The sequence below is a fragment of the Triticum aestivum genome, chromosome 5D (genome assembly GCF_018294505.1).
Source record: "Triticum aestivum cultivar Chinese Spring chromosome 5D, IWGSC CS RefSeq v2.1, whole genome shotgun sequence".
Taxonomy (NCBI): Eukaryota; Viridiplantae; Streptophyta; class Magnoliopsida; order Poales; family Poaceae; genus Triticum; species Triticum aestivum.
The window spans coordinates 553,456,629-553,528,717 of NC_057808.1; the positions used below are offsets into that span (position 1 = coordinate 553,456,629).

At 46.0% G+C, this 72,089-nt stretch overlaps 3 protein-coding genes and 1 pseudogene across 3 annotated transcripts; 3 read left to right on the top strand and 1 right to left on the bottom strand.

Moving 5' to 3' along the window:
• Window positions 1–3,541: 3,541 nt before the first annotated feature.
• On the bottom strand, window positions 3,542–7,541 carry LOC123121204 (tyrosine N-monooxygenase-like). Its single transcript, XM_044541120.1, has 4 exons — window positions 7,182–7,541; window positions 6,198–6,255; window positions 4,295–5,328; window positions 3,542–4,183 (listed from the first exon to the last, which is right to left on the bottom strand). Exons 1-4 carry the CDS (start codon window positions 7,539–7,541, stop codon window positions 3,542–3,544), a joined length of 2,094 nt encoding a protein of 697 aa, XP_044397055.1.
• A 23,173-nt stretch (window positions 7,542–30,714) lies between these two features.
• Window positions 30,715–36,518, top strand: LOC123123796 (CTD small phosphatase-like protein 2). The gene is made up of 7 exons (XM_044544418.1): window positions 30,715–31,012; window positions 31,727–32,047; window positions 32,547–32,668; window positions 33,004–33,097; window positions 33,806–34,132; window positions 34,977–35,314; window positions 35,901–36,518. Exons 2-7 carry the CDS (start codon window positions 31,894–31,896, stop codon window positions 36,117–36,119), a joined length of 1,254 nt encoding a protein of 417 aa, XP_044400353.1. The 5' UTR covers window positions 30,715–31,012; window positions 31,727–31,893; the 3' UTR covers window positions 36,120–36,518.
• A 2,046-nt stretch (window positions 36,519–38,564) lies between these two features.
• LOC123123797 (uncharacterized) lies at window positions 38,565–44,196 on the top strand. Its single transcript, XM_044544419.1, has 6 exons — window positions 38,565–38,768; window positions 38,868–39,062; window positions 39,739–39,894; window positions 39,996–40,123; window positions 40,603–43,667; window positions 43,794–44,196. Exons 4-6 carry the CDS (start codon window positions 40,079–40,081, stop codon window positions 43,795–43,797), a joined length of 3,114 nt encoding a protein of 1,037 aa, XP_044400354.1. The 5' UTR covers window positions 38,565–38,768; window positions 38,868–39,062; window positions 39,739–39,894; window positions 39,996–40,078; the 3' UTR covers window positions 43,798–44,196.
• Window positions 44,197–48,844: 4,648 nt separating this feature from the next.
• Window positions 48,845–48,983, top strand: LOC123126395 (uncharacterized; annotated as a pseudogene).
• Window positions 48,984–72,089: the final 23,106 nt, after the last annotated feature.

Consider the following 72,089-nt stretch of genomic DNA (forward strand, 5'->3'; position numbering starts at 1 on the left):
AAAGCAATAGCAATATACTAAACGATCAAATGCTAAGCTAACGGAATGGGTCAAGTCAATCACATCATTCTCTAATGATGTGATCCCGTTAATCAAATGACAACCCATGTCTATGGCTAGGAAACTTAACCACCTTTGATTCAACGAGCTAGTCAAGTAGAGGCATACTAGTGACACTCTGTTTTGTCTATGTATTCACACATGTATCAAGTTTCCGGTTAATACAATTCTAGCATGAATAATAAACATTTATCATGAAATAAGGAAATAAATAATGACTTTATTATTGCCTCTAGGGCATATTTCGTTCACTTTAAACAATTAAACAGTTTGTTGGTTATGATTGGCTTTTGGTTCGCAGGAATAAGGTTTGGCAATTAACTCTTTGCACGGGGAAGCTTCTATTGGTGTTCCATGTGCCGATAGGCGACCAAAGGAAAGCGGCAAAAGGGAACTTCCGTTATGGCAAGCATGTGGCAATGTCAGCCAATTTTCATGGTTAAGTCTTCATTTTGCTTGTTTTCTTTAAGCTATTCAGGCTTTGATTTCATAAATATGCATGAACATATCATGTGTTTGACGTGGCCATGCGCACCAACCATGATCGAGTCATGTTGACATATCCTTCTTTAATCCAAGTTGTCATTTACCTCTATCTCCATCTCCCTCCATCAATCTCAGTAAAATACTTGCAGCTTTCTTGTTAGATTTCTTCAAGGATACTCTTCTCTTGAGTCACTTCTAGTTGAAAAATGACCTCCTAATAGTTGACCATTCTTAGACACTGGAGGTCAAGGAGAGCTGGTATTGGGAAAATTTCAAGTCACTGTTTGTAGACACAAGCAACCTGTCATTGTTGGTGCGGGTTCTGATCTCCCTCTCATTACACCCATTGAATATTCTCCCCAAGAGAAGCATCCCAATATGCTCCAAGTTACCAATAGCATGAATCTTCCATTTGCAATTGACATTAGAATTGCTTTTTTCACTTGCACGACATATCATGTTGAAATCACCTAAAATCATCCATTTGTTTCTAACCAGACGTTAGTATATGTGATGACATAATCAAGGTAGTTATCAAGAGTAAGTTAAAAAAGGCTTGAGATGGACATGATGGGGGCTGCACTCTGATTGCAAGCAAGACACAATCAAAGGGTCATGTGGTGGATGGGGAAGACCTTGTGCCAACAAAGTTTCATGTAATGTAAAGTTCTCTGTCGTAGGCTGGTCTGGACGAAGTTGTGGCGGGAGTTATAGGCTAGTTCCGTGGTTGTGGGTAGGAGCTGTTTTTTTTCAAGGAAATGGTTAGGAGCTGTTGGTAGGGCATATTTTTGGTTCCTTCTGTTTGGAAGGTTAAAGTGGAACCTCAAGCAGGGACGAAATTAGGGGGGAGGGGGGTAGGCCTCCCTCAACGACATGCTTCTGCTTCATTAGTTGTGGTTATTGTTGCCAAATTTTCCCATTGTAAGAACTTTGCTCCATCCATGGCAAGCTCGTCCCCTCTATGTGTGAATCTTGGCTCCATCCCTAACCTCAAGCTAACCATGTTGGGGAACATAGCATGCAATTTCAAAAAAAATCCTGCAATCACGCAAGATCTATCTAGGAGATGTATAGCAACGAGAGGGGGAGAGTGTGTCCACGTACCCTCGTAGACGAAAGTGGAAGCGTTAGGTTAACGCGGTTGATGTAGTCGAACGTCTTCACGATCCAACCGATCTAGTACCGAACATACGACACCTTCGAGTTCTGCACACGTTCAGCTCGACGACGTCTGTCGAACTCTTGATCCAGTAGAGGGTCAAGGGAGAGTTTTGTCAGCACGACGGTGTGGTGACGGTGATGGTGATGGTGATGTGATCCGTGCAGAGCTTCGCCTAAGCACTACGACGCTATGACCGGAGGAGTAAACTGTAGAGGGGGGCACCGCACACGGCTAAGAGAACAACTGTTGTGCTTTGGGGTGCCCCATGCCCCCGTATATAAAGGAGGAGGGGAGGAGGCGGCCTGCCTAGAGGGGCGCGCCATGGGGGGTCTTACTAGGACTCCTAATCCTGGTAGGATTCCCCTTTCCTTCTCCGGAGTGGGAAAGGGGGGAAGGGAGAGGGAGTAGGAGAGGGAAAGGGGGGCGCCGCCCCCTCCCCTAGTCCAATTCGGACTCCCATGGGGGGGCGGCCACCCCTTGTGGGCTGTACCCTCTCTCTCTCCCGTGGCCCATGAGGGCCATGACTTCCCCCGGGGGGGTTCCGGTAACCCCACGGTACTCCGGAAAAATACCTGAACCACTCGAAACCATTCCGGTGTTCGAATACCATCTTCCAATATATCAATATTTACCTCTCAACCATTTTGAGACTCCTCGTCATGTCCATGATCTCATCCGGGACTTCGAACAATCTTCGGTCACCAAAATACATAACTCATAATACAAATCGTCATCGAACGTTTAGCGTGCGGACCCTACGGGTTCGAGAACTATATAGACATGACCGAGACACATCTCCGATCAATAACCAATAGCGGAACCTGGATGCTCATATTGGTTCCTACATATTCTACGAAGATCTTTATCGGTCAAACCGCAATAACAACATACGTTATTCCCTTTGTCATCGGTATGTTACTTGCCCGAGATTCGATCGTTGGTATCATCATACCTAGTTCAATCTCGTCACCGGCAAGTCTCTTTACTCGTTCCGTAATGCATCATCCCGTAACTAACTCATTAGTCACATTGCTTGCAAGGCTTATAGTGATGTGCATTACCGAGAGGGCCCAGAGATACCTCTCCGATACTCGGAGTGACAAATCCTAATCTAGATCTATGCCCACCCAACAAACACCTGCGGAGACACCTGTAGAGACTCTTTATAATCACCCAGTTATGTTGTGACGTTTGATAGCACACAAGGTGTTCCTCTGGTATTCGGGGGTTGCATAATCTCATAGTCAGAGGAATATGTATAAGTCATGAAGAAAGCAATAACAATAAAACTTAATGATCATTATGCTAAGCTAACGGATGGGTCTTGTCCATCACATCATTCTCTAATGATGTGATCCCGTTCATCAAATGACAACACATTTCTATGGTCAGGAAACTCAACCATCTTTGATTAACAAGCTAGTCAAGTAGAGGCATACTAGGGACACTCTGTTTTGTCTATGTATTCACACATGTACTAAGTTTCCGGTTAATATAATTCTAACATGAATAATAAACATTTATCATGATATAAAGAAATATAAATAACAACTTTATTATTGCCTCTAGGGCATATTTCCTTCAAACCAATGTATCATCAGTTTGACTAGGAAATGTGCTCCTTGAGTTGAAATAAGTAAACAAATTAAGGGTATACATACATGCACAAGCGGCGTTAATGTACCACCAGACAAACATAAATTAACCAATTGAGAAGAATAATAGTTAAACCATGCAGAGCATAGAGCTCATGCATGATTATACTGTCGATGGAACTGGTTATTTGTGCTAACAGAATATTATTACGCTCATCTCCAGCCGACCAAAGATCTCTTAGATGTCAATGGCGAAGTAGAGATGCATCGGCAGGCGCGGCTTGGCATGCAACACCAACGGCTTGGCCATGAATAAGTCATGCTCTGACTCACTGAGATCAATGACTGACAACCCTGGTGGCTTGCTCCACGTGAACCCCTGTAATAGTCGTCCAAAGAGCATCACGCACATGGTTGTCCCAAGCGATGAGGCGATGCATCCGCGGCGGCCGGTGCTGAAGGAGATGAACCGCAACTCGTTCTCCGTGAGCACCACGTTGCCACCATCAGCCATATTAATGTGGCGCTCTGGCTTGAAGCAGAGCGGCTCATCCCAGATGGTTGGGTTTCGGCCAAGCCCAGTTCGGCTGAGGATGATGTGGCTGCCTTTGGGCACGCGGTAACCGGCGACTGTGGTGTTGGCTAGGGCAACATGTGGCACATTGAACGGCGCGACCGGGTGCAGCCGAAACGCCTCGCGAATGCACGCCTTGGCATAGTTGAGATGCGGGATGTCCGATTCCTGCACGAGCCGCTCTCGGCCTACCACCCGGTCCATCTCCTCCACCGCCTTCGCCATCACCTCTGGCGCGTTCGCCATCTCCGCCAATGCCCACTCCACCGCGTTTGACGGGTTGTCAACGGCCGCAAATGTTATGTCCTGCATCATCATCCCAATGCAACACATTAATAGGGTGTGTAGTCAACTTTTTTTCACCTAGTATACATGCTTGACGTGCGCTGACATTGCACGCATGCATGGGATACCTACCTGCGACTGCGCTTTGACCTCCTCGATGGCGAGCAGCGGCTTCCCCTCGGCGTCCTTCAGCGTGATGAGGACGTCGAGGAAGTCGTCGAGCTCCCTCCTCTCGCCGGACTTCCACTGCCTCCACCGCTCGTCGATAACCGTGTCGTGGAGCCGGTTCACCGTCGCGTTTGCCTCCTTGACCATCTCCTCCTGGCCGTCGAGGTCCAGTCCGCGCAGCCAGGGGAGGTAGTCGGAGACGCAGAACGCAAAGAGGAGCCCCATGGACGTGAACACGGCGTCCATGTGCTCCACCTCCATCGGGCCCGGCCCGCCGTCCGGCTGAGGCTCGCCGAAGTATCGCCGGCCGAAGACGAGCGAGCGGATGACGTTGCCGCAGTAGTGCCTCGCCACGTGCCTCACGTCCACGCCCGACGCAGACGCAGACCCCGTGGCGAGGGCGTAGACGTAGCGGGTGAGGTTATTGGCCTCGTCAGCGCGGCGGTCGTGGAGCCACCGATGCCGGGACGGGCAGACGATCTCCGAGGTGAGCACGCGGCGCATCTTCTTCCACTGGTCCCCGTAGGGCGAGAGCACGGCGTTCTTGTACCCGCCGCTGAAGGCGGAGGAGGCGAAGGTGAGCGGGCGGGAGGCGAAGTTGGCGTCCTGCTTCCTGAGCACCTCGCGGGCGATGCTGGGGCAGGTGACGGCGACGACGTGGACACCACCGAGGCGGACGCAGGCGATGTCGGTGCCCATCTTCTCCATCATCTGGTGGATCCACCGGAACGCCGGCTTGTTGAACATCATCTCCGGGAGGTTCCCCACCACCGGCCAGGGCACCGGCCCCGGCGGGAGAGCCTCCGCCGACGTAGCATTAGTGATGCTGGAGCTGCGACCACCGGCACCGCTTGGGATCTTGCTCTTGGGGCGCCTGAGCAGCAGCAGCCTCTGGATCGCGAGGTTGATGAAGGCTAGCACGAGCAGTAGCGCCTTGGCAGTGGCAGAGGAGAGGGATGCTCCCATCTTCCCCATTGAAATCTGGCTGTAGCTCTCCTCTGTTCGATCAATCACAGAGGCAGTAATGTGAGAGCTTGGGGTTAATTAGTTTGCCAAATGAGAGGCTAGCTAGGTGTGCTCTCTAGCTATGCATTAACCCCTATTTATAGTGTTTCTATGCATTGTTCCGTGCATGCATTGGCGACCAACATGCAAGGCAAGAGGTGGTGACGCCAAGAGAGTATGCATGTAGGGATGGAATTTTAACTCAGAAACTCGCGAGCTAAACGAGTAGCTCGTGACTCGGCTCGACTTGGCTCGAGCTTTAATCTGAGCTCGTTAACAAAACAAGTTTAACGAGCCGAGCTAACAAGTTACTCGTTTTGACTCGTTAAGCTTGTTAATCAAAAGTGACATGAGATAAGTATCAACATTGTGTAGATTGTTGTCATTTTTGGATTGTACCAAGTTTTCCTTTGGTGTAAATTGTTGATTGCTGTGATGTGTGAAGAAAAATTATGTGTCTACAAACATATTTTTTAGATTATCTGCTTAATTACATAATACATATATTTTGTTATTCACGTCTATAACAAGTTTAACGAGTTAAACGAGCTAGCTCGCGAGTTACATGAGTCGAACCGAGTTTTAATCTAAGCTCGTTATGTTAACGAGTCGAGCCAAGCTAACTCATTATCTTAACGAGCTCTAACGAGCCAGCCGAGCTGGCTCGACATGACTTGAATTCCACCCCTATATGCATGTTTATTTTGTGCACGTTTGAACAAGTTTCTCGTTTAAAAGTCAATTTTCACAAAAGGCAATTGTTTTGTTTTGGTGAAGAAAAATTATATTATTCGTGAATATACTTTTATTTTTACATGTGTAGACTAGAGGGTAGCTTGCCTTTAAGTATCCTATAATATACCTCTGAATACTGATAGATTGCATACTAATAAGGATTTGGAAAGTAATCCCTCTGTATACTAATATAAGAACGTTTAGATCACTAAAGTAGTTATCTAAACGCTTTTATATAGTTTAGGGAGGGAGTACTAATGAGAAGGGTAGAGAAGAAAACAGATGCTTCGAAAGGGAAACAAAACTCTTATTGGGGCAAACAAATTTGACTTAAACCATGTTTGACAAATGTGTCTTTTGGTATTTTCTCTATGTTTGAAGTGTCTAAAGTTCCTGAGAAGAGATTATCCTTTTTAGGGAAAGGTTACTTTGGAAGGAAGATGATTGGTTGAGAAAATTCCACCTGGTCAACTGGAAAATAGGGTGTCAGCCTAAAGACCGCTATGGTTTGGGTGTACTGATTTATAATAAATGTTTGTTAAGTAAATGGTTTTGAAGATTAAAAAACGAAATGCAGCTTTCAGGAACTGTTTAGAAATAAGTATATGAAGAATGCTACCTTAACTATGTGTAAGGTGTAAGAGCATCTCCAACAGCCGCGCAACGTGCGGCGCACTAAAAGTCAGGATACAACGCCGGGTCAGCCAGGTTTTGCGCGCGGCGGCGCGCTGGCTCCAGCGGCCGCCGCAAAATAAAGCGCGCCCGAGCCGCTCCAGCAAGCGCGCTATATTTTGTACATAGTTCAGGTCTTCTCCTACAATATATAGTCTCATAGTACATAGTTCTACGATTCAACCGCGTACATATGGTTCTAGTCTTCTCCTACAATACATACTCTCACATAGAACTACTACTCGTCATTCTCTGACTCGGACTCTGTCTCGGTGATGTCCTCCTCAGACGTTTGAGCATAGGCGTCAAGGAACCGATCGTCGCGGGAGTCCCAGGACGACGCATCTCCTAGCGCCATGTTGTATTTAGCGACCGCCTTCCGCGTTCGCTTGTCCTCGCGATAGGCGGCTCGCTCCTTCCTCTCCTCCTTCCTCTCCGCCCTCCTCTCGGTGAAGAACTGCTCCTCGTTGATGATATCTTGCGGGAAGCGTTGCCTCCACAGCGCCATGGCTTCCTTGTCCATCTCGGCCAGGCTGAGACGGCGCTCCTCGTCGGTGATAAGCCGCGGGAAAGGAGCCAACTCCTGTGCCCGCTTTGGCGTCGCCACGTCGGTGAAGTTCATGTCCCAACGGGACCGCCGGAGGTGCCACGCCGCAGCGTCGTACGTGCGGGCGCCGTCCTGGGCGGTGTCGAAGGTTCTGAGGCCGAGGCGCACGCCGCGGCCCAACCGGATCGAGGCGGAGTAGGTGCCGGACGGACGCACGCGGTAGCCCGAACCTCCCCGGCGGCGAGGCGGCATGGTGGCGCGGTGGTGTCGTGTCGGCGGCGAGGAAAGAGAGCGCTAGAGCGAGCGAGAGAGAGCGGCAGAGGCACTGCAATTTATAGACGCGCCGGACGCGGTGCGCCAAATCTAGCGCGCGAGCTGCCGCCTTTTCCCGCGCGCGCTAGTTTCCCGCCACCGCTGGAGCGCGCGAAAACGTCCCGCGTGCGCTAAAAGCCCAGTTTACCCCGCGCGCGCCTTTTGGCGCGGCTGTTGGAGATGCTCTAAAGCTGGGTAATCACATTTCTGGTGAGGATTAATGAAAGTAAAAGACATATTTCCCAAATTGTGTAGGATGGTGGTCGGAAATGGTAACAAAAGTGACTTTCGGGAAGATCTTTGGTTAGGAGACAAACGAGTTATTTTCTACCATGGCCGGGGCATACCGTGCATGCATCCACCCTCCGTTGTTTTTTTTTTGAGGGACATCAACCCTCCGTTGTTGTTTTCGGTTGTTGGCAAATATTGTTTTATTGAGATGTTTCCTTCGTTTTTTTCTTGTTTAAAAGTGCATAATAACATTTTGTTGTGTACCAAAGAAATAAGATGGCACTTGTTTCAGATTGGATTTGCTGGTACACGAAGGTAAACAAACGGAACACTATGTTACGCTTTGAAACAAGAAACAAGAAACTATCGAGACACGTCAAATTTTGCCAAAACTAGAAAATGCAGTACTGATCTCAAAGCAATAGTAGAAATTGGATCGGCACAGTAGATCCCGTACATGATAGCATATCATTTTCGGAGGCAAAACTATTATGCTTCAGTTTCTTAGACCTCACAATCTTACCTTTAGTGTAAACATTAGTGCAGCAAATGTGTTTAATTAGGGCCGCGGTTGTAGTACTAGATTCATATGGTGCGCTGATTTATTTATTTTTTGCGAAAATGATCAAATATATTATAAAGATTGACCAGAAATACAAAACACCTCAAACATAATAGAAATTACATCGAGGTCCATGGACCACCGAATGACCATTGCCGCCTCCAGAATGAGCCGCCGACGTGTCGTTGTCGCCGCTCCCATACCGGAGCCGGCTTGACCTTGTTGATGACAGCCGGAAAGTCTTTGTGCACGTGCCTTTAAGGACCAGCGCCCCAGAGTCGTAGTCATCGCCGTTGATTCCTTGAATAGATCTGAATAACCTAACACCAAATATCGCCGTTTAGTACGCACGACGAGAAACCCTAACCTCGCCGCCCGAGGAACTGGCAGAAATCTATGCCGAAGCTCTGTCTAATTTGTTCCAATAGACGAACTTGAGAAGGATCGGAGCCCAGAAGACTCACTCGAAGAAGAAGCGCCATCATCTCCCCATCTTGCCGTCCCTGCGAGGACTAAAAACCTACCTATCTACTAGCCGGATTCAAGGCACAAGAAATCCCCTCCCCGCCACCGGCCATCGGAACGGCAAGATGGGGGAGGTGAATCCACAGACTTGACGATGGAGATTGAGGGGCGGAATGCTTTTCCTAGTCGTCTTGCGAGAGGGGGGAAAGAAACGTTGATTGCCAGAAGTACAACGAGAGCGACCGCGAGATGGGGCAGTTTGAAGGTTTATGTGAAATCAACGTACGTACACTATGCATGGATGCATGTATCGCGCGCGCAGCGTGCACGTCTCAAACTAAACTCGGTCCTACCCATCAGGTGGTCACCGGTCACTGCAGCATGCATGCATGATGTAGGGGTACGACTTTCCATCATTAAAGCATGCGTATATTTTTTTTTTGAGGGATTAAAGCATGCGTATATGCATCGTACTGCTGCGTTGCAAGTCGCGCGCAGACTTCTGCAGTCCGGGACCCACGTGTCAGTGCTGGAAACCGATGTTGACCAATATTTTTTTCATTTCACCAGTGGTATAGCGTGAAAACTCGAGAGATCGTCTGCCCCGGCCGGCCCGGTCAGGGCGCCGTTATGTACGCGGGCAGAAAAAAAGATAGGATTCGGTCGAAAATGAAAACTTCTTGGTACATACGCACTTTCTTCATTCCAAAATAAATGTCTCAACTTTGTATTAACTTTAGTGTAAAGTTTACTAAGTTTGAGACACTTATTTTGGAACGTAGGGAGTATGTGGCTGACATGGTCGTACGTCTAAGAGCATCGATTGATCTTGCATTGGCATAGCACGCGACGCGACACAAAACACACGGTCGATCTTACGATGTGATATATACAAGCTACTTCCTTCTACCAATTTCTACGCCTACTCGCTTGCACATGCGTACGTAGGTACTCTCTCCATCCCAAAATAAGTGTTTCAACTTAGGCCACTGCTGATCGAGTACATACGGCGTTGCTTGCTTCATTGGACAAGTCGTCGTCTACGCCCCCCATTGATCGATGAACCAGCCGGCGACCGTTCACGATGGTTACACAATCATTATAGGCGAAACAGATGGAGCTGACCAGCCACGATCGAGCTAGCTATCTTGGCCAGCAAGAGCTGAGCGGCGACATGTGAGTGTGATGTCTCCGCCGCGGTGGCCCGGTCCGGTCGACGGTAATTAACCAGCTTCCCCCGCCGCGTCGAAGTGATCAACTATTTGCACGTGCATGCAATGTACTACTACAAGAAAAGGCAAAACGATCGACCTAGAGTTGAGTTGAGGCTGCTTCCAGATTTACCACCCAGGTCCGCCTGCTGGTCGTGCAAACGAGTAACGTGACATGCATGCACGCACGGGATATACCGTGCAGGCATCCACACCGTCTGTCGCTCTTTTGTGATTTGCACTATGTTTTATTGGCTGTTGGCGCAAATTTACGATGCTACACAATGGAACATTATGTTACACTCTGAATCAACAAGAAACAAAACAAACAAGACAAGACAAATTTTGCCAAAAATAGAAAATGTAGTGCTAATCTCAAGGCAATGGTACGTAGAAGGAGTATCCTGTACATGATGGGGCCGTTCGGAGGCCCTCCGCTCCGCGCCTCCGCTCTTGGAGCAGACGGAGCTGCGGCTAAAAAATTCAGAGCGGTCGAAACGATGCTCCCCAGCTCCGCGTATTTTGAGGAGTTGGTGGATCCCTAAACGGCCCGGTATGGTAGCATATCATTTCTTGGAGACAACTCCACTATGCTTCAGTTTCTTAAACATCAGAATCTAACATTTTTAGTGTAAACACAGCGTAGCCATTGTGTTCAATTGCCAGCTTCGGTAGTCGTGCGCTGATTGCCAGAACTAGAACGGAGAGCGACCGTTTTGAAAAAGTTTGTAAAATCAACGCACGTATGTGGCGTGTCGATGTGACACTCTGCATGCATGATGCACGTCTTCCATCATTAAAGCATGCATGCATGCATCCTATGTGTCCACGGATTTTTTTTTCCATCGTACGTACTACGCTGCAAGTCGCGCGCAGACTTGTGCTCTGCCGGGACCCACGTGTCAGTGCTGGAAACCCACCGTTGACCAATATTTTCTTGACTGTAGTATAGCGTCAAAAAGAGTTGGGCTGCGAGATTGCCGGCCCGGTCAGCGCGCCGTTACGTACGCGGGCCAAGAAAAGATAGGATTCGCTCGGTCGAAATGGAAACTTCTTGGTACGTACCGTAACGTACGTATGTGGCTAACATGGTCGTACGTATATGTAGGAGCACCGAATCGATCTTGACGTAGCACGCGACGCGACACAAAATACATGGTGGATCATACGATGTGATATACACTACTCCCTCGATCCCAAGATGTAAGATGTTTTATTGACTCTATCATTGTAAAAGAAAAATCTTATATTTTAGGACGGAGGAAGTACGTAGTAGAAGCTACTTGCTTGCTTCTACCTTTTTCAACGTCTACTCCCTAGCAAGCGCTTGCACATGCGCCGCGTACGTACTCTGTGAAATTTCCAGGCAGGTCAGTGCACTGCCGATCGGGTACGGTGCTGCTTGCTTCATTGAACAAGAAGTCGTCGTCGTCGTTGACCCCCATCGATCGATGAACCAGCCGGCGACCGTTCAAGGCCGATCGGCAATTGTAAACCCAACATGGGACGACCTCTGAACCGGAGCTGATGATTACCCAATAATTATAGTAAACCCAACAAGGGACGACCTGAACCGGAGCTGATATAAAAACGGCCACGAACGACCTAGCTTGGCCAGCAAGAGCTGAGCGGCGACACGACACGTGATGCCTCCGCCGCGGTGATCCGGTCCGGTCGACGGTAAAACCAACTTCCGCCGCGTGGAACTGTTCAATTCTTGCATGTGCATGCAGTGTGCAAGAAAAATCGAAACGATCGACCTAGAGTTGAGTTGAGGCTACTTCTTGATTTACCACCCCGGTCCGCCTGCTGGTCGGGCAAACGAGTAACGTAACATGCATGCACGTACACACCTGCAAAGCAACGCTTGGCCAGCATGCATGCATTGCATACGCGAAACATGTCAAACAGAAAAGAAAGAAAAACACGTCCAGCCCTTTGATCTCGGCCGTTCAGTTGGCATCGGATGGGCGCAATGGATTCTCACATGAAATTTGCTGGCATAATCCTGCTGCTGGACAAGTGCTTACATGGAAAAGGTTAATCTAGCAGCATCGCAGATTTTTTCTTTAGACAAAGGTAAGGCTCGACTTCATGAATAGAGTTAACCGCCGGTGTCATAAGCACAAAAGGTAACCAAGTACAAGACGGTTTCCTCGGTACACACAATCTATGAGCAAGGGCAAAGACCAAGTGGCATGCATGCCGGCACACAGAACAACAAACATAACAATGGACTAACGTGTGGGCGGAATGCGGCTGCTGGCGATAGACGTCATGGTCCTTAACAATGATGCAAGAAACCCTCACGCGATTGCGCCTTCCTCGACATGGCGACACCTAATCCTCGCCTCCAACAACACTTCTATACATCGCTCTCCACCACCTCCCTTCACCCCCAGCGCTGTGTTGCAACGCTGCTCAGCCATTCTGTCGTCGTGTTCCCTCCGCTTCGTGTCGTCCCCGATGATGTCACCCTCATCACAATGGAATCCAGCGCCATTGTGGCCCCAGATACCTCCTGTGTTAGGTCTCTCTTCTTCCTTCTTGCTCCCATTCCTCCATTGTCTCTCGTTGATATTAACTGAATAAGGACGGTGACTGGCATCTTACTTGCTAATCCTAGGCATCAATGTTAATAACAATCGGATTGATTCTCCAGTTCTTACGTGCAATGCAAAGTCAGCAGGTTTAGTGGAATCCGATTTTGCTTCCAGGCTTGAGAAGTATCTGATCAGCCCGTTGTTAAACCTGGACTTGACTTTTCCAGCTAACTGAACGACACCACATAGTGGCTTCAGACTTTGAGTTAAACTGACAGGCCGCTCATTGTCACTATATATGGTCAAGTTACATTGCGGATTCTAGCTTCAACCTGCGTAGTAGTATACTCTATAGGTCAGCCTAACATTTCATATAATACATGTGGTACTCTAGTGCATAATATGACGAGGACAAAACAAATGCACAATTTTTCAGAATATATCTGCATGTAATTCATGCTCTTCATTGTACGTTAGTTGTTGACTGGATGAAAATCGAAAAACCATGAAGAATTTTAGGTTGAATTCATGTCTGAATGCAAGTAGTTGATATAGCAACCTATATTAACATTGTTAGTTGCTTAGAAAATGTGATATGTATACTCATTTTAGGACTTGAAATGTAGTACATCCACCATGTTCTGTTAGTTGTAAACCTACATGTTTTAAATTTTCTATCTTATATTTTGATGTCACGGTATCGAACTGAATTGCTATCGGCTGAAAGTGATAAAGTTGATGATTTGCTAAAGTTGATTATTTCATAAAATTATTCACCGGATGGGTAGATCAAGTTTTGCAAATTGATCAAATTGACCATTGTCTTATAGATCAAGTTTGAAGTACATGTGAGTGAACCATTCTTATGTTTCATCTTTAGAGTTCCTGTCATGGACCAAACTGCTACCATGTTAAGCACACTAACTGCTCCTTTTTCTTGGTAAGTCCATTTCTGCTAATTCTATGAGAAATGTGCCCAAATTTTCTACAATCTATAGTATACCATCCTACATCTAACATCACTCTAGTGTCGCTTGCACAATTGTTAATGAAGGCTAAAATCTGGCAAAGCATCTCAAGTTTGTTATGTACAAAACATAATAAAAGAAGACTCAAACGAGGGGGAAAAGACCCTACTAAAATAGTAGAATAACCATAGAAAGAATATATATGGTTCCTCTCAAAATTGATTATTTATGATTCTTTTTTTAAGTAAAATACAAAGGCTCAAGACTTGTAATCATCAAGCAAGATAATTTAAGCAATGTGCTAACATTAGGAAACGGTATCAATCCAGAACCTCCCATTAGTTCGCACTATCAGCTAATGCAAAGGATATCAGATAATGAGTTGGGACAAATAACTTTACAAAATAATAGAGAAACACTATTTGGAAGTCAGTCCATAAGTTGGAGTTAATGCCACAAAAAGGGTCAATGTTGACATTTCTAAAAATTATCATCAACAATCACCACAAGAACCGATAACTTCCCATCAAGGTAAATAAAATTTAGTTTATAACTAACAACAACCTTGCCAGTTTATAATTGACAACAGCCTTGCCAACACCATCATCCTTCTTTGTGAACACTTCATTACTATCCAAAGGGTAAAGACATATGAATAAAATTGTAAACCAAACTACACTTTCTAGTAGCAAAAAAAAACTTCAACCTAAATCTAAACAAGTACATGTCAAGGTTAGAGGAATTTCAAGGCAACCCAGTAGTGGAAGAAAGTCCCTCGTGTAAAGAAATACATGGCCAAGTGATTAATTGCTTTCCTTTCTTTAAAATGTGATAATGTCCAGCATGGTAATCACGGAACTTTGCCTGCCATGAAAGATTTTAGTATCCTGCAATCAACTCCTCTCACCCTCTCTGTTTGTAGATACAAATAAGTGAGAAACTATAGAATAGATATTCAATCAACAAACAACACTATAAATAAGATACACCGTGTTTCACTGCTAGAAAAAGGGCTATAGATGGGATTGACATTAATGACGCACCAGACAAGCGGTGCGCCATTAGTATATACTAATGGCGCACCACCTTCTGATACGCCATTAGAGTTGAAACTACTAATGGCGCACCTGGCCCAGGGTGCGCCATTAGTATCAAAAAAAAAAATTTAACTAGTGCGCCTGTCCAAACATACTAATGGCGCATCCAGGCACAGTGCTTACTAGGCGCACCTGCCGGAAAGTGCGCCACTAATGTTGTTTTTTCTATTATATTTTTTATTCCCTTTTTTGCAAAACTACTAATGGCGCACTGTTCCACCGTGCGCCGTTACTAGTTTAAACTAGTAACGGCGCACTGTGGAACAGTGCGCCATTAGTATGTTTTTTTTTGCAAAACTACTAATGGCGCACCACCAGAAGGTGCGCCATTAGTAACCTGGATTACTAATGACGCATTTAGAGTTGGTGCGCCATTAGTAAGTGGGCAGCAACAAGATATTTTGGACAGCCTCTCCTACCCACGCTCACTTTCTCCCCACTTCATTCTCTCCACCTCCTCCTTGTCTCGGGTGCCTCCTCTTTTTCACCTCATTTCCACCATAGATTCATTCAATTTAAGTGTTTAAATTACCTTGTTTTGATAGGTAAGTAAGGGGGGAAGCTATATTTATGTTGTTCTCCCTACAACAATGTGCACATGCACTTTTTATGGCCTAGCTAGATCTATGTATGTTCGTGGTGTTGCATATGTGTTTGTGTTTGGAGGTGTACCGGTATTTGAAATGCGATAGTTGCCAATATTTTGCCGGAATGTTGATTCATTTCCGTTTCGGCGAGAATTTTGGCATTAAGCATTCTTTTTTGTCCTATTTTTAGGGAAAGTCATGCCAAATTTTTTCTTGGTTCTAAAATATCGTTTTGCTCTACCCCGCAGGCGACCATGGTCCGCATGATGACCGAAGGCATCGTGAATAGGTTTTTGAGGTCCGCGAAGGCCGAGATGCTTCAAAAGAACGAGACGGAGATAAGATGTCCGTGTCGAAGATGCAAGCTGAAGAGCCTTATTGCGGACCCGGAATCCGGGCAGGTGCGGGACCACCTGCTCTTGCGTGGTTTCATGGATGGCTATCGGTGGCAAGGTGATGAAGATGACTACGAAGTCGTCCATGGGGGCCGGGCAAGAAATGAGGAAGGGCAGCAAGACAACCACTGCGGCTCGGGCGGGCGAGAAGACGAAGAATCCCCAGGAGATGATCACGACGTTGATGTTGTACACAGTCATCATGTAGAAGATGCAGGACATGATGATGAGGAAGATGCCGGAGCAGACGACGAGCATGATCATGAAGATGATGATGCCGGCGGAGCAGACGACGCTGGACCATCGATGGGCTGGGTGCAGGACCCTCATATTCAAGAGCTGCTTCTCAAGCAGACGGATAACGCAAGAGCTGCCGCCCGAGAGAAAGCCAAGATGGATCAACTTGAGTTAGACGCGGTTACTCCATTGTATGAAGGATGTAGGCCCGAGGATACCCGCCTGAAAGTAACGCTCATGGCTCTGGAGATGAAGGTAAAACACAAAATGACCGACGCATGCTTCGACGAGAACATGTCATTCTGGCACGAACGTCTTCCCAAGGGGAACAAGTGCCCGACCAGTTTGGAGGAGGCAAAGAAAATCGTCTGTCCTCTGGATTTACCGCACGTGAAATACCATGTGTGCATGAACAATTGCATCATTTATCGGGACAAGCACGCGGAGTCTACCATATGTCCGGTGTGCGGCGTCACTCGATACAAGAAGAGGAAGAAAGCTCCTCGAAAAGTGGTGTGGTACTTTCCGATCACTCCTCGTCTGCAGCGGTATTTCGCGGACCCTAAGGTAGCAAAGCTCCTGCGTTGGCACGCGGATAGGGAGGAGAAGAAGCGAGAAGATGACGCAAATGATCCGGAGATAGATAAAAAAGACAAGATGCTGAGTCACCCTAAGGATGCGAGCCAGTGGCAAGCGTTGAACTTCGAAGACCTAGAATTTGGGAACGATCCAAGGAACATCGTGCTGGCCGCGAGCACCGATGGAGTCAATCCGTTTGGCAGCCAGAGAAGCACACATAGCACCTGGCCTGTGTTTGTGTGGATGTACAACCTTCCTCCCTGGTTGTGCATGAAGAGGAAGTACATTCACATGAGTATGCTAATTGAAGGACCGAAACAACCAGGGAACGACATCAATCTGTATCTGGGGCTGCTGAAAGAGGAGCTTGACACGCTGTGGAAAACGCCAGCCAATACGTGGGACGCCGCAGAGAAAGAATATTTCCCTATGAGAGCCGCGCTGCTCACGACGGTGCACGACTATCTCGGTTACGGATATGTCGCGGGGCAGGTGGTCCACGGATTTTCTGGATGCGTCGGGTGCATGGATGACACAACGTATCGCCAGCTAGATAGAGATCCCGGGTCTTCGAAAACCGTGTTCATGGGACATCGAAGGTGGCTTCGCGATGATGACCCGTGGAGAAAACGCAAGGATCTATTCGATGGTGAAACCGAACCCCGAGGACGCCCGCGTACGAGGAGCGGCGAGGAAATAGACGAGCTGTTGAAAAATTGGAAAGACTGCCCACTGCCGGGAAAGAAGCAAAAGGCGCCAGAGCCGGGAAAGAAGCGAAAGGCGCCAGAGCCGCTGCTGAAGGTATGGAAAACGAGGTCTGTTTTCTGGGACTTGCCGTACTGGAAGATCCACCGTGTGCCTCACAGCCTTGATGTCATGCATATCACGAAGAACGTGTGCGAGAGTCTGCTTGGTACCCTGCTCAACATGCCAGAGAGGACCAAAGATGGGCCGAAAGCAAGGGCAGACTTGAAATCAATGGGCATCAGGCAGGAGCTTCACGCTATATATGATGATGATGATGATGATGATGATGATGATGATGATGATGATGGTGATGATGATGAGGCGAAGCAGGACACGGAAAGTCATCGCAAAGGCAAAAAGGCCAAGAAGACCGGAAATGACTACCCTCCCGCGTGCTTCACTCTAAGTCAGGAGGAGATCGAGCAGTTTTTCACCTGCCTCGTAGGAGTAAAACTTCCTTACGGTTACGCGGGGAAGATAAGCAGATACCTAGACCTAGCGAAGCTGAAGTTCAGCGGGATGAAGTCTCACGACTGTCACGTGCTGATGACGCAGATACTTCCAGTTGCAATCCGTGGGATCATGGACGCGCACGTCCGTGAAACGCTATTTGGCCTATGCAACTTTTTCGACGTCATCTCTCGGAAGTCTGTTGGCGTGAGGCAACTCAGAAGGCTACAGGAAGAGATCGTGGTGATACTATGCGAGCTTGAGATGTACTTCCCGCCCGCATTCTTCGACGTTATGGTGCATCTGCTGGTCCATATCATGGACGATATCATCCAACTCGGGCCGACGTTCCTGCACAGCATGATGCCGTTCGAAAGGATGAATGGTGTCATCAAAGGATACGTTCGCAACATGTCACGTCCAGAGGGAAGCATAGCCAGGGGCTTTCTGACCGAAGAGTGCATCTCCTACTGCACGAATTATCTAGGCATCGAGAACCCCGTTGGTCTGCCCGTCAACAGGCACCTCGGCAGGCTCGCTGGATGGGGTCACCATGAGGGTCGCCACGAAATGCATGTCGACTTCGAGGGTCGACTCGCCGACTTTGAAAGAGCAAACCTAGTCGCGCTACAACACATAGACGTGGTCGATCCTTGGGTGGTAGAGCACAAAACCTTTATTAAGAAGACGTACAATGACCGAGGCCAACAGAGGACGGACGGAGATATACTCAAAGAGCACAACTCATGTTTCACGCGTTGGTTCAAGCAGAAGCTTCTGTCGTACCCTTTACATGAGGATTCTTCCGCGGAAGAACAACTCATATTCGCCTTGTCACAGGGCGCCGAGCACAACCTGATGACCTATGAGGCGTACGATATCAACGGCTACACATTCTACACCGAGGCCAAGGACATGAAGAGCGATGGTTATCAGAACTCCGGGGTAACGATGGAATCCTACACCGGTAACGACAAGGACAGATACTACGGAAGGATCGAGGAGATCTGGGAACTGAGCTACGCTGGAGAGAAGGTCCCGATGTTCCGTGTCAGATGGGCCAAGAGCGTCCTAAAAGAAGACCGGTATTTCACCACCATGGTTATACCCGAAGCCAAATCCAAGACCGCAGGCGCAAACGTCACCGCGAAAAATGAGCCATGGGTATTGGCTTCCCAAGTGGACCAATGCTTCTTCATTACCGACCCGTCAAAGCCCAGTCGTGTTGTCGTGAGGAGAGGCAAAAGGAAGATCATCGGAATGGATGGAGTAGCCAATGAGCAAGACTTCGACAAGTACGGCGACCCGAGAATCGAACATGACGACGATGATGAAGTAGCAGCATACACCACAAGAAGAAGCAGGACCACCCTACCTAAAGGACGTCCGTTCCACAGAAGAACTCCATTTGCGAAAAAGAAGGGCAAGAAGATTGTGAACAGATAGCTAGCTAAGATCGATTGTATTTAAATCGTAGCCTTCATTTCTCGATTGTATTTCATGGGCACTTTTTGAACTATCATGAATATTTTTAAATTTCATGGACACTCGATCTCGATCCCCCTCCATCTCGATCGCTATCCCACCTCGCCAGATCCGGCCCCCCTCGCCGCCGAGCACCCCCCGGTCCACCGGCCCCCCGCACCCCGCGCACCCTCCCCCGCTCCACCGGCATTACTGTTTGATGATATTTTTAAAAAATTATTACTGTCTTATAAAAAAATATTGCTGTTATGATTTAAACAAGTTTGAACATATTTAAACACAAATAAATATCAAACAGCATTTTAAATGCATAAAAAAAATTGTGGAGCCTGGGAATCGAACCCAGAACTGGCTGCTGACCAGTCAAGCTAGTAGAGGGAACTTGGTGTGGATCAGGTCAGGTGGAAGATAACCTGTTGGCTCGAGCAGAAATCAAAAAAAAAATACTAATGGCGCACCAGGGTGAGGTGCGCCATTAGTATGGATGTACTTATGGCGCACCGAGGGGTGGTGCGCCATTAGTATTGTGCCCTCGCCCTCGATCCCCTTCCCCTCTCCTATCCCCGGCCCAAACCTATCCCCTCTCTCTCCCTCGCCCTCGCCCTCGATCCCCTTCCCCTCTCCTCTCCCGACGCCGCTGCCCCGCCGCCTCGACGCCGCCCCGTCGTCCTCGTCTCCGCCCCGACGCCCCGACGCCGCGACGCCGCCCTCTCCTCCCCCGACGCCGCCGCCCCGTCGTCCTCGTCTCCTCGGCGCCGCTCTCCTCGTCTCCTCGTCGCACCACCACCACCCGGACCTCGTCGCCTCCCGGACCTCGTCGCACCACCACCACCCGGACCTCGTCGCCCCACCTCGTCGCCCCGTCCACACCACCGCCCCCGTGAGCTCCACCACCACCCGGACTTGTCTATTGCTTCATGTTCATTATGACAATTGCTATAAGCACCAGGTCATTATAATTGTTTTCGAGGAGTAGTTTTGATGGTCAAGATCAGCATAAAGGAATACAACTTTATATCTGGTTTACCTTGGATTGTTTTACCTTGAGAAAATGCATTCCACTCAAAGACAGCCCATTTTGTACACTTTTTCGTTTGATAGATCTAAGGAGGCAGAAAAGTTCTCTTTTAGTCATCTTCAGATGTATAATTTTATCTTGCAGTGTTGTTTTGAGATACCCCAGACCCTGCGCAAGCAGGAGCTACATGCACTGGGGCTGCCCTTTAGTGTTGTTTTGAGATAAACCTGCATAGCTGGAATGGTCACAATTAAGATCTTGAGTCACTGCTCTAAATAAGAAGAGCTTGTTCTCACAGGCAACTGAGATTTTATCCGGTGATGTTGTTTTATCTGAATCAACCTCATGCGATGGAAGGGAGTGCTTATCAGCACGGGCAACTGAAATTGTTCTTTATTGCAGTCAATGTCTCCACCACTCTGATATCCTCAGTATCATGGTTGTGCTCTGAATCTCCAAGCAAATCATATTGGTTGTGATGATTGACTGAAACATAAGAAGTTTTCAGGTGGAAGTTTGTTATACTGATAGAGTGTGCATAGGGAGTAAACGAATTCCTGCAAAACGAATTTTGTATGAGTTTTTTAGATCTGAATTCATTTATGTTCATGTGCGTCTGTCTGGCTGTGTATCCCAACTTGTGTTGATACTCTGAAGTAGGTTTTCACTAAGAGAATTCAAAACTAAGACATGTTCTTAAACTCTCCATGACTTAATTTTCCTATATGCATTGGCCTGTACAGCAGGTTCACTTTTCCTATATGCATTGGCCAGTACAGCAGGTTCACTTTTCAAAACAAATTAGAGCAGACCTCATACACCCAAGAAAACCTGAAAAAAAATGAAGTTCAACCCCTCACTTTTCCTATATGCATTGGCCTGTACAGTTGGATTTGTTTCTGATTTTAGTGTTTTCAGTCTATTTTTCTATTTCTGCTTTAACATAACGGAATAACTAATGGTGGCTGCCTAATGATGACAGACTAAGTTTCTGATTTATTTTGTTATAGAAGTGTAGATTCATTGGTAGCAATTGTTTTCAGTGTCTCATGTTGCTTGTAGTGTTTTGTCCAAAATGTTGAATGATACTGCTTGGAGATGCATATATTGTTTCACCTCTTCACATGCCAATGTATTTTCCATGTTGTGATGGAGGCCTTTTTTGCCTTGTCCACCCGAGAGGCCTTTGAGTTTGCCGGAATGTCGATTAACTTCCGTTCCGGCATACTATAACACTGGTGGGCGAAAGGAGAAAAAGACCAGCTCGAAAAGCCAGGCGCGCGAGGTTCAAGAACTCAGGGCACAGGTGGCGCGGATTCCGGAGATTGTCCAAGAGCAAGTGCAACAACAACTCGGAGTGACGATCACCGCCATTGTGCCTACCTTGATCCAGGGGATTAGTGCGTGGATTGCGGGCGGCCAACAGGGGCCGCCCCTGATTCCTAGCTTCACGGCCAGCAACTCGCAGAACGCGATGGCGGGCCATTGGTGTCTCCGGCGGAGGCGGCATTGGTGTCTCCGACGCCGGCACGGGAGCTTAATGCACCCGGGTGTACGCCGGCCGGCACCTCTGCAGCAAGCGGCCCCTCCGTCAACTGCACGCCCGCCGTTGGCGGTGCCTCGACATTAGCCGAGCTCGACGCCATCATCACGGTAACTAATTAAGCCTCTCTCGGCCGAGGACTTCATCTCCTTGCCTTTGACTGGGCATCCCTAACGCCCTACATGTTTTCGCAGGGCACCGCCGACGTTCCGTGCACTCTCCTGCACTTCGTGAACAACGAGTTGGTCGATGTCGCCAAGGGCAAAATCGTTCAACCGGGCAACCCCTTGTTCCACGGTACCCAGATGCCACCCAACTTGTTTAGGGTTCAACTGGTTCGGGTGCTGCCAGGCTGCGACGAGTTGTTACCTCCGATTTGACCCATCGGGGCCGACGATGATGACGTGATGACCCTCAGCGCGTGCCTGAGCTGGCCCCTGCTTTGGCCGAAGAGCCAGATTCGTTTGGGGGCGGGGGACACCACCCCAAAGACAACACCGCCAGTCGTGCCGGCGCCAAGTCGGCCCCATGGCAAGACCGCCGCAACGGTGCCGGACATCCCTATGCCACTGGATCCAAACATGCATATGGCACAGGATCAGAACGACGACGACGACGATACATTAGCCAACGTCGATCAGTACTTTGCCGATCATGGGTACGGTGGCGACTTCATGGGGCCTCCTTCTCAAGAACCCAACCCAACAAAAGACGTGTGCGATCTAGCTGGTACCGCGGAGAAGCCAAGTTGCAACAGGCGTCGTCTGCAGTTCAGCTCTCAGGAGACGCCTCCAGCTGCCGACTTCACCGAGCCTCAGATAGGCGAGGTGCGAAATATGATCAGCCCCAACACACTCAAGAAGGCGGTCTGTGAGCAGAACTCGGTCCCATTATAGGAGAAGAAGAAGGCACGCAAAAGAAAGACTAACAAGGGTGCGGGCCAGCCGGCACCGAGTACGATCCGTGCTCAGGACGGGCCACCTTCAACTGAGGATATCTCGAGGAGGGTGCATGTGGCGGGTAGGCCGATGCTACCGAGAAATATGCTCGATGCTGCAACCGGTGCTATGCGGAGTCTGCATGACAGTGTTCTTTCTTTGGAGAAGCGGCGTCTCGGAGAGAAGGATGTGGCATACCCGGTTTTCGCGGCCAAGGTGCCAGAGGGCAAGGGCTTTGTGGATAACTCCATCGGGGGTACGATCGTCCTGCGGTTTGATGACATCCACGCTATGTTGAACCTTCATCCGCTGCACTACACCTTCGTTCGGCTATTTTCGCTGAGTATGGAGATGCGGATCATTCGCGACAAGACCCCGGACATCGTGATAGTCGACCCCTTCTACATGCGTGCCAAGATCTTGGGCAGCGCTGGGGACCGGCAAGTCGCGAGTTCTTACCTCGAAGGCGTCATTCTGGCAAACCAAGATAAGGATAACTTCCTCGTGCCTTACTTTCCCGAGTAAGTCCTCCCCTCAACCGCCCCGTAACATATGAATTCTTAGATTTCGATCGTTTTTCTTTTAACATTCCGTGTTTTCTGCAGTGACACACATTGCACGCTCATCCTCCTAAGCCCCAAATATTCCATGGCCACGTATTTCGACCCGGACCGTCAGTCGAACGTAGACTACACAAATGTCAAGAAGGTTCTTGATGATGTTCTCCCCGGCTACGTCAAATCTGGAGGCACCTTCACCAGGCCTATTCGTAAGTACGGCAAGCACGTGTTCTCCCACAATACGACGTTCTGCTGCGTCAAGCAGCCGCCTGGCGGTCAGAAGGGTGCCTACTACGCCATCCATCACATGCGGGCGATCGTACGGGACCATCATCAACTTCTGCTACCGAGTAGACTCAAAGATTGGGCCGCGAGCGTGTCGGCAATCCAGGACGCGGACATCAGACAAGAATTCTTTCGCATCCAGTCGGAGTTTGCGGAAATCATCCATCAAGATGTCCTTCGTACCTCGGGGCAGTTCTACCTCAGAAATCAACCGTCCAACAGTGACATCGACACAATCCTACAAATGCAGGCTGGCAACGCCCGTTGTTTCATGACTCCCACGATAGACGGCGGCTTCATCCACGCTCCGGTCCCTTGAGTCGAGTCGAAAGCAGTGATGCTGTGTCTAGTTCTGAAACATCGATTGGCTCATGTTGTAATTAAACTTTAATGAACTTGTAGTATGTCTCTTTGGTTTCGAGAGTCGTTCAACTTAGATGTAATTGATGCTCTTAATGTCTTGCTTTTCTCTTCCGATCGTTCTGTTGCATACTTATATATTGCTTATGTATTGTCTGTGAATTGGTACTAACGTTTCGTTTGGCTACTGCATAGCGATGCCGTGGTATGTCGTGTACAAGGGTAAGGTTCCCGGAGTCTACGAAGACTGGGAGGAGTGTCGGAGACAGGTTCACCGATTCAGCGGTAACAGTTACAAAGGGTACGCCACTAGGGCCGAGGCCGAATCTAGATACGCCCGCTATCTAGCGGGAAAGGGGAGGGAGCGTTGGAGGAACCGGATGAAGACGAGTTTCATCGTGATGATGCTCATCGTGATGACCGCAGCTCTCTTCTATGTGATGGTAGTTTAGATGATCGATATTGACTTGTAATGTGAAGACAAACTCGCGGTCTCGAGACTTGTAATATAATGTTCTATCTTTGTTCGGTCTTTTCAATTCGGAGACTAATATGATGAATTGTATTCGGAGACTAAAATGATGAATTGTATTCAGAGACTAATCTTCTATTGTATTCGATGAATCTGTTGTTGATGTGTGCTGTCTATATTTTGTCCAATTATACATTTTGTAACCTGTGCAAAAAACAGAAAATAAAAAATAAAAAAACCTAATATTCATACTAATGGCGCATCACATCATAGTGCGCCATTAGTATGCCAAAGGATACTAATGGCGCATCACTAAACAGTGCGCTATTAGTATGCCGAAGTTACTAATGGTGCATCCTGTTGTTGTGCGCCATTAGTATGCCAAAGCACCTGGGTATACATGGCCCCCTGGGAGCATACTAATGGCGCACTGTTGTATATATTAATGGCGCAGCTGGGGTGCGCCATTAGTATACCAGATACTAATGGCGCCATTAGTAAAATATACTAATGGCGTGGCACTAATGACGCACCACTAATGCGTCATTAATGGCCAAATTAGGTGCGCCATTAGTAGGCCTTTTCCTAGTAGTGTTTATTTTATCCATAATTTTTGCAACACATAATATATATTGATTGTCAACAGAATATGAAAATATGACTGAATGATGATGCCAATACGACTACAACAAATGCAAAAGAATTCTCATCAACTAATCTCTACTTCTAAAGGGGGAGTTGATAGCCTGGTACACCATTTTTCTGTCCCACCACCCCCTATCATTGGTTTTTATCTCTTACAAAATATTACACAAGGAAAAAAGCCATGCCGCCACGCCTCTCCCGGATGAGATCATTTTTCTAGAATTATATACGTCAATGCCGCCGCGACCACCAATCCCCAGAGATGCCGTCGCGACGCGCCGACCGCTGCCGCCGTTGCGGATCACCAGGACGTCGTTGCCGCCGTCGCCTCGGATCCCCACACGCCGCCGGCGCCATGGATCCCCACGGACGACGCATATGGCGGCGAACAGTGCAGGGCGTCGTCACTCGAGAAGACCATGCCAACCTCTGACGTCAATAGTTTTCTGTTCGAGCTTGTTCTGTTAAAGGTATGTAGTGTGTGACATCAACAACCAAATCACGTTTTTCACCAGCATGTCCGACAAACACTTTCAGCGCTAGCACGACTAGATAAAAGAACGGCACAGACAGCCAACACCGAGGGAAATGTTGATAAGTGACAACTAGATGGAGCCAGATGGATTTTCTGAATCATATGAATAAATGTCAAACCAGATGAATTTTCTGAATCGTACTCATATCTTAATGACGTCATTTCTTTACCCATGTTCCCAGTTCGACCACCAAAAATACATGCCAAGCCAATGGTAGAGGAGACTACATAGTCCACATGGACCACAACTTAAAACTAAAACGGCATGGCTTGTTCACCCTATAATTAATAAATGTCAACAAGATGAATTTTCTAAATGATGCCATTTCTTTACCCATGTTCTGAGTTTGACCACACCCATGCACACTTTTTCCTCTAAGCAATATAGTAGGTTTAAGGTTACGTGATTTTTCCTCCACTTTTATAATTTTATTACATGTGGTTGAAGAAATGACCGTTGACTTTAAAACGTACCCCTACCCCTTGTTGTTCATAGAGCTCATGATGACCTACATTTGTGACATGTCAGTAATCAGAACAATAACTAATATTGTTGAAAAAAGATAGCTGTGTATGGGAAATGCAAATAGCAAGGCACCAGAACAGAAAAAGGGGTCAGATGTGCATCTACCCCCTCTTTGTTGTTGACCTACATTTCCAACGGTTAGACTAACATAAAGGGGTTAGATGTCAACCATGGCAAACATCATTACCAACTCATATTACGACATTGTATCTCACTACTGTGTTGCAGGCCATAATGTCGAGAGAAATGTTGACCAATACAACCCAGAAATCATTCATGTAGCTGACAATGTTGACGAATATTATCCACTGAGTCCAGGTATGGGGCTGTGTAAATAACCCAGAAATCATTCCCGTAGCCGACAATGTATCATATGGGTTTTAAGTGATCAACCATGCCTAACAGACTTGGAAACACACAACAAAACAGAAGGATCTAGCATGCCACGGTTAGAGCAGGACGAACATGCAAATCTAACCCGACACCCTCTTTGTGATATCACAAATGTTCATCAACCTGGGCATGCGAGTTTAGGTACGTATGTTTTATGTTTCAGCACAACATTTACACTATTCGAGTTTAGGTATGTATGTACATGTTGACTTAATTCGCTTAGCAGGAAGCTGGCTCGTTCTCATCTGGTTTTGTTATGTATAAATGATTGATGCAGACAACCCGACAACATCCTTCACGCATAATGTTGCTTCATTCCCGGGTCCGAGTACTCTCAGAACTCTTTCTGGCCACAGACCTTGCAGAAAGTTCAAATGGTATGATCTGATGCGCACATCATATGAACAGATCAAACGTCTCTATGAATGTACATGTTGACTCAACTTAATTCGGTTAGTAGGACGCTGCCTCGTTCTCATCTAGATTTGTTGTTTATATATCGTGTAGACAACCCAGCAAGATCCTTCACTTTATGCGACAGGTCACGCAGAAAGCTCAAGTGGTGTGATCCCATACGCCTTTCATATGGCCAGACTTGTGCTTATGGGGGTGTATTAACCTAACATATGGGTTCTCTTCTGTTCCTATAGCCAGAGAATCTTACCATAATGTGTGACTTAATGCCCTTGGTCGTGATGGTTCAGAGTATGTGCCAGCGTCTACCCCAACAAGTGATTCCCAGACAACATCTGTAGTCATGAATGATGCCAAGCAATCTAGCAAAAAACATGACAAAGAACACAGTAATAATTTAACAGACGATAAAAGGGAGTAGAGAAACACATGGAGGCGAGAAGCTTATCGGAAAAAAAAGGATGAGGATACGATCAAGCTCCAACATGAAAAGCAGAATGTTTCCCGACCCCCTCGTGGTGATATCACGAATCTTGATCAACCTTCAGTTCGAAGCCAGGTACGAGTGTTTAAATTTTCAACATAACAATGATAGTATAAATTCAGTAATCGTAGCTATGAGGCAACATGATAAAAAGCACAACAATAACTTCATAGACGATAAGGAGTTGCGGAAAATGCGCGTAGGTTTCTTGTGTTGGTTTTCAATGGAACTCCTTGCCTGGCGTATTGATGTTTAGGTCTGTCGCCCGGATTTCACATATAGACAATACAAGCCTGAAGTGTTCGAGAATGTTGCTTATCTGGATGCTAATTTAACCCACCGGTTGAGCATGGATGCTGCACTTCTTCATATTTTTCTCACCGTCTATGAGCTTCGCCAAGAAAGGATTAAGAGAGTTTTTATATTGATAATAACGATTGATGCTAACTATTATTTTTCATACTATTTTGTTCCTCAGAATATAGACTTTCAGGATATTTAGTTAAACCATAAAATAATCATAAACATTTTATTTATAATAGGGAATGAGTTCTTCTGACTTTCCCATGCATTGACATTTACATTTGAAGCTACAACTAATTTCTATCATGAAATAGGTAGAAAGTCGGATAGACTGATTTGTATGCTAAAGATTGGTTGGTTTAGTGTTTGTTCACTATACTGAAGCAATCAACGAGGCAAATATAAGTACTCTATGAGTATCTTATTTCAGATCATGTGACTTGCTTCCTTTTCTTTTTTATGCATAGAATATTTACTTCCTTGAGCCACAATTTTAGATTTTCACTATCTGATCCATGTTAAGGTAAGAATATTTCTCCCATGTTTTTTTGCTATATCATATCAAGCAAAATTCATGAGTATATACAAGTATACCATATACTTTTATGTTGCTAAATCATAACTTTTGAAGTTGTAGATCAGTAAAAGACTCCTAGCAAAAGGTTGATCATTTAGTCTATTCACTTTACAATTTATGTTTTGCTTTTCAGTTTTACCCCCTACAAAATATTGCAGGGTGAATAAGTGCTTATGTATAAGTTCCAAAAAATATGTGGCACAATCACTTGAATTATGGTGTTATGAGCTAGAAGATTTCGAAAGCGTGTCAGTTAAGAATAACACATATGTATACCTTCGACGGGGAAGCATGCATTTGATCTTTGCTGCTAAGATTCAGTGTTCCCTATTGAAGATCTAAAACACTAGGTTAAAAGCCTACTGTAAGTTTATTAGAAGCAAAATATTTACAAGGATTCATGTATGGAATTTACACGGTGCTATCCAATGTTTGATATCCAGGCCTCTAATTATTTGTATTTATTGGTTCTAGCTCTATGCATGAATACCAAGATCATTATAGTTCTTTGGAAAAACTGCATTTGTAATACAAATTTTAAGAAGCCCGTTGTAATGCACGGGCGTTCTACTAGTTAAGAAAATTGACCACTGGATTAATATAAATAAAAGAGATAAACATCGATAAAAGATCAACAGTCTCATGCTTGGGCTGAAGAAACAACATTACACTTATTTTTTTGTACAACACAAATAAGATTGGCACATAACATAGTTTACCATAAACTAAAATTTATAATTTCTAGAAGTTAAGAATACATTGCAAAGAAAAAAATTGTACTTCATAACTTACTAACGTAGGATGTGTTGAATTTTTTTGTCGAGGTAGTGCTATGTTAGTGTCACTGGAATGTTGGTAATACGTGATGCTTTTGTGGGTGGAGTGGTAGAAAACACAAAGGTTGATGTCAGTTTGAGTCTCATGCTTGGGCTGAAGAAACAACATCACACTTATTTTTTTTGTACAACACAAAAGATTGGCACATAACATAGTTTACCATAAATAAACATTTATAATTTCTAGAGGTTATGACATACATTGCAAAGAAAAAAATTGTACTTCATAACTTACTAATGTAGGATGTGTTGATTTTTTTCGAGGTAGTGCTATGTCAGTGTCACTGGAATGTTGGTAATACGTGAGGCTTTTCTGGGTGGAGTGGTAGAAAACACAAAGGTTGATGTCAGTTTGAGTCTCTCATCCCCTATAAGAATAAGACAAGATGGAGCACCCCTCTGTTCTCCTTTTTCTTTGAATGTTGGTAATACCAAGATGCCATTGCAAGCATGAGAGCCATGCCCACTACAACATAACCAATTATCAAGCATAATGGCACCAACCTTGCTCTTAACACGAAGCCATTCAACTAAAGAAAGCAAAGGCCATGACCAAAATAAAGGACCAAATTCACGTATACATGGATTGTGGAGATCCTAATTATACCTAGTCAAATGCTAAGAGGTTATATATAAGCATGTACCCCTGGCTTGTAATCACCGTGAGTGGAATATAGACATGTTCGTAAACACCATGAGTTGAAGAAATATAAATAACATGCATATTTCTTGATTCATGGACTGATGGACTATACATTACTTAACAGACCCGGGCAACATCGATGAGCTCTTAGAGCCTAGCAGGCGGGGAGTGATGTACCTTCAGGTTCTTCTTGCAACTGATTTGGGTGGCTGTTTTGTCCGGTATGGGCGGAGCAGGAGGCGACACCAGCAAGGCTGGGGTTGGGGTTGATGGAAGAGGACGGTGGGGGAAAATCAATGTCCAGTGGCTCGAGCGGCAACTCATCGATGCTGATGCCACCATGAATGGTTAGGCATGAAATTGTTTGGGATAGAGGTGCCGAGAAGGGTTTAGGGAGATAAATCAGGCGCCGACGACCATCTAGCGCTAGGCCATGCGAGGGAATCATGGGTGGAGGGAAAGATTGATATGGTAGACGTGTGTGCCTGGTTTTTAGCCAACAAGTTTTTAAATAGGAAACCGAAAAACCCCAACAGAAATCCGGCGGGAAGAAGACGTACATGATAGGTGGGGAGATTTACCCCGGAAGCGAAGCGAATACAACCTCCTCTAGTAAAGATCCCCATTTCCCACCGTATGAAGTGTCAACTAGTACTCGGTCCTCGAACCCCTCTTCAAGGTCTCCCGTCTTAGTCTTCATTATAAATATGCAGACATCATTACGCGTATGATATATGCTTTCTACGTCATAATGATGTGATTCATAACATGCATGAGTATTTTAATTAAAATAATTCGAAGCTCCGCAATTTTACCATGTATACTGTTCGTTTGAATTCGAATTTGAATTTTACATCGGTAGCCTAGCCCCTCCCTAGAAAAGCCCTCAGTTCCAGAAACCCACCCCGGTTTGCGAAGAAATTACCTAGGACTGCCACCGCGTGCCCCCCAAACCCCCGGCCGCCCGCAGCCGCAGGGTTCTCCTCCTCATCACTCCCCCGAAGCGTTGCGCTGCGGCTAGGCTCTCTCTCCCCCTCCCCCGTGCGCGACAAGCGGCTAGGGTTTCGCCCTCCCATCCCATCCCCGCTCCGCCGTCGCCTCCCACCCCCGCCGTCGCAGCCCTCGCCTCCCGCCTCCCGCCTCCCGCCTCCCGCCTCCCGCATACCATCCCCGCCGCCGTCTCTCGCCCCTCCGCCAGCCGCGTCCTTCGCGGCCGGCACTTCCACCGAGCTCCCGCGCCAGCAGATCGACGCCGCCGGGCCCGTCCGCCCCGTCTCGCCGCCGCCCAGCTCGTCCCCGGCCTCCGGCTCGCCTCCGCCCAGGTTAGACCTCGTCCTCCAGCTCGCCGCCGACTACCTTCCGGATAAGCTTTAGCTCGGAGGAAGTGACCCGTAGATTGGTCCCCTACAGATAGGAGGCCCTGGGCGCGCGCCCGGCTGGGATTTGCCTCGTTCGATTCCGAGTAGTGCGGTAGCGTTTGTGCCGAAGCAATGCTCTGGCTGACCACCTGCTAATTGCCCTTCCTGACAAACAAAACGTGTCCAATTTGTGACATCCGATGATTTCTAATTGTAATTAGGGTACACTGTTTCAAATTCGAATTGCTGGATGATTAGGGATGTTCGAATTTACTCCAAATAGAAGAATGACAGGAAGGAGTGGGGCTAACCCCTATTTTGGTAAAGGAAGGAGTGCCTGGAGCGTTGGAATATTTTAAATTGATAAGCACCTGTGTTTCCTGGAATGTAGACTCCAGGAATTTTGCGTCTCTGAGACTAAACTTCTTGTTTCCGTAAGATTAGCGCATTGGCACACAGACTTGCTGAATTTGAATACTGTCATTGTAATCAACTTTATGTTGCAAATTTAACAGTCTCTGTTATGTTACCCTGCAACACCCTCATTGCTGTCATGTTACCTTGCAGAGTCCTCTCATTTTAGTCCCGACATCTCTTCATAGTAATTTGACCGACAGAGATTTGAGCTGGGCTTTACTATACTTCTGGTAGCTGATTCTCTTTACCAATTTTCATCAGGTCTGTACTGCCAGGGTTACTTCCATTTGCATTGAAAGCTCTGCGGGTCACTTCGACGGAGATTGTGCAATTACCCGAACCGACTTGGCGGAACTGTGCTGTGAGGTCTGGTGTTCCTTTTCTGGTATACGAGCCAACTGTGGGCAAGAAGTCTTCTTGATTGAGGGATGCCGACAAGAAAAAAAGGACCTGCAAGAAATGCAACCGTTGAGCATGTTAATACGAAAACTAGTAGACAACCTGGAAGATCCACTCAGTCGGCAGCTCCTGATAAGAAAGTCAATGATCTAATTACTTCTTCCTCCAAAAAGCAGAAACCTGGTAAAGTTCCCCCACCCTGCGTCCCCCCTCTTACTGTTCTGTGTTATGGTGCAACTTCATCTCTAGTACAGTATCCTTTATGACATTAGTTGATAGAAAATTGGACAGAGGGACAAAGATAAAATATATTTATGGTCACTATCCAACTTGTCATATACTGCCATTTGCCAGTTCTCTTGTTGTCCAAACTATTTTTTTATGTACAAGTATCTTTGACACACCATCTTATCCACAGTAATTCAGTTTAGTGAAGCAAGATTTATCTCTTCCTTTCTTGAGCATGAAAAGATAATATACCCCTTAGCAAGCAAACTTCTTTGTTGAACCTGATGACTTCACTTGACTTTTGGCAAATGTTTTTTCTGGGATTATTCCTTCAATTGGCTGGAGTTGGTTTGGGAGAATGTAATATTATGAACTTTTAGGAAGTTGGCTACCTGGTATCTACTAGAGCTGTCTTAGTTTTGTACTAACATTGCTCTAATTGTTGACTCCGCAGCCGAAGACCCTCTGAAGAAGAACCAAGTTCTCAGCGGTGGAAGAAAATTAACATCTCTATGTGATTCTGATACTGAAAATGGAGTTGCTGATGTGCCAAGTAGTAGTATGCTTGATCACAAGGTATGGCTCATTCTAGTTTAAGTGAGTTATATATACCATCTGGCTTTGTCTACCGTTGTTATCATGCAGTGCAGTCAAGCAAAGATGATGAATGAGCTGAAAACTGAATACTGTCTCTTTTAAATACTCTTTTTCTGCACAGCAACATTTTGGGATGTAAAAACAAAATATTTAGGTCCTTAACAAGCTATACCTGAGATATGTGTATGCCGTAGGTCTATTTTTCTCATCTGCAAGACTACAACTATGAACGTCATTGTGCAGCAATCAATTAATTATGTCTCTGTTCTTTACTTTACATTCTTATACATCTATTTGGTCTTCCTTTTCGCCAGCTGTCTCATGGAAATGATGACGAATCATGTGAGAACATATTTTCTCAACCATTCCACCATCATAATGAAGACGGCAGTGATGGCTTGAGCAAAGGTACACACAATTAGAACATTGAGATCCCCTCTGAATGATGCTGTTTTTGAATATTTCGCCATCTTATGATGTATCAGTGTGCTACATTAATGCATAAGCCGTTAGTATCTAGTAACTTGGCTGGTATGGCTTCTTATTTTCCTCGATGTCTTGCGTATCTATAAGGTATATATGCCCATAGCACCACATCCTTTCCCTAATTTATAAATGTATAGGTCAAGATGTACTTAGATCTGTCCCATAGTCAATGTAACCTTGATTTATATTAATATTATCGAGCTCTTTTTTGAAGCAGATATGTGATCTCTGACAATCCTTCATGAGTCCTTGGTTACTGTATTTGCTTTGCCTTTCCTGACTAATCTAGACTGCATGTCGCAATGCAATTTTTCTCTCTTGTTTTATTGTATGGCTGCAGTGGTATTTTAAGAACTTGGTAGAAAAAAAATTAAAGCACTCCCTCCGATCCATATTAATTGTCGCAGGATTGTACTAAATCTGTGACAATTAATATGGATTGGAGGGAGTATGTAAATTAGTTAATTTTTTATTTGCATCCTGCACTGTGAAAAATGCGATTATGCCAACACAACACCGTGTAATTCATGTACATTAGCAATTTTCAGATCTGTGTTTGATTTTTCACATCCATGCATATAATCAATAATAAGTACTCCTTTGTAAGTGGCTTGACACTCTTTATTGCAGTTCCTGTGCAATCAACATGTGGTAATACAAAGCGCGCAGACGATGAGTACAGTGAATTGGGTAGTCTTTCTCCCGAAGTGTCTGCTATATATCTTGCAATGCAGCACTCTAAGCTGGAGTGTATTGATGAACAAAGTCAAGATTCTATCTCAACAGATGGTGGGTGCGCTGATCCTGATGAGGCTGAGGAGCTTGATGAGTTTGACCCTTATACCTTCATAAAGGATTTGCCTGAGTTATCTATGGTTGTACCCAAGTTTCGACCCGTTCTTCTTCCAAAGCAGACTCGGAGCTGCCCTAGAACCACCCTTGTCCTTGATCTGGATGGTAAGATGATTGTTTGGGTGAATATTTTATCTCTGATATTTGCTCTTGAGTGTTGGCGAAATTTCTTGATGGAATAACTATTTTAAAGATGTTTCTTCTGTGAATAATGAAGTAAATATAATCATTTCTCTACATTACTCCCTCTTTTCCTGTTATGAGCCATTCAAGTCATTAAAGCAATGATTAATACGATCAATATGTTTAGTACACGAGAGGATATCAATTACATGCAGAATTATCCATTTGAGGCAAGGGTGCCAAATGAAACAATTGTGGTAAATTTGTCAGAGGTAGTAGAACGAATAGTAATGGCAGATGAAAAAAAGTGTGTGTGGGGTTAGAAAACTAGTTACTTCCATGTGTAAACGAATACATGCTATTATACCACTGATAAGGCCAAGGATCTGCAGCATTTTTATTTACAGGGGCCAAAATATCTTTTTTGGGGAGAGAAGCAAAGGATCTGGGTTTGAACTTGAAACCTATAGAAACCCATGAGGCATGCTGTTTGTGCAATTATAAGTTTCTGTTGAACATGATTGCACATGTTTGTTAGTCTTGTGGTACTGCAACATGATCATCATTATTTATGTACTATGTTCATTATTTATTTATTTATTTATTTATCTACTATTCACATAACTATAAACTTGTTACTTAATGTTAGCCAAGTGGAATTTTGCGGCTGTGCACCAATCTCTGGTCTTTTTGGTTACGTCTTTCTACTTGTTCGATCAAATGGAATTATATCTGGTGTTAGTTCTTATTTGTAACCATGGTGTTTAACGTTCATTATGAATTCAGTGTTAACCTAACCTGAAGCTATTTCCATAATGTCATGCAGAGACACTGGTGCATTCTACTCTTGAGCCGTGTGAAGATTCTGATTTCACTTTCCCAGTTCATTTTAATCTCAGAGATCACACAATCTATGTACGGTGCCGTCCATATCTGAAAGATTTCCTGGAGAGAGTAGCCAGCATGTTTGAGATAATCATCTTCACGGCCAGTCAAAGTATCTATGCAGAACAACTACTTAATGTTCTTGATCCCAAAAGAAGGTTGTTCCGTCATCGAGTTTATCGTGAGTCTTGTGTCTATGTGGAGGGCAACTACTTAAAGGATCTATCTGTTCTTGGGCGTGACTTGTCTCGTGTTGTCATAGTTGACAATTCTCCGCAGGTATTTGTTAAACCATTACACGTTAGTTATTCATGGGTTAGTTTCTTTTCCTGTTCGAAATTTTCTGGAATGCTATTGGAGCCAATCTAGTCTTAATGATTTTATTAGCACTGGTCTTCATTACAACTCAATTTTATCCTGGTTCATGATCATGATGTTTGGGTCTGATGACTCTTGGTTGTTCTGAAATAGCAATATGAATGACCTATCCGTAAAACCTATCTTAGGTCAGTGCCTTAACTAATTTCCTTCAGTTTTGAACCTTTCACCTTGCTATTACTTGTGAAGCATTTTCAGTTGGAATATAACCTTCCACTTACTTCTTCACTGGGATTGATTGCCCCAGGAAGAAACTTGATCATCCCTTTGCTGAGCAGTGTTCCTGTTGTGGCTCCTCAGTAGTAAGCAGCAGTATCATGGGTGTAGTTAATTCCTTCCTGCTGTGCAATGATATTCTCATAAGTTACTATTTCTTCCTTCTTTTTTTGTGTAGCAATGAGTTTCCCCTTTATTCTCTGCCAGCACTACAAACACACATGTAAGCAGATGAATCAAGAGGTCTTTTATGATATATTCTTGCTTTCAGGCCTTTGGGTTCCAACTAGACAACGGCATACCGATTGAGAGCTGGTTCGACGACCCAAACGACAAGGAGCTCCTAGCACTGCTGCCATTCTTGGAAAGCCTGGTTGGGGTGGAAGATGTCCGGCCATTCATCGCAACCAAGTTCAACCTCCGCCAGAAGGTTGCCAGCGCGACCTCCCTTGCGATGCACTTCTTTCCCAACGCGGAGCGTGCCAACTGAAGCGCTCCCACAGAAAACAGGCAATCAAGTGTTTGAAAGGATATCTGAAATTCAGGATCCTTTGTTGTCGTGGTACACTCATGTGTCATTTAATTTCGAACCGCCAGGCAGACAGACGGATGTATAATTTGTGCTGTTGTATGTTTCTGAAAACCGGTAATCTTTAGGGAACCTTGTACAAGCAGTAGCGAGCCCCAGAAGAGGGTTGTCAGTCGTGACCGTGTTGCGCGATGGATGCATGCGCAGAACTGCCCAGCATTGTAATAGGTCAGCGGATATTTGTCGGAATTTGTTGTGGTCACTGAAAGTTGTGTTGCAGCATGTAGTTTCCAAGTAGAGTACACAAGTCAGTCCGTGAGGATTATAGCTGCCAATTGAGCATTTGAGCCTTTTCATCCCCATTTGTGATATAGCTTTCGTCTGCTGTGCTTGAATCTGCGCATTTTAAAACCGAAACAAAAAGAAAAACATGCTGAGAAAAACCAAAGTGAGTATTTTATATATATATATATATATATATATATATATATATATATATATATATATATACCACGGTCGGCGGCGCGCTAGCCGCTAGCCCCTCGCTCCTCCGAAGTCTAGGGTGACCTTACTCGCCACCCTAGACTGGCGCTGGCGCGCCCTCGGGGTGGGTGTTGCTCGGCTCAAGATGGCAATGGGGCCCCGAAACCCGTGTCCCCGTGGGTTTTTACCCTATTAGGGGACGGGGATGGGCATCTTTTCATCCCCGCGGGGCTGTTGTTAGGCACATTATACAACCCGACACGTTTCATGGGTTTACACCCGTTTCGGTAGTCCCCGAACCCAAAACCCGGCAATACCTGCGAAATTACATTATTTTTTTACCACCGTAGTCATCTTACCCCCGAAATCTTAGAGGCCTTGATGTGTTCACAAGATTGGATAAGAAACAAATATAAAGGTGTGTCTTTCTTTACATACATCATAAAGTTTATCATTATCTTACTGCAATGTTTCATAAGATGTTCATTACTACTTATTTGATTCTCATAGATGCTGACAATGAATAAGGACAAAGCTTTTGGAGTTGTCTTCAAGACATTCAAGAGGGAATGCAGGTGAAGTACAGGTACTTGCAAATTTCATATACTAATCTGCATATTTTTCTCATGTTTAACTTTAGCTTGAGCGAATTTTGATCTTCCCTAGGACTTGGCACTTTGATTTGGCATTGGAAGATTTGAAGATGGTTGTTTGGAGGCTTGGAGATGTGAAAGATGCCATGATGATTCCAACTTTAAAGTGATTTGTGAACTATAAGTTCTATTTCAGAACTTATATAGCTGTTGAACCATCTACTATTGTTTTTTGTTGAAATTTACTCAAGTTATGCTGCTGAAATGTGCTTGTTTTGCTGCTGAAATGTTATTCTTTGTCGCCACTATGTTTGTTTAAATATTTTGATTTTATCGTGGGTTACCCGTGGGTTCCCCGAAACCCGGTGGGTTTAGGGGACGGGCAGAAAACTAGCCCCGCACACGGTGATGGGGACGGGGACGGGTTTACGATTTTCTCATGGGGATGGGTTTGGGAAGGCAAAACCCGATGGGTTTCGTCCCCGTTGCCATCTTGATGCTCGGCGCCCCCGCTTCCCTGACTGCTCGGCTCGGCGACCTGCAGGTGAGAATAAAATTATCTGCCGCTCTTCTGCTAGTGCTGCACAGTGATTATTTTGTGTTCTTACTTGTTCAGATCATCAGATGGCCTGGAGCTGTGATGGCCATACCCTTCCACACCATGTAACGAAGGTTTCGAAATGTATGAGATTCAGATTCCTGAGAATCCTAACACCCACATTTTTTTTGAATTTTTTTTTTTGAATTGTTTGGATTGCTTACCACATGTGTCACTTGGTAACAGGCAACAAAGGTGAAGAGGCACGATGCTAGTAGTAGACGTTGGTTCTGCTTGTGTTTTGCTAGCCACTGTCAGTTGTTTTGTTAACTTATTTGGCTCTACTGTTTTACTAGCTACTACCAGTAGTACACAACACACTAGTGATAAAACCAAAGTATTGATACCCTATAAACTGAAATCCCGTATTTGCTGAACCAAATGTACAGATTCTTGTGTTGTATGTTCGCTTGCCTAGCTCTGTTTCCTTTGCTTTTCTTTTCTTTTCTTTTCTTCTGCACGACTGACCCTAAAGATGCAGTGTAGTTCAGTGCATATAATCTCCAATGCCCAAATGTCAAACACACCGCAACTTGCAAAATAGTCTCTCTCTCTCTCTCTGCATCTATGCTTGAAGAGGCAGAAGGCGATGCTTTTTCTCTAGGGAAAGCAAAGCATAGAGCCTGAAAGAAGGAAAGAAAAAGCCCACAAAACAGCTCAGGGATGAGTGACATTATCTGCAACCGCAAGCAAGGAACAAGTCCTTTCGGAAAACACGAGAGCACAGTGGGGCAAAACCAAAAAAGCTCATACCATTACCACTGCACCCATCTACCAGAACATATGCCAATTGCCCCAACTTGCACTACACTCTGTTCCCGAGCTCTTCCACCAGTCGCAGCTACACGCAAGCGAAAACTTCTTTCATCTCCAGCAAGCCAGATGATTGGGTGATACATCTTCACCTTGGACTAGAGGATGGATGGCTTCGACTAAGTACGGTTTGCACCATCTATATAAGTTCGTTTTCTCATAGGTTTTTGCGGTGTCACATCAGAAATTTAAGCATCTAATCAGTCTTTTGTTGTTTTGCAGTGGCTGCGGAAATCTGTGGCGGATTCGTTAGACATGTTTTTCTCATGGATTTCTTATACTGCTGTGCTGTTAGTTTTGATTTGAGGGAGATGATGGAGTGAGCTGCATCTGGAATAATGGAGTTTTTGGAGATAACTTTATTTTTATGTGCAACTCTTCTTCACTCGTTGAAATGATCCGCCTGTGGCTCTAGAGGTATTATTACTCTCTCCGGCATCAGAAAAGTTGACGTTTTAGACATGATTACACATACAGAAGCTGTTTTTTATATTTATTCTCTCCATACTAACTCCGCAACTCACTAATTCTAGGGGGTAATACTTTCTACAATTTGCCTCAACATCAGCATTTTTTAATACCGGAGGAAGAACAATACATATTGTGTATAGACATAGCAGATCGTCTTGTCATAAGTTTTGTCTGTGTTTAATCTGCCTCGCGGATCAAGAGATGTTAAAATCTCAGCCGGATCTGCCTTTTATTATTATTTTTTGGAAAAAACGACCAGATTAGGAAATCTTTATAATTCAAACCCAAAATTCCAGTTTTCTTTCTGTATAGCTGTTCCCCTGAATATCTAGAAATATAGAGCCCGAAGTAGATTTGTTTAATGGAAAAACGAAATATATACATAAACAATGCACCTTTTGTGATTTCTTTGTTGCAACGGTGTATATGTAAACGCAGTTTTTTTAAAGTTAAACATGTTGCAAGATGCTAGTCTCTTAGTGTGTATACATGCTTAAAGGAGGAAGAGACAAACCCTGCTGTAAAGAAAGGCCACAAAAATCTGCGACGTGGGACGATGCCAAAAGCTCCCACCATCATCATACACCTCATTATCGACTGATATCACCGCTCAATCTTGCAGTTCATTCTGTTGTTCCCGAGCCCCGCCACCATCTAAGAAAAACAAGTGGGTTTGTTTTTCCATTTCGAGTGATATTTCTTCACCTGGGACTTGATTTCTTTGGGACAACTTCTCCTTTCTCCGCAACTCTTCTTGGCTCCTTGACTTGATATCTAGGTACTACAATTGCATCTCGTATGTACATATACAAGCTTGTTTTGTCATATGTATTTCTGTGATGGCACATCGTGAATCTGACGAGCATCTAACTTTTGTAGACTGCGGGCCAGTGGGTTACAAGCACACAGTCATGGTTTTCTTCTGCTGAGGGTAATTATTGGTTTTACTGTGGAGCTTCAGAATGGCTGCTGCACCACCTGAACCTACTCTGAAAGGGCGTACTCTGGTTGGTACCTTCTCTTAATAAACTCATGATATTGTTGTTAGATTATGAACCCTCCCAAACTTCTCTGTTTGTTTGTAGCATGACTACCTCTCCTCGCTGTTACCGCACTCTTGCAATCTCGTTCCTTGAGCAATGATGTTCAGGTCGGTAGAGCTGCCTAGTGCTTCAACAATTTTGGACTGCCGCGGCCCATGAAATACTCTTACTAACAATGGTTATATGTTTTATGTGGAAAACAACACTATGTAATGAGCAAGCATATATGAACCGATTATTTTCATTCATTAATATATTAGTTCCACACTAGCTAAACTTCTAAATTAGGCACATGTCTACACTGACCTGATAATCAAGATTGCAACATGAGACATTTGTTGTTTTAGTTTATTAATTTAGGAAAATAGCTAGTATTAATTAACGTTGTAGTGTCAACATGTCTACTCTTGGCAGTCATATCTAACAGTCGTTAATTACTACAGGTTGTAAAGGATTTCGATGACGCCGTCAAGCAGCTGATTGATTTTCTGCATCATGGCGATGATGCTGCAGAAGGCAGAATAAAAGCATTCTTATTTCATGGCTGGTTCGGTCAGGGTCTGGGAGCATCCGCCGTTCTTAGAGCTACAGCAGAACACCTCAAATCGAAAAGAAGCAATCCAGACATGAAACTGCAATTTGGTAAAGTTGTCCACGTAGACTGCTCTCTGTGGAAAAATAGAAGGACGATGCAGCGGGAAATAGCAGCAGAACTGAACCTTGGGCATTTAATGCCTATTTTTGATAAGCAAGATGAGGATGATGATTTCAGAGGAGTAGAGGATAGTTCTAGAGCAGAGCTAATAAGCATAGCAAGTGAGATCTATGAATCTCTAATCAATGAAAAATTTCTATTAATTCTTCATTATGGGGGAGATGCAGATATTGATCTGGCAGAGTTAGGCGTTCCTGTATTTGGACCTTTTGGTAAAGCCAAGCTTTTATGGACCAATCATGGAAGATTTCAGCTCTCACAGAAACAACAGAAGTTGTTGACATCCAGTTTCCTTGATATAAACATGCTTTTCATTACCAGCGACCACATCTATATCGGGCAACAACTACGTTGTTTATTGCACAAAGAAGCTGTTGAGGTGATTAGTTACACCGGAATGGATGACATCAACCCAGCAACTGTTGTGGATTGCTTCTTGTACTCGCTGTTGCTGGTAGGACAACTGCGTGAAAACTCTGACACTGTTGAGTATGATTGGGCCACTTATGTTTGCAACTACTGGATATGTGACGGAATCCTTCAAAAGGACAGAGCTTGGGAGGTTGGCAATGCATTATATGGAGTGATAGGCCAATTGCGCCATTCTTCAGATGCAATAGAAACTCTATTATATTGGTTGGACCAACAAATAAAATCCTACCAAGGCTGGAAGTCAATTGCATCAAACCAACAAGGAGCACAAAGTATCTCTGCTGTTCCTGTTGATGCATCATCCTATTTCTTAACATTTAAGGGAGATGATCTGCTAGAACTACCGAATGATTTGTTTCAACTAGCCAACAACCTCCGTGTGCTAAAACTCTGCAAGTGCAGTTTTGATTTTGCATTCCCTCCTTTCCAATCCTGCCACAACCTAAGGTTCCTTTGGCTTGACCATTGTGCAAACACTGGGAAGGATCAAGGTGGGGGAGCATGTTTTCCAAACCTGATAGTGCTTGAATTGAGTCACACAGATTATGCCTTGCAGCAGCAGATGATTGAACGGATGACCAATCTAAGAGAGATAAATACAAAAGGAGTCTCATGGAGGAATATAAGTCATGCATGGAAAACATTACAAAATGTTCACAAGCTCCGACTAACCGAATCTTCGGATGTGATCACAGTGGACAATTGCTCTTCCTTGGATATGATCAATCCGGAGCTCCTTGACTTGTCCGGCAATGCCTGTATGGAATCATTGCCTAGAATGTCATCAGCGGCAAGCCTGAAGATGCTTGTTCTTGATGGTTGTTCCAACTTGGAGACCGTTGCACTTGAAGGAGCTCTTCCACTGCTAGAGACTTTTAGCTTCGATGGTTATGGCCCAACGGAGAACTGGGCACATCCCATAAACTTACCCCAAAAGGAATTTCGGCCAAAGTCTCGTGCAACTCCAATCAAAGAAGCCAAGGTGACAAAAATCTCCCTGGTGGGTTGTGGTCGATTGCATAGCATATTCTTGCGTGGACTGGCCAATCTGGATGAGTTGGACCTCTCTGATACATCTATCAAAATACTTGACCTTGGTGCCATGGATGTCCCCGAGCTCAGGAAGTTATTCTTACGGGGTTGTCGGCAGCTCTGTAGCCTAGGTTGGCGTGATTATAACCCGTCTAGATTGGAAGTGGTACATGTAGACACTATGGGGAGGAAAAGATTAGTGGTATGTTGTGCACAAGCGAGGGAGGACTTCTTTAGTTCTGTGGCATGCATTACCCTTACAGATGCAAGAATCCTCTGGCGGTGCATGCGGGAACTCTTTTGGTTCATATATGGTGGGGGCAAAAAGAAGTTGCACCTCCATATCTCTTCTACTGTTCATAGCCAAATTGCCATGACCAAAAGTGTCGAGGAGATTGGCCCCAGCAAAGTGGGTTTTGTTCCTACGGGGCGATCGTTACCTTATAAAGATATTATCCTTCTGAAGGATGTAGCATGTTCATCCCTTGTATGCGACCAGCGGCAGCTTCAACCTCTCGATGTGCATATGGAGATTGGTGATGAAGGCCACAATTTGGAGAGTATGGACACGGACATATATTTCAGACGGTTCACTCTGCATGGTGTTCAGTCCTTGCATGTGCATGACAATTCCTCGATCACCATTATCCCTCCAAGGGGTCCACATACTTGGCATAGACTAAGATGGTGTCATGTTGATAGATGTCCCAAGCTATACTCTCTCTTTTATTGTGAGGCTGGAGAATTCAACTTCATTAATTTAAGGACATTTTCCGCGTTTGATCTCCCGACGGCCTGCTGCATCTGGGGTAAAACCAATCCCAAAGATCCTGAAGATTGCATATACCTACTAAGTGCCTTCACAGCCCTACATTCCATATACCTACACAATTGCCCCAAGCTGGTGTTTGTCCTCCCAATTTCCTTCACCTTGCCAAGCCTGGAGACCATACAAATTGCATACTGCAGCAACCTCCAATATGTTTTTCCACTGGACAACGAGTACCCTCCAGAGATAGCATCAGGCGTCACATTCCAGAACCTGAAGCACATTAAGCTATACCATCTCCACCGGCTGGAGCAGATATGCGAGACCAGACTGACCGCGCCGGCACTGGAGACAATCAGCCTCAGGGACTGCTGGGGCCTGAGGCGGATACCGGCCGTCGTCGCGCGTCAAGGTCGACCTAAGCTAGTTGTGGACTGTGAGAAGGATTGGTGGGGCAAGCTCGAGTGGGACGGCCTGCAGGCCGGCCATGACCCGTCGCTCTTCGAAACACGCCACTCGGCTTACTACAAGAAGACGCTCCCAAGGGTCTCTGTTCTAAGGTTGGCCGCCCATGGGTTACTATTCCTTATATGCATACACATACATAGACTGAGCATGCATCTGTCACGACATTTGCCATCTATCTAATTAAGGTATCCGATTGACTTTTGTTCTTTGATTCGTAGGTGATTTGCTGCACCCCTCTGCCATGCCTAGCTTGGTCTATAAGATGCAATCAAGGGAGGTCAGGCTACGTGTTTCTGTGTTGCAAGTGTGGTGTGTTCACGAGCAGGTTACGTACGCTGCTATGCACAAGCAAGAATAAATGGTGTGTTTTCAGCCACCAAGCTACCTGATTTTGAGTATGCTTGGACGATTAGATTAGACAGGATTGGATTGGATTGTTGTGTGATGCACTTTGGGTGCTGGGCTTTCACCAGCTTGGTGTGGTGTTCACATCTAGCTGGTTAATTTGTGTTGATTCGTGATTTGCTTGTAATAAGATGAGGCTGTGCATGTGCTGTGCGCGCCAACCCAGTGTGCTGTGTGACTGATTGATGAACCACAAATTCAGCTTGTATTTGATCATATATACGACACTATTCTTGTGATGAGTTGTCACCTGGCTTCCAATTGCACGGTTTTTTTTTGGTGGATGTGATGTGGTGGTGCTATCATCGACATAACTGCTGTATACATGAAGGTAGCGTAAGATGAAGCCTTGCATTCCATGTCTAATTGGATGTAATGTGCTGTATGCAATGCATTGCTCTGTTTATTTGACCAAATGCTTGACAAGTCTGTTTTGTTCTCTCTGTTTTACTGTATGTAACTACTTTAACAGCGTGGTGGGAAAATCCAACGGAGGAGGAGATTTGACGGAGTTAGTTTTTTTTCGAAAACACTAATGCCCACACGTGTGGGCGTTAGCCAACTCGCCCACACGCCTTCATCGCCGTCCAGCGCCTTTTGCACGAATCTTGACATGAAAAGGCTGTTTTTGTGTGCCACGTAGGACAGCTCGTGCGTGTGGCGTGTGAGGGAGTTCCCCCGCACGCCGATTTTCTCTCCGCGGTCAACGGTCGCCAGTTGGGGCATGCGATGGAACTGCTGTCGCGCCCGCACGCCGCGCACCACTTCTGTTCCCCGTCTCCCACGACTGCCCATTCTCCCACTCCCCACACCCAAGCTGTCATTTGCCATGTTTTTGAAGGGTACATGGCAACTGCCCTATTTGTGATTGTAAGAAGATGGCAACTTTTCTTTATCCGAACGTGTTATTTATTGCCACGTCTTTTTGTTGCGCTACATGGCAACTGTCTAGTGTTAGTAGGTGGCAACTCCTAAAGATACCACCGTCGCCCACATGCCCATCTCCTCTCCCACACACCAAAATCTATCAGTTGCCATGTGCTTTTGCAGGGTACATGGCAGCTGCCCTAGTGTGCTTGTAAGTAGATGGCAACTCTCTCTTTTACCCGAAACATGTTTTTTTAGTGCTACATGGCAACTGTCCAGTGTTAGTAGGTGGCAACCCCTAAAGTTTTTCAAATCATGGTAACTGTAGTAGACCAGACCATACATGGCAACAGCTGCAGTTGCCCAAAAATGGCATCCGGCACTTGACCTAAGATGGCAACTGCAGTTGAGCAACCATGGCAACTGTAATTGTCCGACATGGCAACTGTAGTTCAGCAACATGGCAACTGCAATTCAGCAACATGGCAACATGGCAACTGAAGAGGGTCCGGACCATGGCAATCACGGCGGGACGTGTGGTTACTGCCACGCGGAGCATGTGGCTCGCAGGCGGGGAGGGGCGACGGCCGAGACGGGGTCGTGCGGGCCGCGTGCTCGCTCGCCCGGACGTGCTCGTGCGGGGCGATCGCGCTGCACCGAACGTGCGGGCTGTGGCGGTGGTGCGCCCGGACGCTGTCGTGCGGGCGCGGGCGGGGTTGTCTCCGTGCCACACATGGCGTGCGGTACAACCACCCGATACACCACACGTGTGGCAGTTATCGGCGTCGGGAGCGGCGGCCGGCCGCAGATTGAGATCCACGAGTAGTCAATCCATTTTCTACCTTGGTCTTCCTAAATCAAACCCTAGTCTCCGGCCGGCGCACGATGTCATGGGCCTGGCGATCGTTCATCGGTCGATCTCACCTCCTCCTCATCTCCCGTCTCCGGCCAGTCCGCCGCCATGCCAGCCGCCCACCGCCGTTCTCGGCCGAGATGGCCCGATCGGCACACGAGGTTACGCCTCCAACTCTCACGGTGACTCGCATGCCGAGGTCGCGACGAAGCGGCATCTGTACGTGGTGCTGGACGACCACAAGGACGGCTAAGGAATCCACAAGCTGGACCTCGGCCCCGAGGACGGCGATGACGATCTGGACGGCGGCGGTGCGCGGCCCCTCCCGGACCCTCCACTCCTGCGTGTCGTGCTTAAAACCGTCGGAGAGCGCGCGCAGTTCGCCGCCGTAGGCAGCAGCATCGTCGCCATAGGCACCCCTTTGCGCTACAGCTGTTGGCCCGGCCAGCTCGGCGTCCTCCTCATCTACGACACCAAGGCGGCGGCGATGGCCGTCTCGCCTCAGGTCCCAAGGGGCTTCCTACAACATGGCCACAAGGCAGCCATGGCCGTCGGGAACAGGCTGTACATGCTCGAGGCCAAGTCCGACGTGCACGACGACGACGTCGGCGGGTGGATAGGTTGGCAGCCACTGTCCAACTACCCGCGGTGGTGCTGGAGCGCCGACGCGACTCCTCGGACCCTACCGTCCTCCCCGACACCTCTGACGCTCCCGTTCTGTACCGACTACATCATGGCGTACGCGGCGCACGGGCAGCCGCACGAGCATGTGCACGAGATCTTCGTGTCTGTGAGATCCACGAACAGGAGCGAGTACCCTCTGAGGTACCGTCTAGGCGTCGGCACCTTCTCTTTCAGCACGGCGACCCGCGAGTGGACGCGGCGCGGCAACTGGCAGCTGCCGGCCCATGGCCACGCCCACTACGACGGCGAGCTAGGAGCATGGCTCGGGCTCCACGCCCTCAACGACGAAGGCGACATGTATCGCCCGCGCGTGACGGACGTGCGCCTCTGCATCGGCGACGTCACTTACCACCCGGCCGAGTGGAAGGTCGGCAGGGAGCATCTGTTCCGCCTGGATGAGGACGCCGCGGCAGGCTGGAGGCACACTGATGCGAAGCTCATGCCCATGGTGGCGAGTGATGGTGGCAGCGAGTACTGCATCATGGAGCGCCTACGACCCAAGAAGGAGAAGGAGAAGGAGAAGAAGGTGGTGTTCATCAACGGGGTCAACCATTGGTACGAGAAGGAAGAGGAGGAGGAGTGTCTCCTCCGGCTCACCAGTTTCCGTGTGGACCGTGGCGAGGACGGTGAGCCGGTGGCCACAGCTTGCTGGTCACCTCGCTATTACAAGGTGTTCAGTCACAATAGGAATTTTGAGGCTCAAGCGTTCTGGATGTAATTAGCACAGCCGCATGATTGGTTGAATTTTCTTCCCAATTTAACAAACTAGTATTGGAGTAGTTAAAAGGAATTTCACCGAATGTTATTATGATTTTTCATGTGGTGATTATCATGCCAGGATCAGTGGCTTACTGCTATAATAACAGAGCAAGTTGAATAAATTGCGGAGCCGGGATATCACCGAATGTGTGCCGGACCCCCTCATAGATGTGTGGTGTTAAAGTTCGTATGTGATAGTTACAAATCTGTCTCCGATGTATAACCAACGTCGATGGGTAACCCGTTGACAAAGTCTTCTCTGATGGATTCCATAAAAGTTAACCTTAACCAGCGTGCCTCCATTTCATTTCCAACCAGAGTCCCCACCACCTCAATTGATGTGTCTAGATCGTGCCTACTTCGAGGATTGTTCCCTCGTCGCCGTCTCGCTGATGGAGGAGGAGAGATGGTGACATCAAGACGGTTTCAAACATTCATTCGTAGAAGGAAGGGGGGAACCGGATAAAGAGCTCGAGAGGAAGGGGGGCCGTAAGAGAGCATGGCACCGAGCTCCTGGGATGAAAACAAATGCAAGTGTCAAATGCCAAGTGAAAAACAGTCGTTCACGAGATGACGAGAACACTTATTTAATAACGGCAAAATCATGTTAGATTGGAGCTAACTAGACGGCGGAATGGTATTTTAAGGGTTCTATAAGACATAAAGTGACCCTTTTGATTGGCGGGAATGAGAATTTTGGAGGGATTGGACTTGGGAGTTTAGAGTCTAACTTTCCACGGTAGCTATATGTAACTTGACTGAATTTGTAATTTGGGTAAGTCAATTTTGTATGAGAAGGAACGGTTGAAGGAGGAAGAAGAAAGAAGGATGACCTTTGGATCTTTAATCTAATAGAAAAGCGACTTGCCCAAAATAAATTTTCAGGCGACTTGCATATGGCCGGTCCCCTAACTTTCACCATCTTATTAGAGAAGAGAGTGTTAAACGATAGGCTTGTAGATTTGTGTATAGGCTAGTGTCACGTGACATGTTGTCACCTATGTATTTTGTGTATGCGTGTAACTTGTATAGCAGGTTGTTGGCTAGAGTAGATATTATCCATGTATAGCTTGGAGTAGAGGCAAAGCCTAGCAACAACCTGCGCTGATTGTATCATGTTCTCGCTATATAACATGAACGCGCCCCCGCTGAGATGCATACGCTTCCACGCCTCTCATTCTTTCATCGTAATCAGAGCAATCCTCGAGCTCATCCATGGCGACGTCTTCAAGTTCCTTCCCCTCCTCGCCATTCGCTCACGCCGCCACCGAGAAGCTCACCGAGGGCAATCAGGCTATGTGGGGGGCCACCGTGCTCTCCGCCATCCGGGGAGCCCAGATGGCGAAGTACCTCGACGTTGAACAGCCAGCACCGCCCATGCAGATCGACGTGACCTCCTCCGACGGCAAGACCACGGCGAAGGCGCCGAATCCTGACTTCCAGACCTGGTATGCGCAAGACCAACAAGTCTTCTCCTATCTTCTAACGACCCTTCCTCGTGAGATAGCCATCCAGGTCGCGTCCTATCACACCTCGGTGGAACTCTGGAACATGGTTGAAGGGATGCTTGCATCTTGCACCCGTTCGCAGACCACCAACATCCGGATCGACCTCGCCAACCTGCAGAAGGGCAACCTATCCATCACTGACTATGTCGGGAAGATCAGAACCCTCTGCGATGAGCTGATCGCCGCAGGGAAGAGGCTGAACGAGGAAGACATCGTCTCCCACATCCTAGCCGGACTCGATGAAGAGTTCGATCCTGTGGTTTCTGCCATGTGCTCCAGGATGGAACCAGTCACCGCGGCCGAGCTATTTTCTCAGCTGCTCAGCTTCGAGACGAGGCTGAATCTTCGTGGCGGCGGGTCGCAGTCCTCCGCCAACACTGCCACTCGAGGCCACAAACAAGGCGGCGGAGGTGGTGACCACGGCCGTAGACAAGCTGGCAATGATGGTGACCGCGGCGGTCGTGGCTAATCCAAGCCGGGAGGCCGCGGTGGTGGCGGACATGGCGGCAACAACGGCGGCGGCCGGGGCAACTACAACAACCATGCCTATGCTCCCAGGGTACAATGCCAAATCTGCGGGAAGATGGGCCATCCGGCATGGAAGTGCTGGAAACGCTATGACGAATCCTACCAAGGTATGGAGGAGAAGTCGCCCAATCTTGCAGCTCCACAGTACGGGGTGGACACCAACTGGTATCTTGATAGTGGTGCCACCGGCCACATCACGGGCGACCTGGAGAAGCTGACCGTGCGCGACCGCTACACCGGCAACGAGCAAATTCACACCGCAAGCGGTTCAGGTATGGTTATCAAACATATTGGTCATTCGGCTATTCACACCTGAAATCGTGATCTACACTTAAACAATATCCTTCATGTGCCCGAAGCCAATAAAAGTCTAATCTCTGCCAGCCGTCTTGCCATTGACAATGACTCCTTTGTTAATTCACCCTCATTCTTTTTTGTAAAGGAACGGGGAACGAGGAAGGTACTCCTTCGAGGCAGGGGTAGAAGAGGTCTCTACCCGGTTAGGCACACGGGGTCCGACGTCAAGAAGCAAGCGCTAGGTGCTGCCAAGATATCCTCGGATAGGTGGCATCGACGTCTTGGGCATCCATGTTCTGTTATTGTTAGCAAAGTCATTAGTCAGAATAATCTCCCGTGTGCTAGTTATCTCAATCACTAGTAGAAAACAGGGCTTTCGTTCGGGCATGGCAAGCCCATTAGTCCCAGTTCAGTCACGAACTGGGACCCATGGGGGCATTCGTCCCGGTTCGAGAGCCCAGGGGGCCGGCCGGGGCCTCGTGGGCATTGGTCCCGGTTCGTATGGAACCATTTGTCCCGGTTCGTGCCTCGCTCCTGGCCCACAACCATTGGTCCCGGTTCTTGGCTTGAACCGGGAGGCCCGGATTTAGTACCGGTTCTAGCCACGAACCGGGACAAATGAGCTGCCTATATATACCCCATCGCCGCAGCTGAGCACTCCACAGTGCTCTATTTTTTCTGGCCGTCGAGGGGAGGGCATTTGGGTGCTCTAGCTCACCTCCTATGCACATGAGGTGTTCGATGAAATGTCTGAGACACACTAGTTAATCTTTCTCCTCTCGAAACTCGACCTCCGAGCTCCATTTTCCCCGAGATTTGTCTAGGTTTAGCGGTCCGTCCAGTCCCGTCCCCGTCTTCACTGCCGTCGATCGCCCGCGCTGATCTCGTCGCCAGCACCACCGTGGTGAGCCTCTTGTTCTTATCTTCTTTCTGAAAGAAAAAAATTCTTAATTCAGATAGATACTTGTCTAATTTTGTTACTTTTATTATTCCTTCTTATTATATAGTGCGATAGTTTTGGTATCCGCCCCCGTCGGCCCTCGCCCTGTCTATGATTCGGATGTGGTATATATTATCTTTTTATAACTATTTGGTTCATTTATTGTTTATGACAATTATGCCGACCAACGTGACATAGATTTTATTTATCTAGGAGGTGGTTGAACCGGAAATTCCAACCGACCCTATTGTCGAGAGGTTAAATTTAGTTGAAGAAGAAAACAATTACTTGAAGGAAAAAATAAAAAAATTGAGGAGGAGAAGATGATATTGGAGTTGCATGTTGCGGATGTCGTCGATGATCACAAGATCAAGATGGATGCAATGCGGTTGAAGATTAGAAAGATTAGAAAATATGCCATTCATACCGAGGCTTGGTATCATTATGCAGTTGGATCAATTGTTACCTTGGTTGCGATTATGATCGCATTTGTTGTTGCATTGAAATGTTTTACATAATTTCAATGTATGGTTTAATTAGATGCTCTGGAGAGCTATATATATGTTGTTCAATGAGAACTATGTATGTACTTTGGTTTTAATGTGATGATGAACTTCTATTAATTTGGTCACTTATCTATTCATGAGAGCTATATGTTGCCTTCAATTTCAGGGTCTTATAGCTCAAAATAATCAGTAAATGCATGAAAAATAACAAATGAAGTCAGAAAGGGTTGAAAATTGTTGATGTGGCTTTGAATGGTGCATTTTGAACACAGAAAAACTATGGAGTTCAAGTAAGTTCAAAAAAATGAAATCCCTTTGTAGCAGACGAGTTTCCGTATGAAACCCTGATACTTCGAAAGAGATTGTCCGTTTTGTACACGAAGTGCATCCAGTTTTTGCCGTAACCCTCTCTACGTTCTTGCACATGCTATGTGGGTGAAATGATGATACCATGCCAACTTTTAACCTTTTCATAGTTGATTTGAAATGCTTTTCAATTTCAGGGTTTTATAGCTCAAAATAATCAGTAAATGCATGAAAAATAACAAATGAAGTCAGAAAGGGTTGAAAATTGATGATGTGGCTTTGAATGGTGCATTTTGAACACAGAAAAACTATGGAGTTCAAGTAAGTTCAAAAAAATGAAATCCCTTTGTAACAGACGAGTTTCCGAATGAAACCCTGATACTTCGAAAGAGATTGTCCGTTTTGTACACGAAGTGCATCCAGTTTTTGCCGTAACCCTCTCTACTTTCTTGCACATGCTATGTGGGTGAAATGATGATACCATGCCAACTTTCAACCTTTTCAGAGTTCATTTCTAGTGCTTTTCAATTTCAGGGTCTTATAGCTCAAAATAAACAGTAAATGCATGGAAAATAACAAATATCATAAAAAATAAATAAGTAATTAGAAACAGAATAAAATAAACTTTAATTAAATATATAAGTAGAAACAAAATAAAATAAACTTTAATAACATAAATAAAATTTATGAAACTAAAATTATCAACGTATTTTCTGTTCAAAACATTATAAGCAACCTCTAGTATTACTGAAACTAAAATTATATAAAATTGATGCAACTAAAATTATCAAAGTTTTTTCTGTTCAAAATCATTAAAAGCAAAAGGAATTTTCATAAAGAACTTTTTTTGTTAGAAACTTTAATAGCAAAAAGAATTATCATAAAATAAAATAAATAAGTAATTAGAAACAAAATAAATAAAATAAATAAGTATTTTGTTGTAAGTAGAAAAAATAAAAAAATAAAGCAAAAAAGAAAAGAAATAAACTGGGAAAAAATAAAAAAACGCCACCTACTGGGCCACCACGGCCTGAATACGACTAGAAACCCACCCATGGGCCAGGATTCAGGCCCGTAGAAGGCCCAATAGGCCCACAGGCAGATACAGTGTGTTTAGGCCCGAAAGCCTGCATTTGAGAGGAGCTCGAGAGGGCAGCGGGAGTGGGGCTTATAAACCACTCTCGAGCTCCCTCAGCTAGTGAGGTGGAACTAAACTTTCGTGCCGCGATGCGGGCAGCACAAGGCCTTTAGTCCCGGTTGGTGCCACCAACCGGTACTAAAGGCATACATTGGTACCGGTTCGTGGCACCAACCGGTACCAATGCCCACCCTTTAGTCCCGGTTTGTGCCACCAACCGGGACCAAAGGCCTCTGCTTCCCGCCCTTTGGGCTGCTGAAAAGAGGCCTTTGGTCCCGGTTGGTGGCACCAACCGGGACTGAAGGTGGGCTTTGGTACCGGTTCGTGCCACGAACCGGGACTAAAGCTTTTCCTATATAAGCCAGCACTTAGCATTTTTTTCAGATTTCATCGCCAGTTGCCGCCCGACGACGCCGACCTCCTCGACGCCGCCAGGCTGCCCCGCCGCCGTCGCCCGTGCCCCCGAGCCCACGCCGACGCCGTCCGCCGCCGCCCTCGAGCCCATGCCGTCGCCGGCCGCGCCCCTGCGCCACGCCCCGACGCCGTCCCGCCCCGCCCCGACGCCGTCGCCGCCCCGCGCCGCCCCTGCCCCGACGCTGCCTCCTCGTCGCCGTCGCCGCGCACCCTGTGAGCGCCGCCCCGATCCCCTCCTCCTCCCTGTAATGGTGCCGCCGCCGCGCCCCCTAGCTATTATATATGTGTAGTTTAGATTTGTAATTTAGTTGTATTAATTTGGATGTGTAGGTTAATTTAGTTGTTGTAATTTAGATGTATTAATTTAGATGTGTAGTTTAGATTTTTTTGGTGATATTATTATTGAATATGCAAATGTTTGTATGTTCATATATATGCAAAGAATATATCAATTTTTTCATAGAATTTTTATGATTTTTTTCTGTTGTAATTTTGTTCATAGAATTTTTATGATTTTTTTGTTCATAGAATTTTCTTTGTCAATTTATGTATATGTTCATATTGTGTAGGAATCTGAAAATTGTGTATGATCAAAGTCATTTATGTATGTTCATATTTAGAAGAAAAAGAAGGAGAGAAAAAAGGAAAATAAGAAGAGGAAGAAGGAGAAGAAGAAGAAGAATAAGAAGAAGAGGAGAGGAAGAAGAGGAGAAATAAATAAGAAGATGGAAAAGAAGAAAAAAAGAGTAGAAGAAGAAGAAATAGAGGAGAAGAAGAAGAAATAGAATAATATATTATTCTATTTTTCTTCTTCTCCTCTATTCCTTCTTCTTCTCCTCTTTTTTTCTTTTTTTTCTTCGATCTCCTCCTCTATTCCTTTCTTCTTCTCCTCTTTTTTTCTTCTTCTTCCTCTTCTTATTTTTTTATCGGGTATGTCGTTGTCGATATACGTACCCCCCTCCCCGATAACTTTTAGTAAGTACTACTTAGAAAGTGTTTAATAGAATTAGTTAGAAAAATAATAGAACTAGTTAAACTAGCTAGTTTATTTTTAGTAAGTACTACTTTATTCTATTTATAGTAAGGAAATTAATAGAACTAGTTTGTTTTTTTAGTTAAAGCAATTATTCCCGCATCGACATCGACGATGCCTATCCCGCATCCTCGTCGTCGACTCGGCGGAGGAGGCCGGCTTGATCAGAGGGGCCATGTCCGGGACTGGGCTCCGCCGGGCTGGTTTTGGGAGGTGCTACCTTCCGGGGGGCGTAGGTTGGTGAGGAGCCAGCCCGTCGTTGACCCGATCCTTGTTTGGTGGCGGTCGCGTGGGCCAGTGACGGTGCCGAGGCTTCCGGACACCGCGGAGGTGGTACGTCACCGTGTCAGCGAGGAGGACCAGCACGTCCGTCGCTACATGGTTGCGTTGGAGGGCAGGTTCGACAATACCTGGCAGGTTCTTCAGGGATCTCACTGGAGCTATGATCCTGTGATGGTTCCTTCCCTTTGGGTGTCCACCGCCCGCGCCGATACCCGTCGGGCGCTACGGTTCTAGCTGTACTGGCGATATGTATGATAGTATTCGAGGTGTATTAGTGATAATATTCGACGATGTACGGACGCATGGAGATGATGTAGTTTTGCTTATAATTGAATGCATCCTAATTTGAATACTACTTTATTTTGCGATTTGATTTTGCTTATTGAATGCTCAAATTGGAAAACTACTCCTACTTTGAATGCTAAAATTGGAGAGCACTATGCAAGGCATATGCATATGATTAGTTGATAGCTTATAGGGTTTTTGTTTTCACAGAAATCTAGGAGCCCCCGGCCCCTCCATCATCCCCGCCGTCGTCCCCGTCACCGACCCCCTCCGACATCGAGGTGAGACCAGCCAAATCCTCTTTTAGAAAGATAATTAAACGATATTTCGGGTTGACTTTAAGTCTGTCGAGTCTCCACCATATATGAGAGGACGAAGAATCCCGACTGTTGTCGTGGGGGTAGCTTCTCCTTCGTTCCCGTGTGCTAGACAATTTGGTGTAATGCACTCGGGAACGAAAGGAGGAGCTACCATCACCGACGGTCGCAAATGTCAGAGAGGAATCAGTGAGGGAGAGTTCCACCATATATATATGAGAGGACGAAGAATCCCGACTGTTGTCGTGGGGGTCGCTTCTCCTTCGTTCCCGTGTGCTAGACATTTTGGTGTAATGCACTCGGGGACAAATGGAGGAGCGACCATCACCAACGGTCGAATGTATACACCACGTGAGCTGAGAGTTTTCAAGAAAAGACTCGACAAACCGATAGTCAACCCGTGATGAATAATAATGATCTAATTTAGTTTTTGTAGTACATATATTTAATTGTACAAGTTTAATCTTTGAATTATGAACGTAGGAAATGTCATCATCGGACGACGAAAGTCTCCCGGGGGAGTGCGGGTGGTGCCACGACGATCGAGGTTTGTGCGACAGGCCTCACCTGGACGATGATCGGCGCTTCAGCATTAAGCTCGAGGAGACCTTCGATGTTGAAACGGTACGCAAGGGCGACAAGTGTTTTTTTCGTAATTAAGCATGACTTCAACTATTTCAACGTGTAATTTTCATCTTTTACCATTCGAGTATAGCTTATCCCATGCCATGCAAGACGCTATGTCTTGGAGAAGATGGATTTTGAAGACCATGAAAATTTTGAAACGAAGAAAATTCACCTAAGGACCCATCATGATGTGGATTTTGAAGTAAATCTGTATAATGCTGAGAGCGTAACCCATTTTGGTTGCAAAAATTGGGAAGCATTTTGCAAGATGTATGGTTTTGATGAGGGTATGCTTGTCACCATGGATCTTGGTGATCCTAAAATCGAGCAAGACAATATGGACATTTGGGTCCTTGTTGATACGCCTCCAGTTCTACAGCTATGTGAGTTTCTCAAACATAGTTATTAGCTAATTTATATTGTTTATTTCAAAATAGTTGACAGCTTATTTCCATTGACAGCTTATTTTGATTGTTCAAACAATGTGCGGAACATGGTAGACAAAACCCACTACACCGATGGCTCCGAATTAACTTATCAGGAGAAAAATCATCTGGTCGGATTTTGTACTGATATTGAGAATTACAATATCTACAATCAAACTCCTCAACATTATGGTCAATACGTGCCACTAGTGCACGTGTTGAACTACGGTAACTACCATGGAGATACCCTGGTAAGATATTTTACTATTACGACATCCGTGCATCTTTTGCATACTTCTAAAACTAGTACATCATTGCTAACTATGAAGTTATTACTATGTTTTTCAACAGAGAATCCCAGAGGATTGTGTGCCTCATTTGATGTATCAGAATGGCAGCCTTCGTGTTTTGAACATATATCCAGGTCATCCTACGAATCTCAACTGTCCATACCGGATTTCTCAAAGAAGTGGAGACATGCTAATCAATAAATGGAAAAAATGTATGGACAGTCGTAAGGAGGTTCTTGGAAGCAAAAGGAAGCGAAGCGCAAGAATTGGAGACAGGATGATCTCCATTCTCCATAATGGAGAGTCAGGGTCTATATTGTTTTATGCTATTTTACCTTAAAGAGGGTATTTAGGTCCTACCTAATACTGATGATCATGTGCTAAGAACAAAGTAGGGTTGGTTCGATGACTATCAGGATGATGATCGTATGACTTGTTATTAATAACGAGTAGAAGTTGTATGATGATGATTAGTAGGACTTGTTATTATGATGATGCATGATGCGAGCATGAAGAGTTATTATATATCTGTGGATGAAATGAACATGGATTGGATTGAAGTGAAGGCAACATGCATGTGGTGCATGTCGAAAGTAGTACAATCCAAACTTGATCAAGTTAGGATTAGTATTACTTTCGACATGCACCACATGTTGCCTCACTTCAATCTAAGTCATGTTTAGGCATAGCAGTAGCAGTAGCACGGAGATAAGAGAGGACACATCTCTCTATTAGCTACCTATACCAACCTAAATTAACCCCCAAAACCCCTAAACCACCTCCTTTAAAAAAAAACCAGCCGCTGAAATGCTGACGCGTGGAAGCTTATTGGTCCCGGTTGGTGCTACCAACCGGGACCAGAGGCCCTCCTGCCTGGGCTCGCCGGAGCGGCCACGTGGAGGCCCATCTGTCCCAGTTTATATAAGAACCGGGACTAAAGTCCTAGGGCATTAGTAACGACCCTTTAGTCCCGGTTCCCCAACTGGGACAGATGGGCCTTATGAACTGGGACAAATGGGCCTTATTGCAATAATGAGTCTATATGTGACGCCTGTCAGAAAGGCAAAAGTCACCAACTTCCTTATCCAAATTCAACAAGTGAATCATAGTTTCCTTTAGAACTTGTGTTTTCTGATGTTTGGGGTCCTGCTATTGAAACAGTAGGAAGAAAACAATATTATGTGAGCTTTATAGATGATTTCAGTAAGTTCACATGGATTTACCTTATCAAACACAAGTCTGAGGTTTTCCAAAATGTTTCATGATTTTCAGAATCTTGTAGAACGACAATTTGATCAGAAAATTCTTGCTCTCCAAACAGATTGGGGAGGGGAGTATGTAAAACTAAACTCCTTCTTCACTAGGATAGGAATATCTCATCATGTTTCCTGCCCTCATGCTCACCAACAGAATGGTTTAGCTGAGAGGAAACGTCGACTCATTGTCGAAGTGGGCTTGTCATTTCTTGCTCAAGCTTCCATGCCCTTGAAATTTTGGGACGAAGCCTTCATTGATGCAACCTACTTGATAAACCAAATCCCTAGCAAGGTTATCAATTTTGAGACACCTTTTGAAAGGTTATTTCATGAAAAACCCAACTATTCAATCCTTCGAATTTTTGGGTGTGCTTGTTGGCCAAATCTTCGCCATTACAATAATCATAAACTTCAATTCCGGTCCAAGCAATGCGCTTTCCTTGGGTACAGTAACCTTCACAAAGGCTTTAAGTGCCTTGACATCTCTACTGGACGAGTTTATGTTTCTAGAAATGTTGTGTTTGACGAAAATATTTTTCCCTTCGCTACACTTCATCCTAATGCCGGCGCTCGTTTACGTGCTGAAATGCTTTTGCTGTCTCCGGAGTTATTAAATCCTACTGATCAAGGCAGTGAATATTTTGCTGATGATCATTTGTTTAATAACACTAACCCTGGTGGAGCCAGCGGTGAAAAAACGGCACTCCAAATCATGATTTTATGCAGCAGCAGAAAACTCCTGAGCTACCTGGCGGCGTGGGACACGAGGCAGATACGCCTGCGGGATCTAGCGCAGGTGCGGCTGCAGATCCCCAGGCGGATCTCCTGACACCGCCTTCTCCAGATTCGCCTGGCGCTTGGTCGGGTGGGTCAGATGCCCCCACCCCGCCGCCTAGTGCGCGTCACGCATCAGGACCTCGGTCGGGAGGACCGGATGTCTCTTTGTCGGCACGTGCCAGCTGTCGAGGCGCGGTTGGCAGCGCGTCATTCGACGTACCAGATGCGCGGAGGAGTGTTGGTGGGTCGCCATCTCCTGGCCCACACGCAGGAGACTCGAGCCCAGTCAGGAACGCGGCGGTCGAGGAAGATTTGTCCACGCCTGCCCGGTCGGATGGACTGGGATGTTCTGTGGTCGCTGATCCGGTGCGTGTCGGTACACCACCGCGGATGACCACACGTGCACAAAAAGGTATTTTGAAGCCTACAAAATTTAAAGATGGAACAGTCAGGTATAAGAAAAAGTTCAGGTTTGCAAACTTTGCTTCCACTAGTGAACCACAAAGCGTGACAGAGGCACTAAGCAATGACAATTGGAAAAATGCTATGAATGTAGAATATGATGCACTCATGAAAAATAAAACTTGGCATTTAGTTCCTTCTAAGAAAGGGAGGAATATAATAGACTGTAATGGGTATACAAAATCAAGAGGAAATCTGATGGCACGATAGACAGATATAAAGCTAGGCTAGTGGCCAAGGGTTTTAAGCAGAGCTATGGCATTGATTATGAGGACACCTTCAGTCCGATGGGTAAAGCTGCTACTATCAGACTTGTTCTATATATTGCTGTTCCCAGGGGTTGGAGTCTTCGCCAATTGGATGTACAGAATGTGTTTCTACATGGCGTTCTCGGGGAAGAGGTCTATATGAGACAACCACCTATATTTGAGGATGGCTCAAAACCACATCACATATGTAAGTTGGACAAGGCCTTGTATGGTCTAAAACAGGCACCAAGAGCTTGGTATTCAAGAGTGAGTACAAAGCTGCAGCAACTTGGTTTTAAAGCCTTAAAAGGAGACACCTCCTTATTCTTCTTCAAGAAAGGGAAGGTGATCATTTTTATGTTAATTTATGTTGATGATATAATTGTTGCTAGTTCATCACAAGATGCTACCTTAGCTTTGCTAAAAAATTTAAAAAGTGAGTTTGCACTGAAAGACTTGGGAGGGTTGCATTACTTCCTAGGTATTGAAGTAAAGTCGATGTATGATGGTATTATGTTAACTCAAGAAAATTATGCCAGAGATATAATCAAGCGTGTAGGCATGAAGGACTGTAGTCCTCCAGTACACCTATGTCCACCACAGATAAACTGTCATTCCATGAAGGAAAATTGTTAAGTACAAAAGAAGGGACCAGGTACAGGAGCATAGTTGGTGCACTTCAGTATTTGACTTTGACTAGACCTGACATATCTTTTGCTGTGAACAAGGTCTGTCTATTTTTGCATGCTCCTAATTCTTTGCACTGGACAGCTGTAAAGAGAATATTAAGGTATATTCAAGCGAGTGTTGGAATAGGGTTAAAACTGTGCAGATCTTCATCGACTGCAGTAAGTGCATTCTCTGATGCAGATTGGGCTGGATGTCTAGATGACAGGAGGTCTACTCAAGGTTTTTCTATTTTCCTTGGATCTAATCTTATATCCTGGAATGCAAAGAAACAAGCAACAGTGTCTCGTTCCACCGAAGCAGAATACAAGTCTCTGGCAAATGCAACTGCTGAGGTAATGTGGATAGAAACCCTACTTGATGAACTAGGTATTGGGAGATCACATGTGTCACAGCTATGGTGTGATAATTTGGGTGCAACGTATCTCTCTGCAAATCCTGTATTTCATGCAAGAACCAAACACATAGAAATTGACTATCACTTTGTTCGAGAAAGAGTGGCACAAAAATTGCTAGAGATACAGTTTATCCCGGCAGAAGATCAGGTTGCTGATGGTTTCACTAAGCCTCTACAAATCCGATGGTTTCAAGCCTCCAAGAACAATCTGAACCTTGACATGTTAAGATTGAGGGAGGATGTTAAATGATAGGCTTGTAGATTTGTGTATAGGCTAGTGTTACGTGACATGTTGTCACGTATGTATTTTGTGTATGCGTGTAACTTGTATAGCAGGTTGTTGACTAGAGTAGATCTTATCCATGTATAGCTTGGAGTAGAGGCAAAGCCTGGCAACAACCTGCGCCGATTGTATCCTGTTCTCGCTATATAACATGAACGCGTCCCTGCTGAGATGCATACGCTTCCATGCCTCTCATTCTTGCAGGGAGTGGGTGGAAATTGGGAATCTTTCACCATCTTATTAGAGAAGGGAGTGGGTGGAAATTGGGAGCGAACTGATGTACGAAGACCATCTTAAATCCTCGCATGAGTTACCACATCCACATGCTTGTTTAAATTCTTGAAGTATTCAAGTAGGAGGTAATTTTTCAGATTTAAATCCTCACTTTTCTTTCTGAATATTTTCCTTGGGGTGCTTCGACAATTGGAGTATTATGTTCATTGCCAAACATAACAAATTATTGGAGTGGTTATAAGGAACTTAACCAAATGTTATTATGAGTTTTATATGGTTATCAGGCTACTAGGATCGTTTGTCTTATTGCTAAGCGAGTTTAAATTACTTGTAGAGTCGAGCAACACTAACATGGTGTTGGGGAATGCGGTATTTCCAAAAACTTCCTACGATCACGCAGGATCTATCTAGGAGATGCATAGCAATGAGCGGGGAGAGAGTGTCTACGTACCGGTTGATGTAGTCGAACGTCTTCGCGATCCAACCGATCAAGTACCGAACGCACGGCACCTCCGTGATCTGCACATGTTCAGCTCGGTGACGTACCTCGAACTTCTAGATCCAGCTGAGGCCGAGGGAGAGTTTCGTCAGCACGACGGCGTGATGACGGTGATGATGATGAAGTTACCGACGCAGGGCTTCGCCTAAGCACTACAACGATATGACCGAGGTGGAAATCTGTGGAGGGAGGCACCGCACACGGCTAAACAATCAACTTGTGTGTCTATGGGGTGCCCCCTCCCCCGTATATAAAGGAGGGGAGGAGGGGGCTGGCCGGCCCCATGGTGCGCCCCCAAGGGGGGGATCCTACTCCTACTAGGAGTAGGTTTTCCCCCTTTCCTAGTCCAACTAGGAGGGGAAGGAAGGGGAAGAGAGGGAGAAGGAAAGGGGGGCCGCCCCCCTTCCCAATTCGGATTGGGCTTGGGGGGGCGCACCCCACCTCTTGGCCTCCTCCTCTCTCTTCCACTAAAGCCCATGTAGGCCCATTAAGCCCCCGGGGGGTTCCGGTAACCCCCCGGTACTCCGGTAAATGCCCAAACTCATCCGAAACCATTCCGGTGTCCAAACATAACCTTCCAATATATTAATATTCATGTCTCGACCATTTCGAGACTCCTCGTCATGTCCATGATCACATCCAGGACTCCGAACTACCTTCGGTACATCAAAACACATAAACTCATAATAATGATCGTCATTAAACGTTAAGCGTGCGGACCCTACGGGTTCGAGAACTATGTAGACATGAGCGAGTCTCACTTCCGGTCAATAACCAATAGCAGAACCTGGATGCTCATATTGGTTCCTACATTTTCTATGAAGATCTTTATCGGTCAAACCGCATAACAACATATGTTGTTCCCTTTGTCATCGGTATGTTACTTGCCCGAGATTCGATCGTCGGTATCTCAATACCTAGTTCAATCTCGTTACCGGCAAGTCTCTTTACTCGTTCCGTAATGCAATATCCCACAACTAACTCATTAGTCACATTGCTTGCAAGGCTTATAGTGATATGCATTACCGAGAGGGCCCAGAGATACCTCTCCGACAATCGGAGTGACAAATCCTAATCTCGGTCTATGCCAACCCAACAAACACCATCGAAGACACCTGTAGAGCATCTTTATAATCACCCAGTTACGTTGTGACGTTTGATAGCACACTAAGTGTTCCTCTGGTATTCGGGAGTTGCATAATCTCATAGGCATAGGAACATGTATAAGTCATGAAGAAAGCAATAGCAATAAACTAAATGATCATAGTGCTAAGATAAAGGATGGGTCAAGTCAATCGCATCATTCTCTAATGATGTGATCCCGTTCATCAAATGACAACTCTTGTCTATGGCTAGGAAACTTAACCATCTTTGATTAACGAGCTAGTCAAGTACAAGCATACTAGTGACACTCTGTTTGTCTATGTATTCACACATGTACTAAGTTTCCGGTTAATACAATTCTAGCATGAATAATAAACATTTATCATGACATAAGGAAATATAAATAAAAACTTTATTATTGCCTCTAGGGCATATTTCCTTCAGTCTCCCACTTGCACTAGAGTCAATAATCTAGATTACACAGTAATGATTCTAACACCCATGGAGTCTTGGTGTTGATCATGTTTTGCTCATGAGAGAGGCTTATTCAACGGGTCTGCAACATTTAGATCTGTATGTATCTTGCAAATCTCTATGTCTCCCTCCTTGACTTGATCGCGGATGGAATTGAAGCGTCTCTTGATGTGCTTGGTTCTCTTGTGAAATCTGGATTCCTTTGCCAAAGCAATTGCACCAGTATTGTGACAAAAGATATTCATTGGACCCGATGCACTAGGTATGACACCTAGATCGGATATGAACTCCTTCATTTGTTGCTTCCGAAGCAGCTATGTACTCCACTTCACACGTAGATCCCGCCACGACGCTCTGCTTGGAACTGCACCAACTGACAGATCCACAATTTAATATAAATACGTATCCGGTTTGTGACTTAGAGTCATCTGGATCAGTGTCAAAGATTGCATCGACGTAACCGTTTACGACGAGCTCTTTGTCACCTCCATAAACGAGAAACATATCCTTAGTCCTTTTCAGGTACTTCAGGATGATCTTGACCGCTGTCCAGTGACCCACTCCTGGATTACTTTGGTACCTCCCTGCTAAACTAATAGCAAGGCACACATCAGGTCTGGTACACAGCATTGCCTACATGATAGAACCTATGGTTGAAGCAAAGGGAATGACTTCCATTTTCTCTCTATCTTCTGCAGTGGTCGGGCATTGAGTCTGACTCAATTTCACACCTTGTAACACAGGCAAGAACCCTTTCTTTGCTTGATCCATTTTGAACTGCTTCAAAAGTTTATCAAGGTATGTGCTTTGTGAAAGTCCAATTAAACGTCTTGATCTATCTCTATAGATCTTGATGCCCAATATATAAGCAGCTTCACCGAGGTCTTTCATTGAAAAATTCTTATTCAAGTATCCTTTTATGCTATTCAGAAATTCAGTATCATTTCCAATCAACAATATGTCATCTACATATAATATCAGAAATGCTACAGAGCTCCCACTCACTTTCTTGTAAATACAGGCTTCTCCAAAAGTCTGTATAAAACCATATGCTTTGATCACACTATCAAAGCGTATATTCCAACTCCGAGAGGCTTGCACCAGTCCATAAATGGATCGCTGGAGCTTGCACACTTTGTTAGCACCTTTTGGATCGACAAAACCTTCTGGTTGCATCATATACAACTCTTCTTTAAGATATCCATTAAGGCATGCAGTTTTGACATCCATTCGCCAAATTTCATAATCATAAAATGCGGCAATTGCTAACATGATTCGAACGGACTTAAGCATCGCTACGGGTTAGAAAGTCTCATCGTAGTCAACTCCTTGAACTTGTCGAAAACCTTTCGCAACAAGTCGAGCTTTGTAGACAGTAACATTACCGTCAGCGCCAGTCTTCTTCTTGAACATCCATTTATTCTCTATGGCTTGCCGATCATCGGGCAAGTCAACCAAAGTCCACACTTTGTTCTCATACATGGACCCCATCTCAGATTTCATGGCCTCGAGCCATTTCACGGAATCTCGGCTCATCATCGCTTCCGCATAGTTCATAGGTTCGTTTCAAGTAACATGACCTCCAGAACAGGATTACCGTACCACTCTGGTGAGGATCTTACTCTGGTTGACCTATGAGGTTCGGTAGTAACTTGATCAGAAGTTTCATGATCATCATCATTAGCTTCCTCACTTACTCGTGTAGAAATCACTGGAACTGATTTCTGTGATGAACTACTTTCCAATAAGGGAGCAGGTACAGTTACCTCATCAAGTTCTACTTTCCTCCCACTCACTTCTTTCGAGAGAAACTCCTTCTCTAGAAAGGATCCATTCTTAGCAACGAATATCTTGCCTTTGGATCTATGATAGAAGGTGTACCCAACAGTCTCCTTTGGGTATCCTATGAAGACACATTTCTTCGATTTGGGTTCGAGCTTATCAGGTTGAAGCTTTTTCACATAAGCATTGCAGCCCCAAACTTTAAGAAACGACAACTTGGGTTTCTTGCCAAACCACAGTTCATAAGGCGTCGTCTCAACGGATTTAGATGGTGCCCTATTTAACGTGAATGCAGCCGTCTCTAAAGCATAACCCCAAAAAGATAGCGGTAAATCAGTAAGAGACATCATAGATCGCACCATATCTAATAAAGTACGATTACGACGTTCGGACACACCATTACGCTGTGGTGTTCCGGGTGGCGTGAGTTGCGAAACTATTCCGCATTGTTTCAAATGAAGACCAAATCGTAACTCAAATATTCTCCTCCACGATCAGATCGTAGAAACTTTATTTTCTTATTACGATGATTTTCCACTTCACTCTGAAATTCTTTGAACTTTTCAAATATTTCAGACTTATGTTTCATTAAGTAGATATACCCATATCTGCTCAAATCATCTGTGAAGGTCAGAAAATAACAATACCCGCCGCGAGCATCAACACTCATTGGACCGCATACATCAGTATGTATTATTTCCAACAAGTCTGTTGCTCACTTCATTGTTCCGGAGAACGGAGTCTTAGTCATGTTGCCCATGAGGCATGGTTCGCAAGCATCAAGTGATTCCAAAAGCCCATCAGCATGGAGTTTCTTCATGCGCTTTACACCAATATGACCTAAACGTCAGTGCCACAAATAAGTTGCACTATCATTATTAAACTTATATCTTTTGGCTTCAATACTATGAATATGTGTATCACTACTATCAAGATTTAGTAAACATAGACCACTCATCAAGGGTGCATGACCATAAAAGATATTACTCATATAAATAGAACAACCATAATTCTCTGATTTAAATGAATAACGGTCTCGCATCAAACAAGATCCAGATATAATGTTCATGCTTAACGCTGGCACCAAATAACAATTATTCAGGTCTAAAACTAATCCCGAAGGTAGATCTAGAGGTAGCGTGCCGACGGCGATCACATCGACTTTGGAACCATTTCCCACGCGCATCGTCACCTCGTCCTTAGATAATCTTCGCTTAATCCGTAGCCCCTGTTTCGAGTTGCAAATATTAGCAACAAAACCAGTATCAAATACCCAGGCGCTACTGCGAGCATTAGTTAAGTACACATCAATAACATGTACATCAAATATACCGTTCACTTTGCCATCCTTCTTATCCGCCAAATACTTGGGGCAGTTCCGCTTCCAGTGACTAACCAGTTCCTTTGCAGTAGAAGCACTCAGTCTCAGGCTTAGGTCCAGACTTGGGCTTCTTCACTTGAGCAGCAACTTGCTTGCCGTTCTTTTTGAAGTTCCCCTTTTTCTTGAAACTGGTGATCTTGTTGACCATCAACACTTGATGCTCCCTCTTGATTTCTACCTCCACAGCCTTTAGCATTGCGAAGATCTCGGGAATTGTCTTATCCATCCCTTGCATATTATAGTTCATCACGAAGCTCTTGTAGCTTGGTGGAAGTGATTGAAGAACTCTGTCAATGACACTATCATCAGGAAGATTAACTCCCAGTTGAGTCAAGTGGTTGTGGTACCCAGACATTCTGAGTATATGTTCACTGACAGAACTATTCTCCTCCATTTTACAGCTGTAGAACTTATTGGAGACTTCATATCTCTCAATCCGGGCATTTGCTTGAAATATTAACTTCAACTCCTGGAACATCTCATATGCTCCATGACGTTCAAAATGTCGTTGAAGTCCCGATTCTAAGCCGTAAAGCATGGCACACTGAACTATCAAGTAGTCATAAGCTTTGCTCTGCCAGACGTTCATAACATCTGGTGTTGCTCCTGCAGCGGGCTTTACACCTAGCGGTGCTTCCAGGACATAATTCTTCTGTGCAGCAATGAGGATAATCCTCAAGTTACGGACCCAGTCTGTGTAGTTGCTACCATCATCTTTCAACTTAGCTTTCTCTAGGAACGCAATAAAATTCAATGGAACAGTAGCACGGGCCATTTATCTACAACAACATAGACATGCAAAATACTATCAGGTACTACGTTCATGATAAATTAAAGTTCAATTAATCATATTTGTTGGGGATATTACCACTAGGCATAAACCGGCCAGGAGAGGCCGGGTTAACCCCATAAGTAGTTCATGTGTATCTGAAGTCCATGAAGATAGACGGTGACGCTTTATGAAGGCCCAGGGCCCAAAGCCGGTTTATGGCCCGTAGACATAAACCGGCGTTGATATGTAGACTTGTGTTGTAAGATAGAAGTAGCAGAGACCGAGCCGGACACGATTATGAGCCGGCCTCGGGATTCTGTAAACCGACGGGGGTCAACCCATGTATATAAGGGGACGACCCGGCGGCGGTTCAAGAACAACAGACAACAACTCGAGACTCAGGCAAAGCGTATTCGCTCCCTGGTCATCGAAACCCCAGCAATTCCATCACAACTAGACGTAGGCTTTTACCTTCATCGTAAGGGGCCGAACTAGTATAAAACTCTCTTGCATCCCTTGTCCGCTTTAACCCCTTTAAGTTAACCCATAGCGATGGCTCCATGACTAAGTCCTTTCTCTAGGACATCTGCCGTGACAAAACCACGATAGTTGGTGCCCACCGTGGGGCTATCGCACGATGGTTTCAAGTTCTTGGAGGGCAACTTCAAAGGACTCAAGGGTTACGCTGTGGGCCGGATGACCAAGAGTCATCGCGGCAAGCTCTACATCGACGATGCAGGCTGGGGCCCCGAGGCCAGCTCAATCGAGTACGGGTACCGGGTCCCCTTTGGTGGCATACACGTTTTCATTGGCAAGATCGGCGAACTGGGCCCTGAGCCGGACATCTGCACCGACCTCGTTGAAACGGCTCAGCGTGCGAGATCTGCCCGGGTCAAGCCTGTCATGAAGCGTGCCTTCGTGGGAGTTATCCATGGAGAGGAATCTAAGGATAGATTGGAATCTGGTGGTGAGACCGTCGTTTATTCCGGCGACGAGTCATCGACCGAAGAGACCGAGTCGTTATATTAGTTACAAGATGGCCGGATTGGGGGCTGTTCCAATGGCGACAGTATTCCGGACCCCTTTGATCTGCCAAACCGGGTTGCGATCTTCATGGCCGGTACGCAACCGGCGCTCCACTCTTCGACCGCAGCGGCGATGATTTCCGGATCGACGGCGGCAACAGCGGCCAGGGCAGGAGGCCCTGTGCGACCGCCAGCTCAGGTTCTATCTGATTTGTTTGACGTGTTGGCAACACTGATGGCGGAGGTTAACCCGGCGGATCAGGATGCACACAATGCGGAAATCGCGAAAGTGAAAGATCAGATCACCTAGGCCAAAGCCGACTTAGCAGCTGAGGATACCAGGATGGCCGCGGAGCGCGCCGCTTTGGATGCACAAGCTTACCAGATTATGCTGGATCAGAGTGCGTCGAACAAAGTCCTGAAGAGGAGGTACAGATCTCGCCTGCCACCGGTTTATGAAGCTAGAAATCTCTTTAGCACCCCAGGAGCAGGGACCAGTAATCCGCCGGTGGTAAACCGGGCGGAGGCACCTGGAGCAGGGGCGTCGGTTCAGCCACGTTTGGTGGATCCGCCTCGTCAGAACAACATTGTAACACCGCATGTCCCCACGCCACCGGGTCATTACTCTAACCCGATGGACAACATTGTCGCTGCCGCTTCACGACTGGCGGCCATCCCGATCGAAGGCGATTCTCCGGCGGCGGTCGAGACGCGTCGGGTTAAGGAGCTTCTTCAGACAGCCTTGGTTCAACAGGAGGCTTGTTCATATAGCCGCGATCGGATTCATTCCACTCCCCGTCCAAGCCGGAGTTACAGCAGGCGTATGGATGAACCGGCAGTGTCAAGCAATGCGCGGAACCGTGATCCGGCGGGTGGTGCTGGTCATGCTCAGGAGGTGGTGGACCGGGCTTGGGCACGCAGAGAAGCCGAGTTAGTGACGCAGCATGAAGCCCGTCAGCTTACTCCAGTTCGTCCAACCACATCGGTGGAACCAGGGGTTACCTCTAGTTCTTTGGGAGTGCCGTGTCTCGTCCCGGCGTTGCGCAATGTGCGCCTGCTCAAGGATTTCAAGGGCCCGCGCAAGGTGCCGAATTACACCGCCGATTTATCCCCTGAAACATGGGTCGAAAGCTATGAGATGGCCATGGAGATGCTGGATGTGGATGATGCGGCGTGTGCGAAATACTTCACCATGATGCTAGAAGGGACGGCCCGCACTTGGCTAAAGAGCTTACTGGCTAATTCTATCAGGTCATGGGCCGAGTTGAGAGCCCGGTTTATTCAGAATTTCAAGGATACATGCAAGCAGCCCATGTCAATTGTGGACTTAGCTGCCTGTGTCCAGGAGGAAGGAGAGTCAACAACCCATTGGGTGCGCCGGGTCTCGGAGATTTTGCATTCATCGGATCGCATCAACGCTGACTGCGCAGTTTTAACACTGGAGGGCAATTGCCGGTTTGAACCCCTGAAGTTGAAGTTGGGATGGCTCAAACGTCATTGTAATGACATGGGAACCCTCATGGCTGCACTGGTGAAGTATGCCGACTCTGATAGTACCAAGGATCCCGAGTCTGATGATGATAAGACAGGGAAGGGAAAAAAGACCGGCAACACCAAGGGGCAGCACCACAACCCGGCGGGTCATGGAAATGGCGGCAAGCGTAAGGCGGACCATGGTTTAGACTTTGTGGCTAATACTAATACACATGACAAGGGCCAGCGGCGTAAGGGTAAACCGCCCCAGCGCGGTGGAGGGCCAAGTCCTAATCCGGACCGTTTGTCTTATCTGTTGAACCAGCCCTGTCCGAAGCATGGGACGAAGGAGATCCTGTCCACGCACCTCTGGAAAGATTGTTACATCATGCCAGAGTTCAAAAATTCTGATTCTTTCCGGTATGATCATGGACCAGGAGGCGGTTCGGGCCCCGGGTCTCATGGGCCGGGTTATGGTGGAGGAAATTCCGGTTCAGGCTTCCACGGCAATCAGGGTGGACATAACAGTCAAAGTAATCAGGGTAACCAAGGTGGCTATAATCATCAGGGCAATCAGCAGCAGCAGCAGTCGGGTTACCAGAGCAACCCGAAGCAGTTGAATAGCCGGCAGTATCATGTCTTCACCACTAGCTTGGACAAGCGCAATCAGAAGCTTCATAAAAGGGCGGTGAATGCCGTTGAACCGGCGGTGCCCCGTTATTTGCGCTGGTCCGAGCAGCCGATTGTGTGGAGTAGAGAAGATCATCCACCCCGGGTTGACAATCCGGGTCATCTGGCTCTGGTGGTGCCACCTCAAGTGGGAGGTTATAAGTTCACTAAGGTACTCATGGATGGAGGGAGTAGTATCAATATCCTTTATTATGAAACTTTCCATCGCATGGGGTTAACAGATAAAAATCTTAAACCGTCCAATACGGTGTTCCATGGTGTGGTGCCTGGTAAGTCGGCATATCCTGTTGGTAAGATAGCTCTGGAGGTGGCTTTTGGAGATGAGCATGACTCGAGATCAGAAACCTTGACCTTTGAAGTGGTGAAAATCAGAAGCCCGTATCATGCCCTATTTGGACAGCCAGCTTATGCTAAGTTTATGGCATGGGCTTGTTATGTCTATCTGCAGCTCAAGATGCCGGGTCACAAGGGAACTATAACCGTGCATGGGAGCCGCAAGATTGCTCTGGAGTGTGAAGAAGGTGATGCGGCTTATGCTGAGTCGGTTTGTGCGACAGAAGAGTTGAAGTTTTACAAGGACAATGTTGATCCGGCAGATATGACTTCGTTGAAGAAACCAACTACAGAGCATGATCCGTCCCTGAAGTTTAAATCGGCTGATGAGACTAAGCTTGTTGACTTCGTGCCTGGCGATTCGTCCAAGAAGTTTAGCATCAGCACTAACTTGGATCCAAAATAGGAAAGCGTGCTCATCGAGTTCATCCGTGAGAATCGGGACATCTTTGCATGGAAGCCTTCTGACATGCCAGGTGTACCGAGAGAACTCGCTGAGCACACTCTCAATGTTGATCCCAAGTATAAACCGGTCAAGCAGTTTCTCCGCCGGTTCAATGAAGAAAGACGCAAAGCTATTGGAGAAGAAGTAGCCAGGCTCTTGGCGGCTGGATTTATCGTTGAAGTATTCCATCCTGAGTGGTTGGCTAATCCGGTGCTGGTCCTTAAAAAGAACGTCACTTGGCGTATGTGTGTGGACTACACAGACCTTAACAAAGCTTGTCCAGCAGATCCTTTTGCCATCCCTCGTATTGACCAAATTATTGATGCTACGGCAGGTTGCGAGCGTTTGAGCTTTTTGGATGCATATTCTAGTTATCATCAGATCAAAATGGTAGTTAAGGACCAAGAGAAGACAGCCTTCGTAACTCCCTTTGGAGCCTTCTGCTATGTGTCCATGCCCTTTGGGCTCAAGAGTGCCCAGGCGACTTATCAACGGTGTGTGCAGAATTGTCTTCATAAACAGATCGGACGCAATGTTCACGCCTATGTGGATGATATTGTGGTGAAATCAAGGAAGAAGGAGACATTGATTGATGACTTGAAGGAAACCTTCGATAACCTGCGGGTTTACAAAATGATGCTTAATCCGGCCAAGTGCGTCTTTGGTGTACTTGCCCGCAAGCTCTTGGGTTTTTTGGTGTCTAACCGGGGTATTGAAGCTAATCCGGAAAAGATCACGGCCATCACCTCCTTGGCCAAACCGAAGTGTATTAATGATGTTCAACGCCTGGCAGGACGGATTGCCTCGTTGAGCCGGTTTATCAGTCGCCTTGGCGAGAAGGCCATTCCTTTGTATCAGATGCTGAAGAAAACGGATAACTTCGTCTGGAGTGACGCCGCTAATGAAGCATTTGAGGACTTAAAGCGGCAGCTGGCTAATCCGCCGGTTCTCACTTCTCCGGTTGACAAAGAGCCATTGTTGCTATATGTGGCAGCTAACGCCCGGGCTATTAGTGTGGCTATTGTGGTGGAGCGCAAGGAGGCCGGAAAGGAATATCCGGTTCAATGGCCGGTCTACTATATCAGTGAGGTACTTATTGAGTCCAAGCAGAGGTACCCGCATTGGCAAAAGTTGGTGTATGGGGTTTTTATGGCAAGCCGGAAGCTTAAGCAGTATTTCCAAGGTCATCCCATCACGGTGGTCAGCTCTGCTCCGTTGGGAGATATAATCCAGAACAGGGAAGCAACTGGCCGGATTGCTAAGTGGGCTATAGAGCTCAGGCCTCACGGGTTGAAATGCATACCCCGAACGGCGATCAAATCTCAGGCACTTGTGGATTTCATCAATGATTGGACAGAATTACAAGCGTCAGAGGAGAAGCCGGATCATACTTATTGGACTATTCATTTTGATGGGTCCAGGCAATTGGAGGGCTCGGGGCCTGGAGTCGTATTAACTTCCCCACGAGGTGATAAGTTTTGTTATGTTCTCCATTTAATGTTCCCTTGCACTAACAATGCAGCTGAATATGAGGCTTTACTCCATGGTCTTCGGATGGCTAAGGAGATGAACCTAAGCCGAGTTAAGTGCTTCGGTGACTCGGATCTGGTGGCTCAACAAGTGTCCGACACTTGGGATTCCAAGGACCCACTAATAGTAGCATATCGTCGTGAGGTGGATATTATTGCAGGTCACTTTAAAGGTTATCAGGTGGATCATGTGGACCGG

Bases quoted from the DNA above. Each gene is read 5' to 3' on its own strand.
- LOC123121204 (XM_044541120.1), bottom strand. From the start codon at position 7,541: ATGCCGCCTCGCCGCCGGGGAGGTTCGGGCTACCGCGTGCGTCCGTCC. The intron at 6,256-7,181 runs GCGGAGAGGAAG...TTCTTATATTAG, and splicing joins AGTTCTTCACCGAGAGGAGG to TATACAGAGGGATTACTTTC. The intron at 4,184-4,294 runs GTAGGTATCCCA...ATGATGATGCAG, and splicing joins AGGTCAAAGCGCAGTCGCAG to GACATAACATTTGCGGCCGT.
- LOC123123796 (XM_044544418.1), top strand. From the start codon at position 31,894: ATGCCGACAAGAAAAAAAGGACCTGCAAGAAATGCAACCGTTGAGCAT. The intron at 32,669-33,003 runs GTATGGCTCATT...CCTTTTCGCCAG, and splicing joins GTAGTATGCTTGATCACAAG to CTGTCTCATGGAAATGATGA. The intron at 34,133-34,976 runs GTAAGATGATTG...AATGTCATGCAG, and splicing joins CCTTGTCCTTGATCTGGATG to AGACACTGGTGCATTCTACT.
- LOC123123797 (XM_044544419.1), top strand. From the start codon at position 40,079: ATGGCTGCTGCACCACCTGAACCTACTCTGAAAGGGCGTACTCTG. The intron at 40,124-40,602 runs GTTGGTACCTTC...TAATTACTACAG, and splicing joins CTCTGAAAGGGCGTACTCTG to GTTGTAAAGGATTTCGATGA.